The sequence below is a fragment of the Silurus meridionalis genome, chromosome 26 (genome assembly GCF_014805685.1).
Source record: "Silurus meridionalis isolate SWU-2019-XX chromosome 26, ASM1480568v1, whole genome shotgun sequence".
In the NCBI taxonomy this organism is placed as follows: Eukaryota; Metazoa; Chordata; class Actinopteri; order Siluriformes; family Siluridae; genus Silurus; species Silurus meridionalis.
The window spans coordinates 7103303-7175391 of record NC_060909.1 but is presented as its reverse complement, the minus strand read 5'-3'; the positions used below and the strand labels follow the sequence as shown (position 1 = coordinate 7175391).

Sequence of the window (72089 nt, the reverse complement as noted above, 5' to 3'; positions counted from 1 at the left end):
ATTCTATGGTGCAGCAGAAGGTCAGAGCACCTCTGCCGTTGGCTCACTGATTACTCAGCTCCAGCCGAGGAGCCCATCGCCTACATCATCCCACCCCCCACCTGCAGTCGAGTAATGAGTGTGTGAGTGCGGTTATGAAACCGATGCCAAGCTACTCGTCTGCTTGGACAGATGGCTGAGAGGAGTGAAGGATTTCTAGTTTTTGATTCTTTGTCCATGTTGTATCATAGAAATCCAATATGAATATTGTCCATAAGGCTATGTGATCTCATATGCAGTAGGTGTGGGGAAAAATAAAAGAGTAAACTTGTGAATTTATAGTACAGTATTTTTACTTGGTCTGTTGAGGTTTATTCGAGATGACATATGTGGACGCCTGAAAAAATGGCCAACAAGTGAACCATAAAAATTGGGTAAATACTGATTGGGAAAGTATTAGTCAGAGGAAATGTGGCTAATGTGATAAACTTGTGAAAGAAGTGGACATTTTAAGATGAAATTACGGCTCTGTGCTGAACACTACTTCTTACATTCCAAATTTTGGTTGGACATCCACTTTGTTTGTGTCGTGCTAGAACAGGTTTGGGCCTCTTAGGTCGGTGAAACAGTTTGTGGAAAACCTCAATATTGGTGTAACAGACATTTGACATTATAATATACTTTGTTAATTGTGGACATATTTTGAACATTTTCTTTCTTTTTATTTGTGTCTATGTTGGCAGATGAGAAGTACATGACAGCCAAAATCAGCTGTCTTTTTCCAAGCTATTCTGGGTTTATGTTGTTACTGGCAAGAACACACTTGTAGGATGGTCTGCACCTAGATGACATGAAAGAAATGAAGAGCTTGTTTGCTGTATATTTAGTTCATTTTTAACATTTGTCTCTTTAAGTCTAACACCATTTACATAAACCCATGCTACCTTAGCCAATAGATCTGTACAGTTTGCTGTATGAGTGTAATGTGACTGCACTGGACTCTCTGTTAATGTGAAAAGAAATTCCCGCTGAAGAAAAATTTTATTTCAATGTATTTATTTATTGTTTTTTTAAATAAGAGGCATGCCATTTGATTTACTTTTAATAGCATAAATAGAGTTCAATGAAATATTTTTGCAGTTTTATTACATAAAAAGAAAGCTTTTAAAGATAAAACAAGATTAGATGGAACTTTATTAATCCCGAAGGATATTTATCTGCCAGAGACTGCTTTAGAATACAAGAAAAATACATTTGAATGAAATATTAATGATATATGTACAAAATGCATTCAGAAATACAAAAAAAGGGATAGGGAACTAAAAACATTTAAGTACTAAACAATGCCAAACCATTTGAAGAATGTGTTTTTGTCTGCCTACCTGTGTTTTGTCTGTCTGTCTGTGTTTCGGTTTAGACAAAAACTAAAGCTATTAGAAAGTCACCATTTCTAAATGCTTTTTTTTTTTTAATAACTCTTATAAATCGTTTTTGCCAACTGATTTTTAAATGTTTTTAAAGACAATTCAACAAATTTGCCATCAATATCTTTCTAACCACTCAATACCATATAGTGGATTTATAAATAAAACAGTAATGTTGGTGCAGAGGCCAATTCACACCACCTGCATGTCTTTTTTTCAGTGTGTTACATGTGGCAAGCATTTCAGTGCACATCAACATTATAATGGTGCATAAAGTTTCAGCCTGCATGTTGCACTGCTTTTGTCTTAGACATCTTTTGAAATCCTTCAAATAAACAACTTTTACAAACAGTACTGTTAACTGTATTTTACACTCATAAATGACTACAGTTTTTATTGACCTATAAATAATCTGTTTCCACCCCTTGTTTTATTGACGGTGTGCATTTGGGTGATAAAAATCAAGAAGTCATGATGTTGTGTTATGCTTAAGGAACAGGTGAGAGTGGATTGACCAATTACCAAGCTGCTTATAGAAGGATTTACCCTGCAGTGCTATGTTACTGATCATGACAGACAATTATTGCAATATTTCATCAATATTTCATCACAACCTCACAAGTGTTCTTTGTTAGCACTGACATAATGAGAGAACATTTTTCTTTCTCAGCTTCTTTGTGTCAATCTTAGGTATATTTATATTTACTCTCACCTTCACCATCAACTCAACCATAAACCAATATGGACAGAGCAGAGAGTTTGGCCCAGATGTCAGTCAATGACTTTGCATCCTCATTTAAAATAAACATCTGTTTGGACCAGAGAGACCTCTTAGTAAGAGAGCAAGGGAGAGAGAGAGAGAGAGAGAGAGAACAAGGATGAATCAGAAACGAGGAGTACTTCGGGCCAGATATTGTTAATTCAGGTTAACGATAAAGGAGAAGGAGGTGTCTTTGGAGACAAATGCGCCATCTGTTAACACCGTGTGACTCTGTCCCACAACAAATCCAACACAAAGCCAATGCACTGTGTTGTGAAGGCTATTATAAGACTTCTGATATAAGCTATATAGATATGGGCTTATAAAGAGATACCGTATTCCATTCCATAATTACAAACCACCAAAAATGAAAACCCATTAGATCCATTAAAAAAAGTTTTTATTTTAGGAGGGCCATGTGATAATATATTGTATTTGTTGTGGTTATGACAAAGGTAATGATTGGAATGTTATAGGAGCATTTAATTCCAATGCTCCTATACACTGAAAGTCTTTTGGATGATATCTTACATTGTAGCAGTGTCTTTAAGGATTCGATCATAAAAGCATCAGTCTTAAAACAGATGCTAATAAGAGCACATTTCATAAAAATCATCATGGTAATACACGTTGTCATAGAAAACACATCTTTCTTGACATATTCATAGCATTTGTAGGTCAATATTATGATGATGTGCTCATGCAAAATGTTACTGAATGCACCAGCCAAACTTTGATTGTTTGGTATACAGTGTGTCTGATTGTGTTTTACTCTAGGAAGAACACTCAGAACAAAACTAATTGTCTGCCTCTCTGCAGACTTAAACAAATCCTGATCATTTGTAGATCCTGAAGTGATGGTACATTGTGTAAAAAAAAAAACACATGTGGCAGGCACACAGAGCATTACCTATGATACAAAGATGAGTTACATCATTCATGCGTACTCCCATGTGTCCATATTGAGCCTCAGCCTTTCCTGCTATTCTGAAACATTTCATCTGTAGCTGCTACTCTATTTGGTCACTCCATATTGCCATGAGCCTAAAGATAGTTCTCAGAATAAATAGTTCAGTGTTGAACCTGAAGTACACAAATAGAATGAATTTCACAGCTTTCATGATTTTCTGTGTGTGTGTGTGTGTGTGTGTGTGTGTGTGTGTGTGTGTGAGAGAGAGAGAGAGAGAGAGAGAGAGAGAGAGAGAGAGAGAGAGAGAGAGAGAGAGAGAGATAGCTATGGGAAGGCCATGGGGTATCAGACGGCTCTCCATCTGACTCTTGTTCCAAGAGCTCAGGGAAAGTCTCAGTACAGACTCCCACAGAGCTCCAGAAACTGAAATGAAATAATAATATTATCCAACCAGCTAGCCCACTAGATACCCTAATAACTAGTTAACGGTTCCTTAAATAAAACTTGGTATATATATATAAAACCTCACCAGTTTATAAATATTTTTTTGCCTATAACATTTTTGTAATCACTATATGTTATATGGTCAATGGTACCTGGAAACCTGACTAATCTTTCCCATTCTCTATAATCATTAGAATTCTATTCTGGAATTAGTTTCTCTTTGATGTTATAATAGGCTCCACTCTTCTGGGAAATGCGTTCCACAATTGTTTGTAGTGTGTGTTCATTCAGCTTCAAGAGCGTTAGTAAAGATAGACATTGATGTTAGGTGAGGAGGCCTGGACATGTAGTCAACATTCCATATCGTCCCAAAGGTGTTCAGTGAGGTTAAAGTCAGATATAGAGTATAAAATAGCAGGTTTGACAAAAGATATCGTATTATCTAGCAAAGGATTTTTGGAGTTTGGTATTGCAGATCTGATCAAAGGCATTATTAATATGATAAAGCAGATATGATAAAGAATACTGTGAGTATAGTTTAGTTTAACAAATTTGAAACACTATATAGTGGGTACAGAATAGTGAATCTGATTAGGGATATAGAGCAAATAGTATAGCAGATCTGACAAAGTATATAGTGAGTACAGTATAGTAGAGCAGATCTGATAACAATTATTGTAAGTATAGTATAGCAGATCTGATTGAGGATATGGATTGTATAATATAGCAGTTCTGACAGAGGTTATAGTATAGTATAGCAGATCTGATTGAGGTTATAATGAGTACAGAATAATATATTGCACATCTGCTACAGGTTATAGTATATATAAAGCAGATTTAATAGAGAATATTAATTATTATAGTGTAGTATAGCAGATCTTATAGAAGATAGAGTGAGTATAGCAGATTTGATAGAGTATATAGTGAGTATAGTGTAGCAGATTTGATGGAGGATTTAGTGAGTATAGTGTAGCAGATTTGATGGAGGATATAGTGAGTATAGAAAATATAGACTAGATGATGCTCACCGGTGGAGGAATACTGTTTTCCCCGAGAACTAAACACATTTTCCATAATCCAAGAATATAGGGGAGTGGAGGTGGGAGCTCAGTGATTAGAGCTTTGGACTTTGGATCGGAAGTCACAAGTTCAAATCCCACCACCACCAAGCTGCCACTGCTGGGCTTTCGAGCAAGGCACTTAACCCTCACTTGCTCAGTTGTAATCACTCTGGATAAGGGTGTCTGTCAAATGCCATAAATGTAATGAGTGAGTATGGGATAATAAGCCTTATATAAATTGTAATAAATCCAGTATATTACATCTTATAGAAAATATAACATTAGTGAAAACCTGAAAGAAAATACAAGTATACTGTAGTAAATCTGCCAGACTGCGTAATGAGTACATATGAAAGAAAAGATTTAAAGAGTACAGAGTGGTAAATCTAATAGAAGGTATCAGATCAATCTTTCTCTCATCTTACATAAAGAAGTGGCATACCGGTACATAAAATAAAAGTGAAACTCATCTTTTCATTTCATTGTCATAGATTTGAGCTGATTCCATACCATCTCCAGCAGTTTTGGTGATTGTATAATGTTTATTTATAACATGACTTTTTTTTTTTTTCTTCCCAGGCATGTCATGCCCACTTACATGAAATTAGAAGAGTGTCATTGCTCTGTCATTCAAGCCTGCCACTTTTCATTTCTTGCTTAAGGTCATGATGGCTGCAGACTTTTTTTTTTAGTAAGAGACCGAATAAGTTTGAAAGGGCAATAGTTTTGCTTCACACCTACTCAATCATAATGAGCTTTGACCTTTTAGATGAACAAATCTTGTTTCTTATGCATCAATAGAAAACAAGAAGGCATGACTGCGGTCTTTTTTTAGTTGAAAAATTTTTTTATGGAAGTACGAGTGCTTTATTGTTCTTTGGTTCACATCTGAAAAACATGAGCCTTCTCATCCACTGACATTCTCTAAAGTTTTTGTGGTCAAATTCTTTTTTTTTTTTCCTTTCTTTCTAAAAGAATGATAGCAATTTTGGAAGGCAGTTTAAAAATGTGGATTTAACAAACCCCACATTTTTCACTTTGTATCGTAGTCAACACTATTATTCATGTTAATAAACAATGTAGAATTTTACTATACTATATTTCACCTTTGCAATTAAATAATCGGAAAAAAAAAAATATTTTTGCTAAATTGCAGTTCACATCATGTAAACAACATGATTTTTTAAAATCAAGGGCAGGCAAAGTACAGAGAAACTTTAACAAAGTTTGGGTACTGTGGTTAAAACTTAACGTAAAATAGTAAGGAGGCAAATATCTATGACAAGTGTCTAATATTTATTTATTCAAGTAAATAGATTAAAAAAAAGATTTTTAAATGATTAAAAAAGCAAAATCGTGCCTGACCCTTCATGACCAGCTAGCTAACTTGACACACCTAAAACTTGGTTAGAACTTATTAGATCATGTTTAATAAACAATTTGGAATACATGCTAAGGCACATTAGTAACAAAAGCAGACCTTGACTAGTAAGCTAATTTACAAACTTAATTTGGAATATATAACTAGCTAGCTAACTAACTAGCTCTAGCTAATTTACTAACCTTAAAATTAACATGTCAACATCCATGTTTAAAGAAATTTCTAAATATTTTAAGGCTGATATTTGATTTGTTTAATTGAACCTCTTATCTTGTATTAATAAAACTTACTCCAACATTATACTTTTCTATTAAGAGAAAACTAATCTTAGAGCATTTGAAATATGCAGTGAGTAGAATGTAGTCTGGTGATCAAAAAGAACATCATTGTAAAATCATTGTTTTTCTTTCAGAAATTTACTTGAAGTACAATTACTTGAGTTTTTTCCTCCTCCTGTATTAGACGACATGCTGATTGTTATTGACAGGCCTTTAATGCACAAGAGTTTGTCCTTTTTTTCTCTCCTGTAGGCAAGGTGCTGTGTTTAGGCGTTAACTCTGCCACTTGCAAAGCTGCTGTCATTTCAGCTGGCTCAGCTGTTCCTGATGCCTCATACCTCTCTACAGCAAGCTGAAGGTGTAAAAGTACAAAACTGCCTTTTTTTTTTCTTTCAGCTCTCTGACCGAGATTCAAAACTATCTGCTGACTCACTCTGGCATTTTTTTTGTTGTTGTTGTACTTGCTATTGAATTTTGGCTATAAATTGAGTTGACCATTGAATAAGATTTAAATCTGATTCATTTTTGTGGCTGAAGTAATAACGATCAGTCACAATGTAAGCAGATGTTGATTGTCTATAAACGGATGTCTAATGCTGATTGATGACTAATAAATGTAAGTGCAGCCATTCATCATAATGTCACTATTTAAAAAGAAAATAAATACAATAAAGTAAAATTGCATCAGAAAGTTTTTCAACCAAAGCACTCATCCATCATCTATACATAAACAAGCACAAAATAATACAATAAGCACAAAATAAACTGACTTTTCGGAAGTGTAAAGTGAATAGTTCACTGAGCGCTATTTATTAGCAACCTGCACATTTTATGCTGAAGAAAAGAAAATGACAGTAATGCTTTGTGTAAAGGCCCTATCTAATATGAATACATTCATAAAATGTGACAATGATTTTATATCATAACATGAAACACACACTGTTATAATGACATAGTAAAGAGTGGTTTTATTCTCAGTTTAATTTGTTAGACGCTGACTATACAAACTCTCATTCTTATACCTTATTCATTAAAGAGAAAAGTTAAAAAGAAGAAATGTGAGCATGTCTCATTGAGGTAAATGGATTAAAAAAATCTGTTTATTATTACATTAAATTCAATTATTATTAATAAATAAATAAATAAAAACAGAATGCTGTGGTATGACACCTAATGATATGCATTTAAAAAAATCAACTTTGGGATGGTAACATGATGAATGTAATTTTTTGCTAATATCCAGCCACCCTGCCTTTGTCTCTATAAATATCAAAACACATCAGAGCTGATGAAAGTGGAGATATATTTTTGGCCTTTAAAATACATTTCAGTATTTGTCTATTTTATCTTATTCTGTTTTAATCAAATGATGTGATGTTAAATGAATTTCTCCATGCTATTATTTGCCAAAGCAGGAAAACTGCATTGCTCTCCTGCACCAATAATACCAGAGAAGTTTCGAAAGTGTATTGAGCAATCCTGAGAAACTTTAGAGCTGGATAATGTATTTTTCTGTCTGCTAGACAGATTCATTCAATTGCATTGGCCCTGTTAGACCTTATTGACTCTCTTCTTCCTTTTTTCTAGCCTGCTTACTTAAATTGCAGAAAACCGACTTTATAATCACAAATCAATTGCTTTTGGATTCATGAATATTATAAAAGCGAGGTGATAGAGTCAGGACAGATTAGGGGAAGAAATTGCATGAAATAAAGTAGTCCACCACTTGCAGCACGTTGAACTCGTTGACCAAAAATATATATACACAATTTCACTGAAGAATAGCTGAAATATTGTTTAAATGTTTAGAGGCATAAAGACAGGTGACGGCCTGGGAAAACCTTTCACACATGGTCAAATCTGGACATATTTATATACATCTATATGAAAATGTCCAGATTTGACTTTGAAATATGACTATGAAATATGACGTTTGCAATAAGACTAAAATATGATTCTCTTTTGCATGTACTGTACCTCAAGCTGATATACTAGTATATTTAGTCCCCCAAAAGGCAGAAAGGCAGAAAATTACATTTAAAAATTTCATATCCAATTCTACTGAATGACTGCCTGCCTATCTGCACATTTATAACCTTATCTACTTATAAAACATTACTGGCACGTTTTAAAAAATTATACCTTTTAAAATGGGTAATGATTTCACTTTGAATGCCGGCATCATCCACATCAGTCTTTGTCTCATCACTCATTGATAAAAGTCACTCATAGCATTTAAACACAAATGCTCTCATTGTCTCTTCCCTCAAGTAATCTCTGTTAATGCTAACGTCAATGTGAAAATGTAGTGATTGTCACACAACTTTTTTCATTACATTTCTAATCTTGTTGGTAAAGGAGTGGACACCCGACTACCACAATCTTCTAACTGAGATGCACTTACATAGTTGGAAGCACACAATTGTTCAGATTGTATTATTTTTGCATGCTGAAAAATTACATAGGAACTAAGAGCTCAGAACCTGTTCCAGTATCACAACATGCATGTTTGCAAAGTAAGCGCAACAAACACATAGTCTGTCAGTGCTGGAGTGAAAAACCTTCACAAAGTGTATTTCAAAAAGTCCTGACATCGATCCCACGTCTTAACACCTTCAAGTCAGCCTGAAATGCATGCTAGGCCTCAATGATGCTCTTGAGATATGGAATCAAGAACACAATGGCTGGGATGGTCAGGTGCCCACAAAATTTGATCTTTAAGAATCTTCATTTCTAAACATCTCAACAAAGGACCTGCAATGAATGTATATTCGGTGCCACCCAGATGAGGAAGGGTTCCCTTTTGAATCTGGTTCCTTTCAGGGTTTATTTCTCATACCATCTCATGGAGATTTTTGAGGGATAAACAATTATAAGGAACAAACTTTTAGGCAATAAACTTGCACATTATTTTATACAACCTTAACATTTTTATCTGTGCAAAGCTGCTTTGAGACAATGTCTTTAGTAAAAAGCAATATACAAATAAAAATTAATTGAATTGAAATACATGTTATATTTGGTTTATTCTATTTTCGCATCACATTTTTAGTCAGAATCTGAAGACAGATTTAAATGATTATTTTTATATCTATTGCACTATAACACATAGATTAGGAAAGAAAACATGATCAAATCGTGAGAAAATCAAACCTCATACATTTGAGACATGATTAGGCAGACTGTTTCCTCTCCATTCATTCTTTAGCAATGTTGGTGTTTCAGGGAGACGGGGCCAAGACAATTCAAATCGAATACAGATTACATTTACAGAAATAAGTAGATAAAAGATATAAATATATTTTACAGTCAGAAATGTATCCATATAATTTAATCCTTAATAAACAAGCCAGAATGAGTGTTGAAAGGAAAAACTCAGAGACATTATAAGAAAGAAATCTTGAGAAGAACCAGAATCAACTGGAGCCCATCTTCATCTGTAACAGTGACACACTGGATATTTATCCATTATAGTTTCATTATGAAGTCTATTTATTTGAGGGAAAAAACTGTTTGTAGTCTAAACAAAAATGTTCATATTTAGTGCAGTGCAGCAATCTTCATGGTTGCTCTGAAGTAACATCCACAGTTAGCGCTGGTTTGGAATATAATCCCAGTTTACAAGGTAACCCAAATACTAAAGCATTTCCAAATCAGAATACATGTCATGGTCTATTTTAAAAGATGATTGAGAAAAAACTGTTGCCTACTGTACAATTCCACATCGTGTGACATGGGCTTTCCAGGACTGCCTCATGAATGTGGATTACAAGGAGGCTAAACGTTTACCTGTTGTAAACAGCTAAGTGATATTTGCATGCTTCCAGACAAAACCGCATGGGGCAAACTGTTATTTTACTGCAAGATAAAAAACTCACTGACCTCGCAACGTGCTGTTTAGCATAAACGTTTGGTTGCGAAAGGTTTTTACTAGTTTCAACCCAGCATGCTAAATGATCTACACCAAGTGCTCTCTGCTGCAGAACCGCAAAACAAAATTTGGAACAAAAAATGAAATGTTTGGCTGATGTTGTATTTGTAGTGAGAGAAAATTGTGCTATTTGCGCGTCTCGTGATACACAACAGACTCGCGCTCTCTCTGCGTTCCTCCTGGTGGAAATAAATACTTAACAAATCACTGAGGTATAAAAACTAATGTGTTACTGAACAAAGACTGCAGCACAAAAGAGCATTGTTTTTGTGTTATTCGTGTGTGTGTGTGTGTTTGTGTGTTTATTATTATCCAAAAAAGTCTTCTGTAGCCAAGCATCTCCTCAGCAGGCATTCCTGTTCATTAGAAAGGCAGCATGAGGATCTAGGCGTAGCCAAGCCCAGTTCCAGGCTCGGCTCCTCTGCTAGCTCCTCCTGTCATTTAGCCAGCCATGTGTGACACTTTTAAGGTTCTAGAACAATTCATTAGCATGGGGAGCTGTGTGCAGAATGAAATAAATATCCCTTTCTGCCTCATCAGGATGATTCTGACTGAGGAAGGGTTACGTAAGTCTGCTAAATTTATCAGCTCTCGTTTTATGCTAAGCCAGGGCTTGCAGGCGAAGTCTATGCCTCTCCAACTGGAAGATTGCCTTTTGTTTCCTTGCAAACGGATTCATGGTGTCAATGGGGAAGACGAAGAAACACAAATGATATAAAAAGGTTGTGCTATTTTTAGAAGGAGGTTTCTTCTCGGAGAGCGTGTCTCTGGTTCATGCTTGTATAGTCAATGAAAACAGGTTTCAATCACTTTACTGTTGTGCACAGGGATTACCAACCACACACACACACACACACACAATATAAAGAGGGAGAGGAAGGGGGATGTTAGATATTCATGGAAATCAGTAACAAGAAAAAGAGGGAACAGTTGAAATGTAAGGATTTGACAATACTATGTTTGTGTGCAATATGGTAACACCTTCAAACTCCACATTCTGTGTGTGTGTGTGTGTGTGTGTGTGTGTGTGTGTGTGTGTGTGTGTGTTCTTTCGTTCACTCCTAGATGAATGAATCTGTATTACAGCAGTGTGAGGCTAAAAGCAAGCAACTCCTATCCTACAAAAAAGTGATTCTCTCTCTCTGTGTCTCTGTCTCTCTCTCTCTCTTTCTTTTACCCTATCTCTCTCTGTCTTTCTCTTTCGGCTGAAGCTGAATGATGTGACGCATGGCTGTGAGGTGCTCAGCCACACAGAGAGAGAGAGAGAGAGAGAGAGAGAGAGAGAGAATGAGTTAAGCTGACAGATCCTCAGATGAAGATGTCACTGTGTAGCACAGCGGTAGACAGTTTAACTTTCAACAGCTACACACATAATCTATAAAATTCCCCTTATTTAGAACCCAGAAAACACACTATTGTTTGTTTATCTACATTTACAGGAGAGAAAGAAAGAGAGACCTCAATCTACATATAACAGCGGTGTAGGAAGCTTGAAGAAGGAGGGAGGAACCATTTGAATGTGCTTATCATTTTTCATTTGCGATATGCCACATCTCACACCAAATCAAAACATAACAATGGCTGCATATGCAGCCTGGAGCTTGGAGCAAGTTTGTATTCAAACTGTATGTTGCTGCATTCGTGTAGAACTGCAAGAGTGAAAGCATTTTAGTCTTAACACAAGGGAGGAAGAAAAGACTGCTGATTTTACCAGCAAACGTCAATGAAATTAACTGTATTCAGGAACAAGCTTTCTAAAAAAACACCACACTCACACATTAAAACAGGCCAAGATATCTTTGAATAGACACCTGTTCACATTCACACATTTGCCAAAAACTGCATACAACATTGGCCATATATACCACTGTGCAATATGGAAGTCTAAGTGGTCATGCGTTAATATTACGGCTTCCAATCGATTACAATATTTAATTGCGATTAATCACACATTTTTATCTCTTTGAAAAAATAGTATAATCCATGACCTCTTAGGACTTCCGTACTCTACAGTGGTATATATGGCCAATATTGTATGTAGTTTCTGGCAAATGTGTGAATGTAAACAGTAATATATACACACATTAATATATATGGTATTTCTTTAAGAGGTGGGACATGTATGTAGTACAGTGATCTGATTGGATGAAAATTTACTACACACACCAGAGTATAAAAAATCTAATTTTTTTTTAACACGGTAAGTATAAAGTTATCAATTACAGCACCAAACATTCAAATCAAAATGACAAAACTGTAAATATACTGTATATAATTGCCATAATATCCAGTGTCACCCTGATGAGGACAGGTTCCCCCTACAGTCTGATTCCTCTCAAGGTTTTGTTTTAGGGACTTGTTTCTTATCTTTGTAAGCACATTATTTAAATGTGTAATACAATTAAAATTATTAGAACAGTTAACAGTTAAAAACATTTTTGAACATTGATTTTGATCTCACAGGCAGGTTCATTATTATTCAAGCCATGTCACAGATGCATTATAGCAACAGTAACCAAAGCTGAGTCAGTGTATAATATGACAGCAGATGTTGTATTTGAAAATGGATTTGAGGTTGTTTGACATTTTTCAGTGTGTGTTCACTTTTGATAAACATGAGTTTGTTTAACGCTACACACAGGTAAATAGCCTAGAGCTTGGTCTAGAATTGGTTTAAAAGGCCTGGGAAACAAACACAGAGTAGACATTAAATCTTCTACATATGTTATGATTGCATAAATTACTATTAAAATGCTTTACAATACCAAGCAACTTGTTACAAGTCCACTTTCACTTCGCACATGCAATCAAGAAAAGCATAATCCAGTATAGTTTATTTAATTATTAAAATGTGGAGAGGCAAAAACGATTTAAATAACATACACAATATTTTATTAATTTAGCTTTGCATAGTGTCGTACAAAGAATTCGGTTATATTAGCCCGATTATTTAATTAAGCTAGTTTGTAACCTCACATTAGGGATCAATATGTCCTGCTCTGTTCTTTGTATATCTATTATTATAAAATATTGGTATAATAATTGCCTATTACAAACACAAAGAAGCAGCCATCAGTACTTCACCTAGAATTTATATACTATAAATGTGATTCATTCAACATGGGAATAGTGTACAGTGGACAAAAAAAAGGTCAATTTGTTAATCTGATTCACACACACACACAGCTCCCAGTGAGACTGATGAGGCCACCAAGAGGTCAAATATGTCATAGCTGAAAATATCAGACTGCCTCCCGCTGCTTAGTGTCAGTTCTGGACTGCATGACTGGCAGAGGCCTTTGAAAGTGTAGGTATGTGTGTGTGAGAGAGAGAAAGAGAGAGAGAGAGAGAGGGTGAATGCTTTTATATCTCAATATCTTGGTTGTGGACCAAAGGGATTCCCCAAGGATATCTGACATTTTTAACATTGTTGAGGTTGATCCATACAATGAAATCTGTTTTTCTTCAATTAAATAAGGGAAAATTTAGTACAGGCATAGCATTATTTAGCACCAATTCAAAGCTTTCACAAGGATAGTGACGAGTGTGTGTGTGTGTGTGTGTGTGAGAGAGAGAGAGAGAGAGAGAGAGAGAGAGAAAGAAAGAGAGAGAGAGAGGCGGTACATTGAACAAACCAAAGGACAAACCAATGAATAGAAAGATTTTCAGAGGATGATTGACATAACCTGACTCTGTAATATATTACTCCAGCAAAGCATAAGAGGAGATGTTTGACCGTCTAATTTCCTTGTAGGTATGTTTTTGTGTGTTTCGACCTAATTGTGACAAATGCATTTACATCTAAATTAGTTTTGAATACATTCTCTCACAAAAATGAGTACACCCCTCACATTAAGTCAAGTCAAGAAGCTTTTATTGTCATTTAAACCATAGATAGCTAATGCTGTACATAGTAAAATTAGACAATGTTTCTCCAAAACCCTGGTGCTACATAAAACAATATACACAACAAAATACAAAAAACAGTGCAACACAAGACAGTGTGGGACAGATGCACAAAACACATAATAGCACCGACCAGTTGACCTACTGTATATTGTTTTACAGTACAATGTGCAAAAGAGAGAACTGTATACAAGGGTGTATTTGTAAACATAAACATAATGTTGTGCAAAAAACAGCAATAGCAGCAGTCAAGAGGCATTAAAACAGCATGTAAAAAGTATAATTGAATATAAACATAATACGGGTCGTTGAATGGATTGAGATGAGCAACAAGTGTGTGTTGGGTTCAGGTTGTATAGTTCAGTAACATACAGTTGAGGGTGGGTGTGGGTGTGGGTGTGTGTGTGTGTGTGTGTGTTTTTGTACAGTTAAATTCTGTGTTGAGAAACCTGATGGCTTAAGGAAAAAAACTGTTGCATAGTCTGGATGTGAGGCCCAATGCATCGGAATCTCTTTCCTGATGGTAGGAGAGTGAAGAGTGTGTGTGAGGGGTGTGTGGGGTTGTCCACAATGCTGTTGGCTTTGCGGATGCAGGGTGTGGTGTAAATGTCTGTGACAAAGGGGAAAGAGACTCTGATGATCTTCTCGGCCGTCCTCACTCTCCTTTGTAGGGTCTTGTGATCCGAGATGGTGCAGTTCCCAAACCAGGCAGCGGTGAAGCTGCTCAGAATGCTGATGGTCCCTCTGTGGAGCTGGTGTTGAGTGACCAGGTGAAATTCTGAAGTTCAAGAACTAAATGGTTGCTGAAATGTGACTGGTGTACTTTTGAGAGATACTGTATTTTATGTAAACTGATAAATTACCCTCCCCACCCTCAGATGTTGTTATATTTATTTTTTTAGCTTTAAAACAGATTATTATTATTTGGTTAGTGGTATGAATTATTTGGTCAGTGCAGTGAAGCTAGTAGGAAAATATCTGTAGTTTTAAGAGCAAGGAGTATTAAGAGAAAGTTTTAAGAGAATATCTTGGTCCGGATAGCAGTCTGGCTCTTTAACTCTTCTAAAGGATTTAAAGAGGTTTAAAGTGTCTCAGTTTGTGACTCCATAATATTTGTTCATATCTGCGTAATGTCATGCATATGTGACTGGTGACTCTGAACTCACAAATCCTAATGAATCACAATAAATGCCAATGACATGCCTGCAGTCTTTTACAGAAAGAAATTTGCATACCTGCTTAACACCGTTCATGCAAATCTTTGGGTTCGAGAGAAATCACTCTTCCGAATCAATAACCATGCAGTGTTTATATTCGATACTGACAAGGCGTGCTCCTGCTCTCTGTGCTCTTTGTTTCAACAGAATAAACCTCCCTGATATTTTAAGTAGAGGCAAGGGATTCCCCCAAAGAGATTCAGCATCTGACCCCTCCTCTCTTCTCCTTCTCTCTTCCCCTCCTCTACTCCACACTTCTTTTTTTTCACCAGACAATTCACACTGGCAGTTTCCATGACAACAAATAGAAATTTAACTGCACACCTCATGTGAGTGTTTCACTGCCAGTAATTTGTAACCAGAATCTCCTTCATTGTGGACACTCCCAAAAACCTCTATCTATCTATCTATCTATCTATCTATCTATCTATCTATCTATCTATCTATCTATCTATCTATCTATCTATCTATCTATCTATCTATCTATCTAGATCTATTATTTAATTTTAGATTAATATAAATTATCTATCTATCTATCTATCTATCTATCTATCTATCTATCTATCTATCTATCTATCTATCTATCTATCTATCTATCTATCTAGATCTATTATTTAATTTTAGATTAATATAAATTATCTATCATCTATCTATCTATCTATCTATCTATCTATCTATCTATCTATCTATCTATCTATCTATCTATCTATCTATCTATCTATCTATCATGTTACTTTAATTCTTTATTTTTTTCCTCCTTCCTTCCTTTATTACTTTTTCTTTTTGTATTGTACATGTAATATACAGCATGTATTAATTATTTTTATTTATACAAGTTGTACATTGTCTCTTTTTCCTACTGTTTAATATTATTTTTCATCTTAAATATCTTCTTTTCTCTCTTCCTTTAAGGTATGTGTAATACTCTAAGGCCTGGTGGCAATTGGCACTTCATATGCAGGTAGCCTACAATGTCATGTTCATCCCCTCATCCTAGTCCCAGTTCTCTTCCTCTTCTCATACAATGTTTCACTTCCACTGAAATGTAAAGTATGCTTTTCTATTTATAAAACATAAACAAGACCAAAAATTATGCTCACTTTAATTCTGTTTATTTTATAATGTTTTTTTTTTTTTAGAAGAAAGAATTAAGAGGATTATGCAAAATATATAAACATCATATATATATATATATATATATATATAAAGATAAAATATAAAATATAAAATGTATAAACATAATAATGTGTATGAACATTTTGTCAGTAACCTTCTACATTTCTTCAGACCCCAAAAGTAGTCACTGTTAAAACAATATAAAATTTTGAACGCTTGTACCGGAGTTACTGAATAATTCATAGTCAGGAAACTGAGTAATGTAAACATGTTCCTCAGTATTACTTTATTTTACAATTTAAAACATTTCTGTATTTTCTGAAAGTACTAATCTATAATATGATTTAAAATGGCATTTCTGGGTGCACTGCATTCACAATGTGCAAACTAAAACACATTTCCAAAAATGCATGCCGTTATGACATCTGTGTACATTAGTATTCCCTTATAAATAAAATCCAAACAGCATGTGGTGTGCCAAACTCCTGGAGCTCCTAAAACATATAAAAAAGGTCATACAAAATAACCATCTAAGCAAAGCAAGTATACACTTTTAAGTGAAAGCAACCTCATACCTCATGTGTGTGCTGTTCTGCCCTCATGACCTTTGATTCTTGGCTTTAAATTAGCTAACATGTTCATTTATACTACATGCTACACTGTATAGCAGAAGTGATACTGATTGATGGATGACCTACATTGATGAAAACTTGGCCAGACACGTTAAATATCTTTAATGTTAACACGGATTTGACATTTTCACTTTGCCATTTCGGCGCACGTTGCATGCTTGATGATCGGTAACTGGGCAGAGTGAAAAATATCAGGAATCTCTGATATATTTAGTATGTGCGTGATTTTAAAATGGTAGACTGTGTACTAATTAGTGCTGTTAATTGATTAGCGCACTTTCTGTGATTAATCACACAATTAATTGCTTCTTTAATTACATTGAGATTTCAATGAATAACCATAAACCGTAACAGTGTTGAACTCCAATGTTTTATTTATGTATTCCCAAGCAGAGTTCTGAGAATTGAAATTAAAAAATGAATACATACATAAGTTTCAGCTTACTAACTTAAGTTAATGCAAGTATTTTCACTTGTAAAAGATAATCTACTGTATAACCACACTCGCAGATCAGTGACAGAAAATTTTAATTCCACTATATCCAAAGAGGATTGTGTACCTCAAACGTTGTGGTATCAGTTTAAGGAAAAAGTATATGTGGCTGGAAAATTCAGGTGCTCCAAATTTTGGGCCATAAGTATAGGCTGATAATGCTAGTGTGCAATAAACAGCATAAAAAAATAAAACACATTTATTTTCTTTGCAGGTTCTAGCTAGTAGTCAATCTTAACTCGGAGAGAACCTTTAGACCACAATAGAATATTTAGCTCAGATAGATTTGTTTAGGTTCCCTGGTGGTCTAGTGGTTAGGTTGCATCGCTCTCACCGCTGCGGCCCGGGTTCAATCCCCGGTCAAGGAACCAACCCCAGCCACTCTCAGTGCCGGTCCCAAGCCCGGATAAATGGGGAGGGTTGCGTTAGGAAGGGCATCCAGCGTAAAAACATGTGCCAGATCAAACATGCGGAGGATCCGCTGTGGCGACCCCTAACGGGAGAAGCTGAAAGAAAGTTTTTTAAGAATATAACGTTCCTACAGTAAACAACATAACAAATTTCCATGAACTGTATCTGTATTGACTGTGTGCTAAGTCCCTTTCTCTAGTCCTTCTTCACCCACAACTTTACAACAATCCTGTATATGGTTCCAACATCATTAAGTTTGCAGATGACACCAAGGAGGGCCCTGAAAAAGAACCATCTTTCTTTCCCGGTGAACTTCTACCATTGCACCATTGAGAGCATCCTGACCAGCTATATTACTGTGTCAGACAACAGTGCTGCATAGGGTGATAAAAACTATTGAACGCATTGTGAGAACTTTACTTCCAAAGACTGTTCACGTTTACAGGAAACTGTGTTTCAGGAAAGCATAGAACATCACTAAGGACTTTTCTCACTTTGCCCAAAGACTGTTTGCCCTGCTGCCCTCAGGGAGGTGCTACAGGAGCCTCTGGAACAAGACAAGCAGGTTCAGGAACAGCTTTTGTCCTAAATCTTTTTTTCCATGCTGAACTTTGCACCCCAGTAGCACTACCTACCCTCCACCCCTCACTACCACGCCCCCTGACCCAGACACACACACACACGCACGCACGCACGCACGCACGCACACACACACTGAACTGAATACTATACACTGCATCACTTTACTCTATGTTGCACTGCTCATAAACACTTTATACACACTGTAATACTCAACATTGCGCTTTTATAATGGTTGCATATGTTGAACACACTGTATATAATAGCCTTTTTGCACACTCCATGTCATTTTGCACACACATATACACTTTTTATAAACACTATACAATATCTTCCACATTGTATATAATTACCTCTTCATGTACTGTTTATTTATATTCATACTGTTCATTTCATATTGTTCATTTATCTTTCATTATTTACATCTATCATAGCTTTACCTGTACATATGGAAATATTTAACACTGCTACCAATGTACTTCTTGTTAGATGCTAACTGCATTCCGTTGCCTAGTACCGTGACTTGTGCAATGGCAAAAGAGTTGAATCGAATCGAATCAAACTCATTGAGTGTGTTAAGTTTATGAATGAGAGGCTAAAAACATTGTACTTATGTGAAACTCAAATATACCAACACATCGGTTGCAAAGTATGACAAGTCCATTGAACCTTCTGGGAAAAATCTATTTAAAGTATATGGGAAAAAAATAAAAAAAAGAAGCACAAGAGAAACCAAAAAATAATAGGCTGCTAATATTGGCAAATGGCTGCTGTGTTTACCATTTATATGCTCATGTATTGTATTAGCTATGACTTAATGTCTAGAATCTGACCCCTTATACTGATGTGCTACCAAAGTCCAACCTATATATGAGTTATTGACTGCACACATAAACACAGTTTTATGGTGCTGATTTAAAATGTACACCGACTGCTGTATATATTGCCCTTGCCTTCTGGAAGCAGACACGTACTGTAGATCTCTCTCTGTCCCAACACAGCCAACCCTGTCTCAGCTCATCATCAAAGGCTTGATGAATAGCTGATCAGTTTAATTGGATGTCTTACTGCTTATCCACATCAAATTGGCTGCAGAGGCTTCATTTCAGTGGAGCAGGGAATTGCTATCTAAAGCCAATCAAGGACACAGGACAGAATAGAAAACAGTATGCAAGAGACCCCTTTTGCGAAATGTGAAAAGTGGAACCAAAAGTGATTTTTTTTTACCACTAAATGTAATGTACGTTGACATCCATGGACCTGAATCACTATAAAAATCCAGCGTCCTGGTTCAGCAGAAATATGGCTGTCTATTTCTAAGTAGCGAGTAGAACACAAGTTGAAGTTGTTAATTGTTGGTAGAGCCGAGCGGATGTTAGTGTGTGTGTGTGTATGTGCGCATGTTGTATACGGTGTTAAGTTTCTGGGGACATTAGCACACAGCGTGTTATGTTTCCAATAGTAGACCTGAGGATGAGGCGAACTGCCCAGGCACGTGTTTCCTGGCAGTGTGAAAGCTACAGAATGCCCACCATGTGTTTGGCTATTGTTCGGGCTCTAATGTTACACTTCTGTGTGAGGAGGCCTATTTCTGGAAAAGAGCTGCCAGCTTGATTGACTGCCTACCCTTCTGGTATAGAACATATACAGTGGTACATGTTCTTCACCTTAAGTATAATAAATGAAGTGGAAATATATATGCATTTTTATTAATAAATTTAATAATTGAATTATTGAATGACTGTGTGTCTACCATGAGTTTACCACAATAATATTTGTATATCTGTTTTGTTTTCCAAATAGATTTACCTGTTTTCATAATCAAAAACAGTAGCCTACATAGAAAATGGTCCCTTCTATATCCACAGAAATACTGGACAATACTGCAAAAACCAGACCAGATAGGGTTCTAAAGGTTCTTCAACCTCAGCTTCATCACTCTAGTATATAATTGATCTCAACTAGCGGTGTGCAGATGGGAAACTTTTTGGGATTGTGGGTTCTGTTTTCCAAAATATAACCAAATAAATTGTCTTATTTAAACCTTAGCTACTAAGGATGCAATACATACACTACATCATGCTTTGCTGCACATTTATATTCATGAAAGTGCTCTTTCTTTGTCCCGGAAGCCTTTTATCTGACCGCTTGCTTGTGCCTCCATAAAAGAAAAACCTCCCGCTTTTATGTCTGCTTTGTTGGTAGGCAGGATCTTCTTCTTATAGTCTCTATCGGATGGCTTGTGAAGTTTTCTGGCAAGCGTTCACAAAAAAAAAAAAAAAACGCCCTAAAACTAATATCGTGTCTCCTATTTGAATCTGTATTTATATCAATTTACAGGATGTTGTCTGTTCATTAAGAATAATGCCTTACTATTCATTTGTGTACATAATTTATGAACTCAATCTATTCTCTACTTACATTATAACCTTTTATTAATTCATTTGTAAATGCGATCATTATTGTTCACTTGGTTTTACAGAGTGCATTCATATCATCTGGGACAATTTAGAATGATGGGACACCTTCCAGTTTAGATGTTGCCATTTACTAGATAAAGGTTGTAATAGAATAAAGCTGTATTGATGTTCGACGTAAGCAAGTTTTAACCATCTATAAAGCTGTAACCTTTAATGGAAATAAACTAGGTGGTGCAATTTAGTAGATATTAATTTATTATGAACTGAAATTTAGTCTAATGTGTATGTAGTTTCTGCTTCATATTAAAATGTTATGTTTTGTTGAGGAGTCAAAAGTTCAGACTTGGAATTCCCACTTCAATTTTTTCACTTCAATTCACCTCTTCCAGTTGGAATCTAGAAAATTATACATTTCCCTGAATTGTATGAATATCTGTGTTCACTTTCAAGTGACAAGGCTGCTCATATCCTAACTTGACACTGCACAGAAACTGGCCGAATATTATTGGGTCCTTCGGCAAGTTCACCCAATTTTCCCGACAGTTCTGATGGGTGCTGGTATATAAATAGGAGCAACTGACGCTGATTTACACCCTGCAGACTTCTCCCAGCGTCCACAAGCACTGACCTTCAAGGTGGAAGGCAAACACAAAGACAAATCTGTATCTTTTCATGGCAAATTCAGCGGTTTATGGCAAATAAAGATGTCTAGAGGGACAAGGAAGATCTATAATTAAAAGAGAAAGGTCAGCAGTGCGTCGTGACCTGTTGAGTCCTGTTCTTTTGCCACTGGTGGTTGGTGGATTTGTGACTAATCTTGAGAAAGTTTAGAAGCTGCAAATGTGGCTTAATTAACCATGAGTAGATTGATGAGTAGAGGCATCTGTTTATGTATTGGTTATTGTGTTTTTGTGTGTTGGTGTCTTTAAAAAGCCTGCAGGAGAAAAGAAGAGTGAGCAGGTACACTGCTGAGAGTTTGGCCACTGCATTTGGAGCATATCCAGTAATTGTTGCATGCAGCTTCCATCTGAAATATTTAAACTCCATGTTGAGAGTAGATCAGGTGTCAACTGTTAGCCTCTGGTGGAGAAAATGCCCCATCATGGAGGTGCCCTTCGTCCTCATGATTAGGACACAGCAGTGTACTACCACATAAGGACATGGATAAACGTGCTCTCATATGCTATTATAAATGAGCATTTTTACACACATTGCTTTATCATTCGTTTTTCTCCTTTTGTGCTGTAAATATATTTTTGGGTCGATTTGTTTTTGTTTTATTTGTTTTTGTTTAAATTTGTATTATCTATTGAACATTGTCTTACAAACCACAAAAATCCATTCAAACCATGAGAACTGTTTAAATGTTTAGATTTTGAATAGTTCAATGTCTAATCTGCATAATCTGAGAGCCAAATCAAAACTCCACCCACACTCTTATAAACTGCTGCAGCAAATGTAAAACATGTCACCAGCTTCAACAGTTTAAAAAAGTAGTAAAAAACTTTATAAAAATAAAAAGAATTACATAACTGGACCCAATAATCACCTAATGTTTCAACATTAGATTATTAGATGATTCATTATTTACACAGTCGCATTACTGCCACACAGCACCCAGGGCTCCTGATTTGTTCTTGAGCTCTGTGTGACATCTCACAGTGTTCCAGTGTTCTCAGGAAAGGCTCCAGATCCACCAGCATGCTGACCAGGATAGAGTATTTACTACAGATGAAAGAACATATGCATAGTTTATAGAACAGAAGTGAGAAAGCAGAGTATTTTCTCATTATGTGAACTCCAGTTAATTAAGAAAGACACAGTTGCACTTTCTTTGTTTTTTTTATTTAATATATTTATTGTTTTTATTTAAACATTGCACATAATTCCATTTCCATCACATCTGATATTGCTGCCTACAAAAATGATAAGAATGTAGAAAAACCCAGAAGGACGACTGATGGTTTACCAAAGTCAAACTGTGGAAACTGAAAATCGGAGGGTCCCGAATTTTACCAAAGCAGCACCTAAAGAAGGGCAACACAAACACGTAGGTATTTTTTAAATATATTATTTGGGATGCACGTTTTTTTTCCAAAAAAAAAACAAAGCATCATGCATAAAGAAAAGGCAATTCTTGCCTTTAAATCCCACATGAACAAAAAGAACATGTGGATATTATTGGATTATGATATTATACACTTCCTGTTTGGTGTTTGGTGCACCAGGTGCATCTCAGAATTCAGACTCGCTGTTTGTGACGAAGCCCAAGAGATGACACAACACACAGAAACGTCAGCCCACAGGACGTCAACAAAAAGTCCATGTGGGTATTAACTAGCAAAGCCAATTTGCAGCAGGCTGTTTCTGGTGCGACCATCTTGCTACGCTCATGAAGAGAATTTCCGAGCTGACTCACATTTGTGCCTGTGAAGGTGTGATGACAGAGGGGCTTTGAGGCATATGATATGATAGAGCACGTAAAACGATCAGCTGACTGAAAGAGATCTTTTCCAGCATGCAGCGTTTGGTCTGGTTTGTTACCATGGAGAGTAAAGCGGGAGCAGTCAGGCAATAGCGTCCTTTGTGAATTATTCTGTCCCTTTGGAATGACTGGTGGAAAATGCCTCACTCCCTGGTGCACCGTGTACAGTGTGGTCCAATTGTCTGAGTCCACTAAGAAAAACTGCTTTCCATCTGCTTAATAAATATAATCAACCTATTTACAATAACCGAGTCAATGAACCAGTGCAATAATTAACATATTCATATACAATAGAAGAGATCATTTTGGGTTCTAAAATCTGATTGGTTACTTTAAAGCTGTTGTTCGGTCCAATAAAATTATTTGTCTGCTATGTTGCTTAGCATACATCCTTTCACACTTTCTCAGAATTATATATATATATATATATATATATATATATATATATATATATATATATATATATATATATATATATATATATATATATATTCATATAATTTTAGACACAATTTTATGAATAGTAGTGGCTTTGATGCCTCAATATACAGTATTTGCATTTGCTATCACTCTAAATAATAATTTTTTTTAAAACCTTTTAGTAAGTTTTTGATCTACAAATGAAAAAAATGAAAAAAAATCAATAAAGACTTGTACGGGCTTGTAAAGCTATAGTATTGTATTTAACTTCTCATGTAATTACAAAAAATTTTTAAATGGCATATTCATATTATTAATTTATAATAAAAAAATGTAAATACATTTTTTTTTTTTTAGTATTTAATGGTTCACTGCATCTTATTTTTATATAAGCCATTGCTCAATGACAAAACTGAAAAAAACGCAGACAATGCATATTTAGCATTTTTTTTTTTTCATTACTACATTCACGATAATGCAAATTGGGTTTTTTGCACACAACAGCCTATTTATCTTTAATTTACTTAATGGACCAAAATTAGATATTTGGACCACACTATAGATTTTACAGTATTGCAACTGTCATTGGAAGTGTATTAGAAATATGTTGCAAATAATTTGCTACAGAATTTATTTTTTGCGGTTGATTAATCCAGTTGTTGCTTTTAAATTCTTTGGCTTGTCCTTTTGGGATAAATTATTATGGTTTAATGCAGAATTTTACAAAAACTATAATGATATAAAACTATCATATTTAATCCAAAGGACTAAGTTCTGTCAGGAGATTTCTGGTGCTAGATTTGTGTGTTGTATCATCTATATAAGCTTTTAGAAATCTTTTCACCTCAGTTGAGTTTTATTGGACAATAATATTTTGCAGAAGCAACAGATTCATACATCATTTGAAGAAGTAAAGCTATATGTGAACATCAAATTAAACTGATCTGTGTAATTTGTTGTAACAAGAAATTCTCTTTATTCTTTAAGCCACTTTATACTGTATAAACTACTCAACCAATCTGCAATGTCCAAGCAACCCCGATTACACAGATCCTTCATGGTTTGCTAGTAATTCTTGGCTGTTGACTGAATGTACAATGAGAGTCATGTGCATTGCATCGTGGGTTGGTAAGGAGCTTGTCACTATCGTCGCAGCAGGGAGCCCAGAGCAACGTGCCATGATGACATCATTATCTTGCTAACGTGTATTTACAAGGTTAGGTCACATGCGGGTCTACAACATGTGATGCAACACGTAGCCCTGTGGTTGGCTCTCCAGCTTTAACAAGATCTCCATCACACCTGGCAGTATAAACCTTTCATGCTTCAACACTTGACTCCTGTCCTGATGCTCCCATTCTCTCCACTCCTGAGGAAACGTATTTATACAGTTAGGTCACGTGCAGCTCTACAACATGTGATGTGACACAAAACCCTGCGGTTTGCTCTCCAGCGCTGATCCGCTCGCGCTTTTTTTGGATCAGGTGGATGGAAAGTTCTGGTGGACAACTTGGCGAAGAGCCCAGTCCGCTATCAAAAAGAGACAAACACAAAAGACAGAGAGAGAAAGAGAGAGAGATAGGCAGGTTTTGTAGAATGAGAGAACTAGCATTCATCTGACTAGACGCTTTAAGGATCACAGAGTGTAAAGATAAGAATATCAAGAAAATATGGGTTCTTAGGGCTGGAGGTGCCTAACAGTCAAAAAAGTAGACACGACTTTTTAAAATAGACATCTGCTTATGTAAATATTCTGCGTTTCAATACCTATCTATTCTTACTAGATCTGTATTTCTGAAATAACAAAAAAGAATCCCAAACATAGAACGGATCTGAATTCGACTTTGGTTATATAAGAGGCAAGGCTAGATTAAAAAAAAAAAATAGATAATACACCGCCATAAGTGCTTTGCATACAGATGAATTGAATGCATTTTCTACAACAAAGCAGCTGCTTCATCCTTTTTGGATAAATCTATAAATTCGGTTCACACGTCTCTATACATCTACAACAGGTTTATATATTCTGAGAAGACTCCATCAGGTAGCTAAGAAATGGAGAGGGTGCCAGGAAAAATGTGTGAGGGAGGACTAGATTGAAATCAGGAGAGAATTGGGAACTTGAGATTGTGTGCATAAGTTCATGTCTGCATGCATGGCTGATCGTGTCAGATACGCAAGAAGAGAGAAAAGAGAGAGAAAGAGACACAGGGAGTGATCAAGAGAACTGTGGGCTTTGAAAACATTAGCAAACAGCTTTTGACTGCTTCCACCTTGAGAAACTGCTTTGCTAGCCAGTGTGGGTCTGTAGGTATGTGTGTGATTTTGTTGTGCTCTCATTGTGTGATACTGTAATTTGCTGCCATCTACATGAGGGCAAACACACTTGAGTATAAGGTTGTACAAGCGCTGGTTAAAATGTATACTAAACTATCAGAAGGGTTTTGCGTTTGCTTCCTCGGCCGTGTACTGTATAGTCAGCTTGCATCTTACTGTACTTTTAAGGAATGAGGTGGACGGCTCAGTAGATAACGACAATAAAGGAGAGGCAGTGCAAAGCACAGACCAACAGTGATGGCTGATCCAATCGCTTAAACTGAATATAGCTCTGCATTTAAAGTCAGTGCCTAAATGTCTGTTGGAGCAGTCCGAAAGTTCAAGCTCAGTGTTTTCAAGACAGTAACTCCACTGCAAGGAATGTCATTATTTTTGTGCAATTTGTGCAAAAGTCAACATTTTGTCAAATCAAATGTATAAATGTGGTTTTGTAATTCTTATTTTGCACTTAATGTAATTTTTAGTTTTATTGTTTTAACAATAGTTCAGGTTTACTGGATTCTTGTTATTCAAGTATATTATAAACTATATTCAAGTTAAGGAATACTCCAGTGATTTCCTGCATTTGTGTGGTTACCACAGACAGGAATTATGACATGTAATGAGAAAACAATAGACAACAAATTTAATATTTTTATAAATAAAATCATCTAATTGTTACCACCCAATAAGTTCAAAAAAGAATATATGAAAGCCGTCCCAGCTCTGTTATTATACAGTTTCATCCAGCTGGGGAATTTTAAATAGTTTCTTTAATAGAGAGCTCAAGGATGACCAACTTGAGATCACAATCTGTTTCCACAAGAAAGGGAACATACATCTTATCCCCTCTCCCCGTGTCTTAAATCTGAACTTGGCTTCCTAACAAAGTGTAGATTCTGTGCCAACAGCTGTTCATATCTTGTGCTCACAGAGCTCAAACACCTCATGCTAGCTGATGCTGCATAAAAGAAATGTTTTAAATGCTAAAGCATTACAAATAAGCTTTATTTATGCTTTTCCAGATGTTTTGTAATTCCACCTTGACAACTGACTTTAACACCAAGAAAATGATTATTGTTGATTTACATATTTTTTTAAAAATTGAATATTGATGGATTTTTCCTTCCTTCCTTTTCCTTTTAGGTATACAAGTTTCTTGCTTTTTTTCTTAACTATCTACATGGTGTCTGTGGTAATCTGATGTTGTAGATGGGACTTTATGTAGAAGATTATACTGAAAAGCACTGGAGTATTCTTTTAAATAGACATAAACAAATGTCGTGCATCCTTAGAAAATATTTAGTTGGCCCTGGAAAAATGTACAGAACTGACCCCATTTATCAGTTTTTAAGCAGAATTGTTAATCAATGATTTTTGTTGATTTGAAAAAACTTGAATTGAAGAAAAAAAAATTTTAATTGTTTTTGTAACTCTGAGTTTCTTTGTATTTACATGCGTAGGCCATGCTAATCAGTTATAAATGACCAAGCTTGTTCAGGGCACAGCTGATCTGCACTTCGAACCAGACTAAATCAAAGATCACAGAGAGTTGTTGTTAGTATTAGAGAGTTTTAGCAGTATGTCAGCTACCATAGATACACTACCGGACTATAAAGCGCACCCTTATATAAGCCGCACCCACTGAATTTGACAAATATTTTTATTTTTAACATAAATAAGCCGCACCTGTCTATAAGCCTACACTAATGTACTTTACACATGCTTTAACGAAAGACACGTTACACACGGTGTAACGGGTGAAATATTTTGCGCTTCTATTAGGAGCATAGCGGTATTTTGGGAAAAGACCGACACTGCATACCTCCGGTATTACTGCATGTGTGGAGACGGAGGATTATGTCCTTATTATTTTCTGATGCTCATTTCTAAGTTTCTTTGACTAATAACGATGTTGCAAAGAAAAATAAAAAAGCAAGAGTTTTGGAAACCTGTCTGTGCTTATACGATTTCTGTTCTGGAGTTACCGAGCTCTCCCTTAACCCAGACTCAACGAGGTACAACGGCTTGTATCTAAACAGTAGCCGACCAAGAAAGTCATTGTTCACTGTCTGCCTCCTTCCTTTCACAACTACAGTGGTACCTTGACCTACAAGTGCAATAATGTACGAGTTTTCCGAGGTACGAGCGGTCACTCGGTCGTTTTTTTTGCTTTGTTACGCGAGCAAAAATTGAGGTATAAGCTCGAGACGCCGATGCTAGATGGCGAAGCGAAGCCAGAAAGCGAAGACTGTGACGAAAATTAAGATAAGCAAAGAAGAAAAAGTAAAAATGTTAAAGTTTAGGGATACGTAGTGTACAGGAGTGATAGTAAAAAAACGATTTTTTTCCTCCGCCTCCGCTTATCGCCTCTACCCACCCCCACCCCTCCACACACACACACACACACACACACACACACACACACACCCCATCGGCGTTTTCGTTAGCTCAAGTCGTCTCATCTCTAAGGAAAATACACTGAATAAAACCTTACTATATATTTACATACTCTTTCTATTATGTTTTTATACAAGATTTGTTATTTACAAATGTATTTTCCAATTTAATAACATGAAACATAAAAACGGGGTGTCATTTTGAGGGTTGTAACGGATTAATGCCATTTTAAGTATTTTCAATATGGAAAACTGATTTGATGTGCGAGCAAATTGAGATACGAGCTCGTCCATGGAACAAATTAAACTCGTAGGTCAAGGTACCACTGTATTTCTCTGGGGAGTTTATCACACAGGTGAAGTGCGTTTTTTCGTTCCCGTTTAGAAATTTCATTGGTCTAATGTTATGGGGTTCAGTTTTTTGGCTTGAAGTTTGTGAAACCGGGAAAAACCCGGAAAAATCCATAAATTAGCAGCTTCGTTGTTTAAGCCGCGGGGTTCAAAACGTGGGGAAAAAAGTAGCGGCTTATAGTCCGAAAAATACGGTATTTCTTTTGTCTTTAACTGTATATTATAAATGTATTATTTTTTTTAAAAGCTTGATTATCAAAAATTTTTGCAGAACCTTCAATTCATTTGTAAGTCTAATAAGAATCTTACTTGAAAGTATAATCCATATATACTGTACAGTTGCAGTCCAATTATACAATCTGAAGCAGATAAATTGTTTATTCTTATTTAGGGTCTCCTTATACCTTATAGGTAAATTTACAGAAGCACAGATCTTATAAGACTTGAATGTTTTCCTAACTGAATTTTCATAAAGCAATTTACAAATAAATTAATTCATATCCAGCTTGATAAATTAAGCCCAGTGTCAGTATAGTGCATTCTGATTTGAACTGTTGCCAGGATTCAAGTTTAAAACCTCTGTAATTTGTACTGTTTAAACCTCAGACTCTGTAGCGTGTCCTCATGACAGCGAAAGTAATATTTGTTGTTTATGCACATATGCAGCATTGCAGTTACCGGCAGGCCGAGCCTGCCATCTGAGCGTCCGGCATAATGCCAAGAATGAACTCATACACAGGAAGCCAAACATCACACCTGGCAGTAAAAGCTTTCATGTTGTAACCGGTACGTACATACTGCATTCATTCCTGAAGAGATCTTGTAGCTCCTTGCTTGTTTGTTTGCTTTACATTAATTGTGTGCTAGAAATATTTATACATACAGATGTACTCTAAACACTTGCATGTTCGTGATTGGATCTTACAGCACTTTGTTAAATACAAAATACACATCTGCTAAGAATTTATAGCTGTTGGGATGCTAGCTCTTGCTCTGCCTGCAGTAGCATGACTACTGAATCCAATGACAAGGGGAGTGGTGGTGTTTTTTTTGTTCTTTTTGTTTGTTCTGTTTTTCTTGCTGCATGAATACATGGCTAATGAAAGGTCTTGGGAAAAACTCCAAGCTAACACCAGGCCATTTCAGAGTGCGGTTTTGGTTGAAACAGAAGAAGCTTAAAAACTACACATTTAAGACAAAGAGCAGAGCCTGATATGCTTTGCTTTGTGATTCTATTACCAATCCCACCTAATGGAAACCAGTGTCCACATTACAACCAAACAAATATTTCTCTATTATATTAAAATATCCACATCTGTTTTGTACAAGACATGTTCACAAGTGAAAAAAAATGTCAAAAAAAAAAACATCAAAAATTGTTTTTGAGAAGACTCCTACTGTGTATCCCTCTGCGCAGAGATGTAGTGAGTTGTGTCTTTAAGGCATTCATCAGGGACAGGTTTTAAACAGTGACTGACGCCTGGCATGAAGATGGACTTCCTGTTTTACAGGTGATGGAAGAGCAAGCAGCGTCCTCGCTATCCTCTACTGTCCAGCAGTGGTCTCTCTGGGTCATTATTTATTTTTTTTGGTTCCTCCGATCTCTGTTCTCTCTGAAAGCTCAGTCATTGTGAATCCTTTGTGTGGGGAGTTCAATTCAATGGCGCCTTGGATTCTTGTGCACAAGACACACTGCAATGGAGCACAGACAAAAGATGATGATTAGAAAAGTACGGACAAGGACATAAAGAAGGAAATCTCATGAAATATAGCAATTTCGAGTTACAGATATATCTATGCAATTGATAAAAAAAAATATCATATACAGACTACAATTGCTGACATTGTTTAGTATAGGAGACCTACATTCAGTAAGCCTTTCATGGCTAATAATAAAAAAAGATTTTTTAAAAAATGACCATGCCTTAATCTCCACCTTCTTATCAGTTAACTTTCTCCCAAGTCAAATGTCTCTTTCCTTCCCTATGTATGGCTGTGGCTTTCCTATCATTTCCCATCATCATACCCAAGACTTCCAGCCCAAGTTCTCCATATTTTTAAGCATTTTACAATTACACTTCATGTTATTTTTTCTAAGAGATTGTCTGCATTTTAAGCATTTATAAATCCTATTCCAGCCAGTGTCATCTATTATAAAGGCTGCCTTGTCAATTTTGAATTTCAAGTTAATTTAGATCCATCAGTCAAATGTACAGACAATAGCAGCACAGAAAGTAACCTGAGCCCAGGATTGAACTGAGAACATTTGAGATGTGAAACAAACAATGCTACCACCACGTTCCACCATGACACCCGATATAATCAGCTTTAGGCAATGCATTTTACTTAAATCTAAGAGGAAGTAGGTGTAACCCTACTATTATAATCACATATCATTAGTATCCATAATCATCACACAATCAAACATTTTGTAAAAAAGACAGACCTGTGTTCTAACACAACTCTACATCTTTAAATATATCGTCTGATTTATATCATGTTACATACACCTGACAGTTAACACCTGTTGGAAAACAAATATATATAAATATTAATGTAGGTTTATCACTGTTAAGCCTTAAAGGGATTATGCAGTTGTCAGCTGTACTCTTACAGAACCTTGTGCTGTTACTTATCTGCTTTCACATTCCAGTGTTTTACATTAAAAAAATTGCAAATTATTTTGAATTCACTATTTTAATGTGATATGCTGTGTTTAATCTGTGTTTTCTGCATGCTATATATGTGATGGATAATTTATTGCAGTTATATCACATCACTCTTTTAATTTTTTATTCTGATTCTTTTGTACAAGTAGATACCGTATACTTTTACCAGACACTTTCACAATCATGTTTCAGCAGAGTAATGCATTAAATCAGTGTTAGGGTCTCTGTTAATGGTTACATCAAATGTCAAAATGTGGAAAAACTTATTTCATTGACTTTGCACATGGCATGATGGTTAAGTATGTAAAAAACTGTGATCTGGGATTTTCACACACAGCAGTGCATAAAGTTTACAGAGTGGCGCAAAAAAAAAACAAAAGACATCCAGAACAAGGAGGGAGGAGAATAGTATGACTACTTTGAGCAGACAAAAAGTTACAGATACTCAAATAATCGCTCTTTACAACTGTGTTGAGCAAAAAAGCATTTCAGAACGCACAAAACCTCAAATCTTGAGGACAAATTGGACTCAGAAGCGACAGATGACGTCAGGTTCCAATCATGTCAACCAAGAACAGGAAGCAAAGGCTACAGTTGGATTCATTTCAGTTCAGTTCATTTAAGTAACCGGATATTTGAATGTCTCAAGCAACACATTATGAAAGTAAAGGTTGTAAGCCCAGACGTAATCATTTGTGCTTGCTCACATATAAAGAATTTCAGCGTGAATTATTTGTGACACATAAATATAGACATCTGCTGTCTTCTGGTTCCCCTGCGCAAAAGAAATAAACTGTCTATAAATCTCCTGAATGTTGACTGTGAAGATGAAACAACATGTTGATTGATGTGATAGTTAAATACAGTATACTGATTTCAGTGATAAGTAGGATATTGCTATTCTTATCGCTATTAACTTAAGATATAAATAGAATAAAATGTGCCACAAATTTGACTTTCTAGACTGTTTCATATGAAAAATTCGCCATGATTAATTAGTTTTTCAGCTTTCTTTCTCCTAGAGGTGGAAATTGAATCGGCTCCCAATTCCCTATATAGTGCTCAAGGCGTAAACATAGAATGAGGTGGTATACAGTATATTAATATGTGCAAGTGGCATAGGAACTGAAACGTCTGCACATCTGGAAATTTTAAGCTCAGTTTGATGTACTAATGTGTGGTACAGAAATGGTCCAAATAGTATGCAAACTCATATCATGATGCAAACAAATGCAATTATCAGCTCTGCATGTGTACACCGCATGTGGCTTATTATGCATTATATATAAAAAAATATGCATTATAATGCATTATAGATTATAAATTATGAAAGAGAGTTTTACCTTGACCTTGTTTATAATGTCTCCTGCTTTGACACTTACTGTATTATAAAATATGCAACACCATTTTTCGAACTACATAGATTGCGGTGTGTGTGTGTGTGTGTGTGTGTGTGTGTGTGTGTGTGTGTGTGTGTGTTTAGAGGATGTTGGAAGGTTAGTACAATTCCACACAGCAGTATGCAGATGCTAATCCTTTATTAAGACATGCGCGCGCACACACACGAACATGCACATCAGCATCACCTTCTGCATTTAAATGCTTCCCTTATTAAAGGTGTTAAATGCAGGACAGGATATGTTTTGCTTAAGCCTCTTGCACTAGGATGTTTGAGGCATGCAAAATTAAAGTAACGATTTCTTTCAAAGTAATTAGAAAGGAGCTCTCGGCCAATTGAAAGCTCATCTTTAGTAGAGCGCAGCGCCGTATCCATTATTATAACCAGCACATCAAGCTGTACTACCACTCCCAGCAACCACGACACAGTAATGACAAAGAGAGCAGGAAGAAAGATTTATTTTTAATGTTTGGCTGAACAGATCTGATTGGACTGTTGGGCTATGAAATGTGTTTCTTAAAGTAGGATTTGTCACATTTTTGTGACTCATCCAATTTATATTCCACAGAGGAAATGCCTATGCACATTATATTAAAAGCCACCATTCCTATACCTCTGGGAGCTTACTAAAACTATAAGGAAAATAGTCATGTCCCACTGGGATCAAAAGTGTATGTGTGTATATATATATATATATATATATATATATATATATATATATATATATATATATATATATATATATATATTTACACTGTATATATCTTCCATCTGCAACTGACCTCATCAACAATACAAAGGACAAATTACCCACAATCATGTCTGATCTGCCTCCACAAATACTATTATTAATGTAAACCTCATATTGTCATCTCGCAACACAGTCAACAAGAACCACCATATTGCAACCCGACACCTTTGGACTTAATTGAGATTGACATTATCATTTGTACTGCCTCCCTTTTACAATATTATTTGCATTGTCTTACTTTAGATTCACTGCACAAATTGTATACTTAATATCTTTATCTTTATTTCATTTTCCTAGTTGTTATAATTGTTTTATATTTCTATAACACCAGGACAGCATCACAAATTCCTTGTACATGCAAACCATGATGCTTATACAAAAAAGATGACTCTGGTGACTATGATGACTATGATTCTGATTATACCAGAAGCTTCTATGCAGACTATATTTGCGGACACTTGGTCATAAGTGTGGTGTGTGCTTTTCGAGCATCACATTTCACATTAGTCCCAAATTTGTGCTTATCATTTTTTTCATTCCTCTGTGAGAATGCTAAACTAGATTTTGGAGTGTGCTTATGGACATTTGTGTTCATCAGCAACAAGGGTGTTAGTAAAGTCAAGCAATGATGTAGGTGAGGTGAGGAGGCTTTGGTGCAGACAGTGTTCCAATTTATCCCAAATGTGTTCAGTAAGGTTGTTATTAGAGCTCTATAGCAGGACACTTAAGATCTTCCTCTCCAAACCATGTAAACCATGTCTTAATGGAGCTCACACAGGGGCATTGCCATGCTGGAACAAGTTTGCGTTTCCAAGTTCAAGTAAACACAAAATTTTATTATACTGCATCCAAAGACGTCCTATATAATTGTGCGCCTCCATCTTTGTGGTAACATTTTGGAGAAGAACCATATATGGCAGCAAACGTACTTTTATCCATATAGTGTATGAAAATTATGTACTCTATGATGGTGCAGTCACATACATGCCAGAGAAATAAGCATATAATATAGTATAGGGCAGATGTCTTTGCATTTTTGCCTTCATACTGCATGCACCTACTATTATCCAATCATCTAACAGCACAGTGCATACAATTGTGCACATACAGATCAAAAGCTTTAGATAATGTTCACATCAAATATAAAAAAATGTGATTCTAGTGCCCTTTATTGTGCCATAATTGATGATGCCAGACAGATATTTTTTTTCTTTTTTATCTTTCAGTGTTGCTATCCTGGATTTTTTTTACATTTTTTTACTTACAATAGTGCATAGTAGATAGAATTTTACTCACAATTCTAACCGATAAAAGAGGTCAGAGGTAAAAAACAGACTGGTTTGACATGAGACCAAGGCTGTGGTAGTACAAATAACAAAACATGGTAAGCAGAAAAGTATGTCAAAAGTTTTACTGAGAAAAGATCAGGCGATGGGGATTTTAGAAATACAGTGGAACCCGCTTATCTCAACCTCGGTTATCTCGACAACCCTATTAAGTCGACGTTTTGAAGTGGAACCGCCAAATTCTCGCTTTGTCTTAGCATTTTTTATCGGTTATGTCGATTCTTTTATGTCGCCGAACTCTGATATCTCAAACACAAAGGGGAAAAATTTGCCATTTAACGTCGGTTATCTCGGTGCAGCCGCAGAAGAACTCGCGGAAGTGGCGGAAAAATCAAGGCTTACAGCTGCTACAGGTGTTGTATTGTATACTGGTGAATCTCTGCTGTTAGTTAGTGCACATATGCCTTTTGTTGTTAAATGTTATGCGATGAACGGAAGGCGAAAGCCGCGCTTGGCAGCGCGGAACGTGGGATGAGCAGCAAAAGCATAGAATGAACACCGGCAGGATCGGGGGGGAATCCGCGGTGCGCTTTGGGAAGAAAAGAGCAGCCGTTGAGAGAGTGCCGGTGGGAAGACACTTACCGGGATACACATGAGCGATAACAACGACCGCCGTGAACCAACATATACCAACAATAACGGACAGTGAGAGTGTGGAAGTTTAAATAGGAGCTGGTGATGATGCTAAACGAGCACCATATGTGCGTGATTGAAGCGGAGCTTCAGAGAAAGCGGCCGAGAAAAGCACCTGACACGCTGAAGGGGGCCGAAGGGGGCGTGGCAGGTGGATTCCTGACAGATAAACATGTACTGTATGTATTTTTATAGCATGCCTTCATCAAACAAATCGCGGCAACGCTGTTGTGTAAAAAAAACCTTCAAAAACACGTGCATGCACATTCTCATTTATTAACGCACATCATGTACATAAAGAAATTTCAAGCATGTTAATATATTGCCGCCATTTTGATTTTCGTTTATCTCGATCATCGGTTATCTCGATGTTTTTTGGAGACCCCCTAGGACATCGACATAACCGGGTTCCACATAAAAACTGGGTTCCACTGTAATTTAATCTCTTCTAGCACTGCTTAACTGGCTCCACCATCTCTCAGGATAAAAGACAGGTATACATCAAGACTCTTTTCAGTTCTGGCACCGAGGTGATGGAATAAACATCCACTCGAGGTACAAACAGCCGAGTCACTGGTTATCTTCAAACAAACAGTGAAGACCCACCTCTTCCAGAAACACTTAAACTAGACCTTATTTTTCTGAAATTTCTAAAAGTTTTTAACCAGGTATTCCATAGTCAAATTCACTTGATCAGATATACAAATAATGGCATGCATGTTTAAAAAAGTACAATGAAAAAAGTTTCCAGCAAATTTCCTCCAGCTTTAAAGATCTGATATGCTTAGAATGTGAACTTATAAAAGAAGCCAGCATATGGTACAATTAAGTTACAATATAATGAGTCGACTTCATTCGCAGCTTTACTGCAAACAGCCTCATAACTTTCTACTTTACTGCAATACATGTGCTGAAGAAAAAAACAACCTTTCTTTCTGTCTCTCTCTCTCTCTCTCTCTCTCTCTCTCTCTCTCTCTCTGTGTTTTACTTACTCCCAAATTTTCTTTTATTTTTTTTTGTACTATTCTTGCCAGTTCTCTCGCTGCTTTTCCACTCTCTTTCTAGCGCTAAATTATATTTTCATATTTTCCTGGCGCAGAGGAAGTCAAAACATGACTCAATAAGGAATTCAGCAGTAATTGCAGCCAATTTTTGTTTTTCCAAGCTGTCTCATTCTGAGGCTAATTTTAGATCGCCAGCGCACGATTCTTGTGTTAACAGCAAGCTAAAGACATCAGAGTGGATTTCAGCAGACAATGACAATGTTGAAATAGAAATACGTCTTACAGCTTGCAAAAAATAAGTGAAAGGACATCTTAAGGACATCAATTAACTAAAGATTAGACAAGCGATAGAAACAGCTAACTTAGTAAGTGAAAGCTTCCAAATCCCCAAATATATTCTCAGCTTTTAATATTAGGATGTATGTTATCATTTTTAAGATTGGTGACTGTTGATTTATTTTAATTATATGTGAGTATGATTGGTCAGAAGATGCTGATTCATTCTCTATAACTGCAGCTGGGAAAGTAGTGGCAGCTCTAATTCAAGTCACATATTTGATCATTTCAATATTGAGAGTTCATTCACATGCATAAATGTTGTATGCGTGTAAAGGGTTTCTATAAGGAGATGTTTATTTAGCATCCATGCATTGTAACAGTCAGAGGTAAAAATATTTTTTTAAACTTTTCACCACAACAAAATTTTTAGGACAGCAGACTTTGCTAGATATAATTTTGTCTTAGCTGCAAGAGTGAGAGAGCGAGAGAGAGAGAGAGAGAGAGAGAGAGAGAAGAAACCGGTGAAGAAAAGTTGATTACAATGCATTAGGAAAGTACTCAGACCCCTTCACTCTTTTCACTTTCGTTATGTTGCAGCCTGATACTACATTCATTCTGATTTTTACAATCTCATTCAGTTTTTTTTTTCTTATTAATCTACAGTCAGTACCCCATACTGGCAAAGTAAAAACAGCATTCTAAAAATGACTGTAAATTTTTTTAAATAAAAAAACTCGAATATCACATGTACAAAAATATTCAGACCCTTCGCAGCAACACTTGAAAATTGGCTCAGGTGCTTTCCAGTTGCATGAAAGATGTTTCAACACAATGACTGGAGTCTACCTGTGAAAAAGTATATTGATTGGACATGATTTGAAAAGGCACACACCACTCTACAAAAAAACCTCACAGCTTACAATGTATATCAGAGCAAAAACAAAGCCATGAGGTCAAAAGAACTGCCTGCAGGGCTCAGAGACAGGATTGTTGCATGGCACAGATCTGGGTTCAGTAACAAAAAATTATGAATAGGTCTGAACAAATGTAGTTTCAGGCTGCAACATAACAAAACTAAAATATTGAAGGGAGTCTGAAGACTTTCCCAATGCACTGTATAAAAGAAATTACAACTTGTCAGTTTCTTTCTCGCTTTCATTTGTGTGTAAGCTAAAGTATTAGGCAGTTGTGAAAAAATACTGTAAAGTAAGAATGCTTTCAAAAATTAAAACATTGAATATTTATTTTAAACAATGAACATATTTGAAAGTAAATGAACAGAAGAAAAATCCAAATCAAGTCAATCTTTCACTTCTTACTTTTCACACTTTGTACATGTGCATGAACAGTGAATATTAAAATGTGTTTGCCACTCGACCTCTGAGAAGCATGTATGTAGAATCTGTCATTTCTTAGGATGGTAATTCTAATAAATGTATCCTCTTCAGCACAGTTATCTGTTTGTGTTCCTTTCCTGGGATGGTTCTAATGGCAGCCTGTTTTATTATAGCATTTGATGGTTTTAAAGACTTTCATTGGACATAGATTTAAAGTTCTTAAAATGTTTTGGGATTGTCAGACCTTCATTCTCTAAGTGTTTCTTGCCATAATAGGAATTTGTACAGTAATTGTGGTAGCACTAATAAAACTATTGTACTCACCCTTCCCTCTGCACAAAACAACTGATGGTCTAAAGCAAATTAGGAAGGCAAGAAAGGTCACAAATGAACTCTTGACTACACAAACCTGTAAACTGAAAATCATTTCAATTGAAGGAGAGGGTGTGAACAAACTTTTGCCTGGGATACAATAAGACTTTATAATACATTTATTACAACAATTTCCATTTAAATATATAATCACTAATCAAAAATGTTGTGATTAAACCCAATGAAGTGCAGTTGCTATTACCTAAAAGAAGTTGATCACCTTTCTCTAACAGCATGTCTTAAAAGATTTTATTCCATTTAATGTTGTATACGTACAATTTACATAATTCCTAAATAAGAAATAAACTTTGTTAACAAAGTAGGGTAAAGAGTTTTGCCTCCTAAAATCTGAATTTGAAATCGAATGACCTGAAATAATAGGTTGCCAAAATCTTTTAATTTTACTGATTTACAAATGCATTTCATTTTCAATTTTTCATTTTCAGACTTACACCAGATGTTTTATTTATAACCTTTAGACTTACACACAATATGTAAAGATAAACTAACAACTATTCATAGAAATCCACCTTTCTATACCTAATCCCAGTGTCATTACTTACAGTATCTCAAAAAAGTGAGTACACCCCTCACCTTTCAGCAACTATTTTAGTGTATCTTCTCAAGGGACGATACTATAGAAATGAAACTTGGGTATATTTTAGAGTAGTCAATATGCAGTTTGTTTAGCAGTACAGATTTACTGTCCTCTGAAAATAACTCAACATACAGCCATAATTGTCTAAATAACTGTAGTTGTCTCTTTGAATGTCCATACTGACATTTTCTGGAATGACATAATGATTGATACTTATACTGAATGATTGCTAATTCATGGATTGGATAATCTTTCTCATTCAACTTTCTCAAGATGACCTGTTTGTGAGACACAAGACATTGTCCTCAGCCTTCAAAACAAGAACATCCACATAATTTCATTCACTGCTTTATTGGATTTATGTGCAGACTTTCTTATTATCTTGAGTAGCTTTGACTGACATTTTATCCGTAAAGCTATGAACGATAGGCACCTTTCACACATGTTGACAGAATTTTTATTTTTTTACATTAAACAGTATATTCACATTAGAAATGTTTTTGATGAAGAATTTGGTTTTAGCGAACAAAACAAAAAATCTAAGCCAATTTTGGTTTTGTGATATGAACGAATTATAACGAATATGAAATTACTTTCCTCGTTTGCATTTTGTTATCATTATTTTTTTTTTTTTACTTTTATAAATGATATTATCATGTGTTTGTTTTATTTTTATAGGAAAAATATAGGATAAAAATAATCCTAATAGACATTAAAACCTGGCCTTAAAAATGACTCACACTTGGAAAATGACAATTCAGAAAACTTATTTTATCCACCATCAACTATTTTTAGGCCTGAAATTTGACCACAAAGTATACCAAAATAGACAGCGTAATTCCAAAATGTCTGCTGTGAAGATTCATGTCATTTATCAATGCTGATCTGCTCTGAATACTAAGTGATGATGCGTTCTTCTGGGACACGCTTGAATGCACATGAGGCTGCTGTCATCTTTCTGTCTCTGTATCTCTTTTTAGTCCTCTGTCTCACTCTCGCTCTCTTTCTCGTAAGCACTCCATCTCCACCTTCATCTGCAGGCCGTATGGCTTGAGGCAGGGATTGAATATGAGGTGGAGAGGTGCATCACAATCCCCAAGCTTGTTCTTGATTCAGACAGGCAGTAAGGAGGACGCTGCTACAGAGGCTTCTGTGTGTGTGTGTGTGTGTGTGTGTGTGTGTGTGTGTGTGTGTGTGTGTGTGTGTGTGTTCCTGAGTCATCTGACTCCCAAACAGTCCGTCAGTGTGGATTAGCTACATCCTGCATACCCGGGTGAGGGCAACAGCAGATCATTAAAGTAAAGACTCCCTCCTCTGTCTCAGCAGAGAGACACAAACATATATCCAAGCAAAGAGAGCAGCATTTCCACCTACTGCCTCATTCTCAGAACAGGGTTAATCAACAGGCCAAAAAGTCAGTTGAACCTCATCTTTACTCCAGGCTCGTAGTAAGTATAAAAAAAGATGACAGGCCAAGTTATTATAGTAAAATATTTGGCAACAAGCACAAAGCACAGAGTTACATCCTGAAGCTTTTTATTACTCTTAAAACACGGCAAATTGTCAATAATTGCAGTATTTAATCTATTAATGAACAACCCTTTAATGCAGATTTTTCTCCCACTAGGTATTAATAAGTAAAAAAAAAAATTGTTTATCTATTTTACAAATAATTCTCAAAGCATGAACTCCTCTATTTGGAAGACTTTTTTTTTTTTTACACCAGCCCTAGAGACTCCATTTGTAAATGATAAATAAATGCATACTTATAGAAATATATCGCAATCTTTTTATTATTAAGCTTAGTTCATTACAAGCTTGAACACTTGTAAATAACATCTGTACATTTATTCAACAACATTTTTACTCTGCATATATTGTATTATTTAACTGTCTGGTCTACAATTCTGTTACATTATGTCTGTAATTCTGAACTTCTCCTGCACTGGAAGTCAAGTCAAATTCCTTGTGTGTGTAAGCATACTTGGTAATAAAGCTATTTCTGATTCTGATTCTGATAGATTACGAAGCACCGGCCGTAACATGTCCCTGTAAATGTGATCTTACTATAGAAGCAATCATGTATCTGATGGAGTGCATCTGAAATGACTGTCACAGTTACTGTTATAGAAAATGAAATGTAGTAGAAACCTTCTATTGGTAGAGAAAGAGACAGTGGAACTTGAGCTGGAAAACAATTAATGATATTGTATATCAAAAAAGACACTCGGCATCTGTAACACAAATAATATTCTATAAATAATATTTTAATTACATCTAGCAACAGATTTATTAGTGTGCATGGAAAACCATAATAAATAACACTAACGTTCTGTACACACTTAGGATAACAATGTCAATATTTGAAATTCCGACATATTTATATTTAAAGCGCAAGCATAATTTACACGTTTGTGCAACACTGCTGAGTGCTTTTTTTGAAAATGTCCCAATGTTTGACAGCCCTGTTTATTTTATGGGTATAGTACAGTTGCACACATGCTAAACTTTTCCACAGGCTTGTGGAGGCATAACATAGGACTATTTTGGGTATTTCTTTTGCTGGTTGCAGTGAATGCCTTTCAATTAAGGGAATTATCCACTGCTGATGGGTTTAAGGGCTTTTTTTAGTAGACCAATTACAGAATGACTTTAAACACCAGTAGTAGTGCATACATTACCATAAAAAATGATCCTGCATGTTAAGTAAAATATCCTTTAACCTAAAAAAATCAATAGTCTAATATTATTTCCTTGTTTATTTGAGTAATACAGAGAATTGCTGTTATTTCTTTACGAGTTTGGAAAATATGTAGAAAATAAATTTTAAAAAGGGCTCTAACCCTCGTTCGTGACACATCACACATTTTTTCTATTCTATTTCTTTAATTTAGTATAAAATCTATTATTTATTAGGCATCCATTATTAAACATTCTTTTAACAGTGTAAGATTTCACATAATAAAATAATTTCTTAGTAGTTATTACTAAGTACAAGTAATTTACAGTTTTATCACTTTGGCATGTAAGTATTTTACAATATGTTAATATTAGATGTATAATTTTAAATTTGGGGAGACACATACAATAGATATGCATGCATTTATGGTTTATGTCTAGCTACTAAAAATACATATGTAGTTACATTTCATTGAGATAGCTGTTATGCAACATTCTGCATAGTTGAGTTTAAAAGTTTCAATGGTAAAAAATAGAAAAATTTACAATATTATTTTAAATCAAAAATTACATTAAGTTAATATGAAATGTGGGTTTAGTTGTAACATTAACATTATTTATTCTTTTTTTTTCTTTATATTATAACTTTTTTAAGAATTTGTTTTACCTAAATATAAATCTAATGTTGGTAAAAATTTCAACTATTTGTCTTCATTCTTTTATGCAAAACATATGCAAATTATGCTAATCATAATGCAATCAAAAGCAAGTTTTAGCACTTGATGTGTTATTTTTTAGTAGCACTTCCATTACCAATATTAACATCTGGAATGAATTCAAATTCTGCAAAATAAATAAATAAAAAAAAATGCAACAGATAGAATATGCAGTGCCACAAGTTTGATACAACAACACAGCCTAGAAGTTAGGTTTTATTTATGTCTGTACTTTTGAGAGTCACTAACAGCTGGAACCAAATTCCTTGTGTGTGTCAACACACTTGGCCAATAAACCTGATTCTGATTCTGATTCTGTTTCTGATTCTGATAGACACAGCAAAGTGTGTCACTGTGTCATCCCGCTCCCCAATTATATATACATCCATAAGGTGTCATTTATGTATGAACTACTTCAATAGCGCTTTGCTATAAAATCACAATCATAATAATAAGAAGAAGAAGAGGAAGAAGAAGAAGAAGAAGAAGAGAAGAGGAAAAATACAAAACAATGCAAAGTAGACAGATATTAAAGTAGACACATATTAACGTAGACAGATATTAAAGTAGACAGATATTAACCTTTTTAACATATATGGTCGATTTAAAATTCAACGAATATCCTTTTTTGAACACTTGAGCTCAACCAAAAAGTTAGACATAATCTTAAACATACTATAATATAATCTGTGATCATAACTTACACTGTATCTAAACTGTAATGTGAGTTTGCTGACACTATATCAGGTAGGTATAGTGTATGATATCATGCAAGAACCTCAAAGAACCAAAAGTTACCTCGGCATCTATTTTTATTAATGGAAACAGCATTAGTTCTTTATGCTCAACATTACAGCTACAATATTCCCTGTGAGTTAAAGAAACATCTGGGGCTGGCATTCAGTGGTGTAGCAGATGGAAATTAATTGGGGTGTATTAACATTTTTGGTAACATTCAGAAAAAAAATCAAGACAAGAAATCAGATACAGCTAAAGTATTAGGGAAAATAGTCAAAAAATAACATCATCATTATAGCATTTTATCAGATGCCCTCCTATCCTGTTTGTTATGTCAATCTGATTCTGGTTTGGACACATTAATACATGCTTGATTGACCAAAGTTTCTCTTTAGGCTATACAATTAAATGTGCATCTGGTTTTTACAAGCTGACTCAACTCCATATTTAGCCAGTGCTAAAGGCAAAAAGGCGTCTCGAAACCGGTTCATGTGACAGAAAGGTGACTTAAAGGTCAGCATTTAAAAATGACAGTAAAAAATCCCATTAGTGGCAATGATCTTTTATGACTTTAAATCCAGGGCAAATGAACTGGAAGTGCGGGAGAGAGACTGGGAAATTTCAGAATGTGCTGTGGCCTTGAATTTGCACTTGTTTTTAGTTATGTATAATTATATATCAGCTCATTTGCTTTCACTATTGAATCCAGGCATAATTGCAATGATCATTTGCTATCTTGACCAACCACATGAATATACAAACATATTTTAATCCAATATAGCAGTTAAAGTAATTGCATTTCTTTCTTATAAATAAAAGACAATACAATCACATCAAATGACATCTGCGACGACATTCTGGCTTTGCACAATTTTTTATGTAATTCCAAATGCTCTGGCAAATAGATTTCTTTTTTACAATTGACTAACTGACTGGCATTTGTCATTCTTGTTGTTCTTTTCGGAGCTGCATTTACAATAGGTACGCTGCCAGACAATCAAAATATGTAATATAAAAATAACCAAGAATGCATTTTGACACCATAACATGGTATTTTAGATAACAGTAGCTGTGAAACACATTGAATAGTCGGTTTTGTGGGCTTCATTCTATTTTGATTCAAACTCCTATCCTGAAAGATCACTTTGCTGTCACTTGCCTAGACTTGCACTTAACATTTACTACTTGAAATTCCTCCTTATCAAAGCTTTTATGATGCATGACATTACGCCATGATGCACCACTAACAGAGAGTGTTTAATATGGCGCAAAATAAGGATATCATTGTACATGTGAAGAATTACTGTGAGGTTTTCACTTTGAGCTTCAGTCATGAAATCAATCAAATGTACTCTCTTGGAACTGCTTTCTTGGAAATAATAGAAAATAAATTTATGTTACCACACAAAGATTTATTAAGGGGCAATCACTGATTATGTGAACTTCATGTACTCAAGCACTTTGTAGATTTGTGTACAGAGTCAATATTCTCCAATGAATACAAATCAAAGTAGATTTAAATGCCAATATGTCTGACTTTGAGTTTCTGCCAAACCTGTCTGAGATTTAGCCAAATGCCAATATGTGAACTGTAAGCTGTAAGTGTGTCAGTTGTACTATTCACTTTCCTTTACCACAGTGGAGATTTATGGCAAATGTTTGGTCTCATCAATCACATGAAGGCATCTGCTTCACGACTGATCTCGGCAGTCATCTCCATGCCCATACCCATCTCTCTTCCTGTGCCGGTTTTATTCCGCTGATGACCTTCATCCTAATCATAGTGGAGCTGCACTAATGTGCCAGACGGTCCGCAGCTAATGCCAATTACAAAGTCCATGCAATAGAAGAATGAAGCCGCAATGCATTAAAACAGATGCATACTTCCAAAACGTCTTAAGGTTTAGTGTGAATGGCGACTACTAAACCACTGCAGACGCGATGAAGAACACAAATTGTTGCAAAGTCTCATTACAATAACAGATAAAAACATTCAGTAAGCAGTCAACAGGTTCTAAGGAATAACAGCCCAGAAATAACATCCCAGCAATGTTCCAAAAACATGCACTGTAATAACAGTGGCTTTACAATGGACCTCATTTATCAAGCTGGCTACAAACAGGTTTATTCATAAATCGTTTGCAGTAGCAGATGCACGAAAAATCTGGTATTCATGAAAATCCATTTCCCTCTGAATATCATTCATATCCTACAGGAACTTGGGATCAGCAGAGAGATGAGAAAAGTAGGCAGAAGTACAAGGGGATGCGGCAGCAGGTAAAGAGGGATGTGGCGAAAGCAAGGAGCTGTGTGAGAAGTTGGACACTAAGGAAGGAGTAAAGGATTTGTACCGATTGGCCAGGCAGAGGGACCGAGCTGGGAAGGATGTGTTGCAAGTTAGAGCAATAAAGGATGGAGATGGAAATGTGTTAAGTAGTGAGGAGAGTGTGTTGAGAAGATGGAGGGAGTATTTTAAGAGAGAGAGAGAGAGAGAGAGAGAGAGAGAAGGTTGGATAGTGTGGAGATGGTGAAGCAGGAAGTGGATAGGATTACTAAGGAGGAAGTGAGAGCAGCAATCAAGAGGATGAAGAGTAGAAAGTTAGCCCAGATGACATACCAGTGGAAGCGAGAAGATGTTTAGGAGAGATGGCAGTTAAGTTTTTAACTAGAATGTTTAACAAGATTATGTAAGGTAAGGGGATGTAGCCATTGGTCTGCTGGTACCATTTTTTAAAGGGAGAATAAGGGAGATGTGCAGACTTGCAGTAACTACAGGGGTATACATTTAATCAGTCATACCATTAAGTTATGGGAAAGAGTAGTGGAAGCCAGCCTGAGTGAAGAGGTGACCATCTGTGAGTAACTTTATGGTTTCATGTGGAAGTGTTCCACAGATGCATTATTTGCTTCGAGAACGCTGATGGAGAAGTATAGAGAAGTTCAGAAAGAGTTGCATTGTGTGTTGTGGATCTTAAAGACAGAGGCAGATCTGAAGGTGGCAGAGCTGAAGATGTTAAGGTTTTCGTTGGGAGTGACGAGGATGGACAGGATTAGAAATTAGTTTATTAGAGGGACAGTGCATGTAAGACGTTTCAAAGACATGTGCGGGAGGCGCGATTGAGATGGTTTGGACATGTGCAGAGGAGGGACATGGGTTATATCGGTAGAAGAATGCTGAGGATGGAGCCGCCAGAAAGGAGGAAACGACGAAGAGCAAGGAGGAGGATTATGGATGTGGTAAGGGAAGACATGCAGGTAGTTGGCAGATGTAGAAACCAGGGTAGTATGGAGACGGATGATCCGCTGTGGCGACCCCTAACGAGAGCAGCTGAAAAAAGATCATCATCCCACAGGAGCTTTTTTGTTTTGTTTAAACTTGAATATTAGGAGATTCAGTCATGTAAACCTCCAAACTGTCACTTTTACTTCAATTAATTACCTTTCGATTTAACAGGGTTAAATTGAAAGTGTTTATTTATACAAAGAAATATTACATCATTTAAAAAAAGCAAAAGAAATGCCAGCCTATACAAAGAAGAAGCCATAGTGTGTCTGCAGTAGCAAATGCACGGTAATGCAGTTGCTGAGCTGCATTACTGGGCATTTATTGCACTTTTTCACCACTTAGTCGTCATTTGATCATTTTGTGTTTACTGTGAGCTTTGCTTTTTGAGTTTTGTAGACAACTAATTGTAAGTCATTTATAATGTGAATGTGCTTGGTAATTTATGGGTGAATTGACTTTAGCAACCAACATAAGAGTATAAAACAAATCAGTGTAAAAGTTGTTAATGATAATGTCTAATGAGCATACATTTATATAAGGTAGAAACCCGTGTGTGCAATACAGTTTGACAGCACCTTCCATTAGGCAAATAAATTACTAATGGTGCCATTTAAAACAAATTAAATTTGTTTATTTGCCACCAGCTTTACCCCACCTGAGGCCTCAGTGCAAGCTGCCAACATCTCTGAGAGGTGAACGAGGGCAAAGTTAGTCATTGCACTACCTGAAAAAGCTTGGTCTGGCTCTACCCACAGCCTTACAGCTGCTGAATTGAATCAGGTGTGTTAAATGAGTCTCTGAATAAAGACTCTACATTATTAAAATTAGACATTTCAGCTTTAGATTATTACCACAAGCACATCATAAGATGTATGAACTATGAAGACTATCAGGAGCAGAAACTTACAATAATATTTAAACAACAAAATTAATAAAGTGTTGAATAATCATTTTAGAGGTAACCTTTTTGTTTGTTTTTTATTTTTTTGCAAGTATGCAATCCTTGTTTAAGACCAGTGAAGTCAAACCTTGAAAGAACAGAAACATTTGATATTTAGTCAAACTGGCCTCTAAATGGGGTCAACAGGCCTATCAATGCTCCAACCTATCAATATAGTGGAGGTCAAAAAGAGTACTAATAAAGTGATAGCCAGACAGGAGACATCACATGACATGGCCAAAATATCGCTAATACCTATGATGAAGTCAAACAGAAAATTTCATTCACCAAAAAAATCTGATGTTTGATCTTGAACTGAATTGCCTCTGCTTGTCATGCACTAAAAACAATATTTTTCCATAAGATAGTTCTGAAATTTCAATGCTGTTTTATATTCCTCTATACGGAGAGTAATTAATATTTCACGTCAAGATTCTACGCACCAGGCTAATATAATATGCTTAGAATATTCGGGCCTAGAGACTCAACTGTATGAGACAAATGAATATAGAGAACAGAACAGTGGCTACAGAACTCATATAAAGTTCCTGCTGAAAATAGAATGAAAATACATGACAAAGATTTGGTTTTTATCAATTACTACAAATCACACACAGCATAAGAATGCACAGCCTTGAGAACTTCACACAATGTTCCGATGTGAAGAATAAAAAACGTCTATAGACATATCGTACTAGTGTGTTTAGTCTGAGCCTTGGAAACTAGTTTGGCAACTTGCCTACGTGTGCTATAAGGGCTAAACCTTTTATTTCACCCTCAAAAAAAAAAAAATCTCATTTTGTTTTGCAAGAAAGGGACACTGACCACCAGTGATATTATAAAAACGACTCAATTTGAATTTTACATTTCAAAGCCTGTGAATCTAAAGCACGACCCAAAATATGCAGCACTGACAATTTAGCTTTACCCACTAGGGAAGAAGCGTAGGAGTGCTCAGCTGCACCGATGCAAGACCTGTGATAATTGCTTGCAAACCTTATTTATTATTAATGAAAACAAGTGGAGAAGAAGCGTGACTGTGGAGCAAGTCGTTTAAAGACTGTCATGATACCATTCGAAAATTATAGTGGAAAAAAGTCCATAGTGCACGTTGTGCAAAATCATCACACACCCTAGTCCTCTGAGCATCACATCAACATCAACTAAGGGCTGCTCTGCCCCTGAGGGTAAATCCATTGCTTAGCATTGCAGAAACGTGACACACAGCTGAGGTTTACACTTGGGTCACTGCATTATCATTGAGAAGGATGACAGGGTCTCTTAATCAGGACATCATTGGGGTAATGCAGCAGATTTTGAACATTTTGACATCCTCCTTTATCTGTGACTGGAATCACAGCTCAGCTGCAGACTAGGACACACTGAGAACAACATCTGCAAGACACAACTAACATATGCGCACACACACACACACTTAGACACTTAACATCCTTTGCCTTTGATATTTGCTCACAAAGTTAATTTAAAAGCCATTGATTTTTTTTCTTTCACTGCCAAAGCAGCCTATGATTCAGCTGTATCAAACTCAAGCTTTTGAGGCTAAAATTCCATGCTCAACCACACACACACACGCACACACACACACACACACAAGCACTCATACATGGACACACACAAGCTCTAATACATAAACCAAAAACCTGACACTGTCTTTGGCATAATCTGTAGTGAGTATAGTTTGTCTTGTCACATGCATTGAAGCATGTCTCGATGCATTTCATGTTGCGTTTCTGCAACGGATGAATGAATCCTCCCAGGGCCGCTCATATGAGCTGTCAAGCTAATAAACGAATATGACAAATAAAATTGTTTCTAAGCCGAGGGACTGCATTCATTATGTATAATCTATTTGATGTTATGCAGATTTAAAAAAGACAATATTTTCAAATCTTAATGCCTGGATTTCATTCACTCTTGCATTAGTAATATTGCAAATGAGTATTGGCTCATACTAACATCAGGTTTGGTTTGTGCTGATCTTTTTATTGACCTGCTGCAAGTCTTTCTTTGCTGCTGTTTTTCATATAACACAACCAGCACAGTCAGACATCACACCTCCAAACAAACAGAGGTACCCTTCCTCAACAAATGAACCACTTCCTGTTTACAGACTCTTGAACTTCTTGAACAAACACTTCTATAATCTTCTTAGTAATGCTTCTACAATTTAAGTCATGTAATACACTTTTGGAGTTCATTTTATACACTTGCAATGGCAATAAACTATAGTTAGTGTTTGTAAGAGTTCCTGAAGAAGATTCAAGTCCTCAGATATGTTAGGGATATTTGCAAAGCCCCAGGCTTTAAACTGCAGTTCATCAAATGTACACAACTGCAAAGGTAGGAACAAATATTTTATATAGTTCACTACATAATTTTGTAAACATCAGCATTTGTGTACTTTATATCTATGATTGCTTTTACTGATTTTTGGATTTTGCCATGTTTGCTATTATTGTGTTTGTGCATTTGAGTTTCTAATTAAACCACATGCATCTTGAGTTTTCTCAAGTCATTCGTTCTCATTTTTCTGTCTGAGAACATGCTAAAATCCTTGTTTGTAGAATATAAATATCTAATATATTTAACATATCTATATATCTATGTATAATTTGTAGTAAATGCCTTGCAGCGCTTGCTATGGATTAAGAACTCCTCCAACCTTGCTCAAAGTCCTCCCCGCTGACCGCCATTTTTCCAGCTCTGATTGAAGGTAATGCAAGCACTGAGCTGTGGACTGCCAGGTGGCAGATGAAAGACGCACAGCAAAGAAAAGAAAAGAAAACCACTAAAGGGTAACAGTGACCTCACTGGAACAAACAGAAGCAAAGGCATTTAACTACAAAGAGCTGGAAGGATCCCGAAAAAACCACCACTGCATGAATTACTGTGTTTATGTATATAAGATATTGAAATTCAAATGCATGCAAGTTGAAATACACAGTGAGATCACTCTCCAGTCGAGCAGTGTGGAGCTGCAAAGCACTTAAGCGCTCAGCACGTAGCAAAGCTTCAGGGACTGGCACGGATATGATGAGCTGCCTCCGTGTGTCTGCCATGAATATGGAAGCACTAGAAACTGCAATGTGCAGGTACTTAACTGAAAGACAGACAGGAAAAAAGAAATTTACAGAAAAAGGCTGCTCCCTCTCTCTCTCACTCGCTCTCTCTCTCTCTCTCTCTCTCTCTCTCTCTCTTTCTTTCTCTTTCCCTCCCTCTCGCTCCCTCTCTCTATTTTGAGGGGAACCGCGTGCAACACTGACACATATTTTCCAAGCAGAGAGCAAAAATGTGTGAGCAAATGTGTGAGTGAAAATTGTTCTAATTATGCAACACTTTCTCTACAATTTCTCTCTCTCTTCCACACCAGTTTGTCTAACTCCCTCATTCTCTCTCTCTCTCTCTCTCTCTCTCTCTCTCTCTCTCTCTCTCTTTCTCTTTTTCTCTCTCTCTCTCTCACACACACAGAATCCTTCAGACCATACTTTGAGAAAAGCTAAAAACAAGTGTACCTTATCAGATATTTCAGCTCAGGTTACCATGGCAACAGTAGCATTTATCGCAAATATTTGTGTACTCTCTCAGCTGATGCACACCACAGGCCAGACAGAGAGAAAGGGGGGAAGCGACTTCAACTTTATCATTGCCCCTGGGAAGAGAATAGAGGGGAGATTGATCAGCTCCTCCATTCCTGAAAGCCAGGCTGAGTATGAAAGAGAGAGATGATGGGGTTTAAATAATTTCATAGGCTTCTTACAATTTGCAATCCAATGGAAACATAAAACAGGCTGTATTGTGGAAATGTGCTTTTTTTCAAGGACAGTCAGACAGAACAGATTCCTTTTTTCTCTATGAAAAGGCTTCCGACAGTAACTGTTCTGAACAGCCATAATTCATGCAGAAATTCTATTTATGATTTGCCCCTTAATATGCATATATTAAATAAAAAAAAAAAAACATGCTATAGGCGGTGTGCAGTTTGAACGCAGAAATAGGAATAACATTTTGACTATATTAAATGGTCATGTACTTTGTTTTTGCATCTGTTACAAACATGTCAAATGTCTTTTATGTATGGGATCTAAATATACTCATAACTTATATACGTTCCTGTAATTGCCTCCCACACATTATGCATCCTCTGAGCAATTACTGGATTCCCTGAGTTATAATTTTACCCCACATTTTGACACAACTCTTCTAATTTTAATTGCGCTCTTGAAGGCATTCTCTACCCTTAAATATACTGAATGTGTTCATATTTGTATATCTGTGATGGTGATAAACTGGGACTAATTTTGGAGCTGTTAGGGTCTTTGTTCTGCTCTGATGTCACTAAGGATGAAACTAGCACAGCTACCACAACAAAAAATGCAATATACGGGACAACAGTCTGTTTCTCATGATTGGTCTAGAAGAAGAGCTTCTTTTCTCAATTTATTTTTTATTAAGAAGAAATCCAAAATGTGGGATCCAGTTTTACAATGTAATGCAGATACAGAATACAACTGAGATACACTCACCTGACTCTAGCTATCTAAAAATAGAAGCTTTGGGAGTTTCGAGCAGAGTGTACAGATGAGGAGGTGAGAGCTCTAATCAGACTAAATGACTAAAGAGCTGCTTCTCGGCTGTCTTTGTATACATATGTAATCCCACTGCAGCTTTATAAGGAGGCAACAGAATTTTGGGTAAAGTAGAAAAAAGTTACAGATGTCAAGATATATATAAAATGTATATATATATATATATATATATATATATATATATATATATATATATATATATATATATATATATATATATATATATATATATATATATATATATATATATATATATATATATATATATATATATATATGTATATTAAGGCTGTTTATAATGAATGTCTAATACAATTTGTATAATTAATGCATATTAATTTTAACGGCACTAATTTTATTAACGCGCGATTAATGCAGCGCACATTTATGTTTGACCATTTTTATACAAAAATGTAATAAATAAATATAAAAGAGGTGAAATTAAAACCTCCAACCCTTTTTTACTCAGGAAAATAAATCAATACTTTTCTTTCAACACTTAACATTGGTTTTACTGTTGAGGCAAGTCTCAAATCAAGCACCAAAATCCGCTATGATGCACACATCCGGCAACTGAAACCGTCCGTGTGGAAACATAGAAAAAGTTCCGTCATAAATACTTTAAAACATTTTCAAGAGTATTTTTTATGAGCTGCCCTGTCATTTGAAAATGTAAACAGGCTTGTGTGTTTAGGCAACTGGCTCAGTGCAAAGAAAGAGAAGTAATAGGGGCCTGGTATCTCTGTTCTTTTTTTATGTGACTAATGGACATGAACAAGTTCTTTGAAACACATCTATGACTTTTGAAACATGTCTAGTTTTTATGCTCTATGTTCAGTATGGTTTCACTAATAATAAAATACATATCCATATTAATCCATGGCCATGTTGATTAGAGTATTAAAAACTTGAGAAGTATTAATTAAAGGTACATTTAGAACATAAAAAAATCATAAAAAAGTTGTGATTAATTACAAGTAACCTACAAACAAAAAATGCAATTAATTTTGATTAAATGTTTGAATCGAATGACAACCCTAATATATATATATAAACATAGAAAATATTTAAAATTTTATTTTTTTTATTTTCTTATAAAATAAATCTTGGATGTCACTGAAAATCACATCATTGTTATTTATACCCAAATGATTAGATTTTAAATTATGAGGAATATTTTGTAAATTATTTTGTGTGGATTACATACAAAAACAATGCAAAGTATTTTACAAAGTATTTTGCTTTTAGTTTTTTTAATGTAATTTACAGCTTATTTAACATTTTGCATTGTTGCACAAGCATCCTTCTGATCTTATTTGAAGTCTATATTTTTGTGTTTTTAATTTCCTTTTCTATTCATACAGCACTTACAGTAACTCTGTAATTCGTTTCCAATTATAATTTACACAGCTATGAAACTAATAGTACATGAAGCATAATGCAGCGTCTCAGCGTTATAATATTACTCAACATTGCACATCACAAATTCAACTCATATAAGTGCTCATAGGAGCGAAACCACTCTAACAAGATAACAAGTGTCAAATATGATGACCAGGCCTTTGCCTCGCTGGCTGATGGTGGGGAAGTTCCTGCTAACTGCAGCAGCATTGGTGTCCCAAAAGGCAGAAAGTGTAGCCTATTTCCATTCTCCTAAATATGCAGTATCTCATCCTGCTCTCTGGGGTCAACACAAAGAGCCAATTAAAGCAGCAGAAAATCCGTCAAGGCAAACATTACGGACAGAAGAATCATCATCATAATAAAGCAATCTTACAAAAGGGATGAATGAAGACATTTAACTGATGCTCCCAATGCCAGAATGTACAGTTTAAAAATGATGAGAGTTTGCAAAGTACATGTGACCTTACTCATCTGAATAATATTAATGAGCTGGTGTCTGGTTGACATTGAAGTGAAGTATATAACATTTCCTATTAAGAAAATTAATGGCATGGAGGTAAATTTGCAGAAACATTAAGGCGTTTGAGCTCAGGTTATTTATTTATTTTTTTTTGCCGTTTGCTTGAGTTTGTGCACTGGAAGGTCACAGACTCCCACTTGCAATTCACTGGCTCCCTTTTAAACACCAAACAGGAGAAAGAATTGCATTTGGGCATATCCAGTCCCACTTGTAATTCATTTTTTCTGATGAAAGTGTGCTTGTTGTGCACTTTCCGGTTTCAGTAGTTGTCTGGGAGTATGTGGGCTCACGTAAAGAGAAATCATCTTAACTGTCATTAGATATAAAAGTCTCACCCTTATCAAAGGAACTATTAAGACTCACAGAAGACTAGTGATATATCGGCCGTGTCTAATGATTAAGATATGGCAAAGCTGTTATTTACAGGGCGATGTAATGGCAAGAGAAACAAAACTTTAAAATAAATGAATTATTAATGCTTTGTAATGGCCAGAAAAATGGGCAAGGAAATCAGTATACTATCTATCAATAAAGGCCAGGATCTATGGTTTTGTATAGTGACATTTTAATTACAAAACTACAAAGCCAATTAGCAAACGATTGCAATTGCTAAAAAGACCTATAAGATTTATTTAGCAATTATATATTGATAAAAATAAGATCGCTAGCTTGGTAGCAACCTAGCTTTAAATTGCCACATATAGACATGCCGATTTTCAACTGTCCTATTCTTACAGATTTGCATTAAATGCAACCAAATAACCACAAATCTGTTCCTTTTTTTTTTTTTTTTTAAAAAGCTAGATATGTAAACTCTGTGGCTTAAATAACAAATGTTTTATTTGTAGGACACACAGTGTCACAGCATTTACGTCATGTTCTCTGTGATTCATTTAACATTAGCTAATCCTGTCAAAACACTATAACAAGTTCAAGTATTTTCATTACCTATAATTATAAAGGTAGCTTGCTAGCTTAGTATAAAAGTTCTGTGGCCAAAAGTTCATACAGAACACTAACCCCTAATTCAGAAGCCATGGTGAAGTCGGTTTCATGGAAAGATTTTTCACTGTATTAGCAAATTTGCCCCAGGTACCAATCTATATAATCAGAATCAGCCATTCAAAAGGAGACACAAGTATGTTAAAATTTAGGAGTACTTTAAAACAATTCGTCTTTATGCATTTTATTTGCAGTCAACCATCAAATTATAGCAAGAGACTATGAATCCAGGCTTTTCCATTTGGCTCCTGTAACAACACATGGTTATACACAGTACTGGTTCAGTGGAAGGTCTTTTCCATGTGTGGTTGGTCTTGGGTTGTAAACATTAGCCTGAAACTTTTTTTTTCTTTTGCCTTATTTAAGACCGACCCCTAAACTGGTCTATGACAGAACTCTGGCATTTGTTAAGTTTCTGATTTAATCCACACCTAACTCTTTTGCCAACTCAGCATTTCAGGGTCGGAATCAATCGCTTTCACTTAAACATTTTGAGAATAGTTTAACATCCATTCTAAATGTAATTAATTTTAATAAACAGGCTGGAGGCTGGATATGGTTTTCTGCAGCATGCCACAGAGGGCTTGCCAGTGAACTGAGAATGCCATGAGCGAGCGGCATCACAAATAACTGCTGGCTTCGTCAGGTGTTGATTTTGCTGCACATTGAAGTGTAATGCATCATTATAAACATAGCGACAGGTCAGTTGCTGAAGGTTTCACTATATAGCATTCACTATATAGTAACATTAAAAAATAATTTCCTGTCATGCACTGCCTTTTTTTGTGTGTTAGACAACACACACCCCCAGGAAGACATACATAGCTCCAGAAGTTTTTTTTTTTTCATTTGGATGTCACTCCACAAAGGTTGGTTGGGTGAAAGTGCAAAAGCAAAGTGTCCTGGCCTTCTTCATGTTTTATGTGCATCAGAAAGGCAGACGTGATGCGTTTGCCTTCCAGCATAAAGCCAGGAACCAAAAGGGGGTTCCTGTGTGTGAGTTCAGGTCTCTCATCAGTGGGGTCAGGACCATCTGGCCCTGCAACACTGCCCCTGGCTCTGGTCATTAAGCGTCAGATACACACAGTGTGAAGCAAAAAGACAGCTTTGTCCCTGTTCTCTAACCCAAGGGGTTTGTTAAGGCTTGTTCGTAGTGGAGGTGGTGAAATATAATTATTACCAGAGGTTCACTGGGATTTTAGTCAAATCCATGATGTCATTAATGCGCTGTATGTTTAGATGTCTGGAAAGTTAATTACATTTTCCAAAAATGACAAATAGAGAAACCTGCACATGATGTATCTAGTAAATATCGTTTTGATTGGACATGGAATGTTAATAAGTATTTTCTTCAGTTTAAGCACACTCTAGGAAGCAAGATAGTATCCATTTATTGTCTGTTTAAAACAATTGCATGTAGACAATGTTTAAAAACATTTGTCAGATAATAAATGCTTCTAGTTGTTTTAGGTTACTAAGTTCATCTCTACAAAGTCAGAGAGACAGCCTAGTCATGGTCATGTGACCTAATGGTTAAAGAAGACTTGCCAAAACATGAATTTACTTGTTCAAAATAACAGTTTTTGTTAAAAAATTAGGTTTGTAAAGTGTGCATTGAATTAGCAAGTGTAACAACAACAATACATAGACTTTAAAGCACTTCTATTTCTGTTATTTTGTACAAAGGTAACTTTTCCCATGATCATAATTACTAGAAACATCCTCCGGCAACATTGCTTAACAGACAGATGTCTAGAAATCGAATCCCATTTGAATAGTATTTTAGAAGACTTTGTGTGTGTGTGTGTGTGTGTGTGTGTGTGTGTGTGTGTGTGTGTGTGTGTGTGTGGTTTTAATGTATGACTGACAGCAAATCTTCACCAAGGACATTATCCTGAAGGACATAAACGGAACACCAACAGATGTGGTTTGTTGATGGTGAGACTCAGAAAAGGGAGAATTAATACAACCAAGATATTAAAGCTTAACCATGCAGTCTTTGCTCCTGTATATTGGATACTGCTCTGCAATATGTAGTGTAACAGATCAGTGATGTCTTACATAACATACTGTGTGTTCTTCATAAAAATATCTAACCTGTGTATGATGTGACACACTGCCAGTGCCATCTCTTACATTATTCCCAGCCTTATCCAGTGTAAATCACTGCAATGGCACATTAGCCATCACTCTTAACTTATATCACAAACCTTATGTATAGACAGAAATCGTAAGAGAAGCTGTCTGACTTTTTTTATGAAGAAAATATGAGTGTGTAAAACCCACTGTAGAATGAGCCTTAAAGACATCTAAATCAATCACTGGAACAGGTTTCTTCCAGAAAATGATTTCCTTCCTAGCTCTGCTCGTAAATGTATGGCTGCCCAAGTGAAACCATGGGTTTTTGTCCAAAACAAACACCCAGACCCTGTACAAATCCTCAACTCCAGCAGTATTTTAACTTTAATACATTTTTGATGGCAACAGCAAAACCAGGATATTTCAAAACAAAGTCTTTAGAAATTATATCGAATGCACAGCTATAGCAATAACACATAAAAACCACACTATATATACCCTTATTCAGTTATACGTATGTACATATTACTACACCTTCTGTATAACCTCATACCCTTATTTATTACACTGCCACTTGTAAATAAGCTATCTATGCACTTCTGGTTGGATGCTAACTGCATTTCATTGGCTCTGTACATGTACCTTGCACAATGACAATAAAGTTGAATCTAATCTAATCTAAAGCACGTTTAATACAGCAGTTTTTGAGTCAATAAGTGTAATTTCTGTTACTGTAGCTAATCAACATCTAATAAAACACAATAAGAGACAATATATCCAAATGGGTGGAGCTTCTTTAAAATCCAATGTAAAAATAAAAGTTTTTCTATTAACTATCAGGATTTATTCATCCCTTTAGAGTATTAAATATGTATTATTGCAGTTCACTTCAGTTAAACTATGTAATCAAAAACAATGTAGTTATAATAGTGAAAAATTTAAAGAAAAAAAAAGTGATCCAAGTTAACCAAGTTATCCCATCAAGGTTTATATTGTTTTTGTGGGGGTTTTACCCCAATATTGAAAGATGCACCACAAACAAAAATCCTTATAAATATTCCAATTCACAAATAACTCTAATATTTAAGAATTTATACTAAAATATTTTGTAGCTATATGAAAACCCTATTGTAAAAGTAACAAGGAAAAGCCCATGTGCCAGTTTCTGCGATTACAATGGGCTTTTAAGGGTGGATTTCTCACATACTCCTCTGGATAAAATCGTTTTTTGTACCAGACTGAAGCTCCTTTAACAACAGACCTGTGATTAAAGAAAGTGATGATAAAAAAAGGGAGTCACATAAATTTAAATGTTCTTGCACTTGCGGTAAAATGGATGTTTTTTCCGCTATTATCTATTGTCACTACAGTATTTATAGCTGTCCTATGAGTTGTGGCAGCCCATTATGTTCTTCCATTGGTGGCTTTAAGATGAGCTTCATAGCAGTGATGACTCTTTAAGATTTGATAGGAAAACAAATACTGACAGCTTTTTGTTATTAGCTGTCCTTTGTCAAAACGACATTAAATCCACTTAGCATGTCATTTTAATAACGTTAAGTTAAGCTCATAAGCAAAGACCACTTTGGTTTTATCTTTAACAGCCAAACAAGGTGAAACATACAGCGTAAACTCGCCTTCATATGTAAACTAAACCACTGAAAGTGAGTTTCTCTGAGTTTTTGTGAGTAAACAAACTGGTAAAAAAAAAAAAACTTTGTTTCCTATTAAAATCATAAAGGGATATCAATGCAGTGTAGATCATCTAAAAGACAACAATGGAAGGGCAACATGGGCTAACACGATTCATAAGACAAATCATATAAAGCCTACACCAAATGATGTGCAAAACGGCAGTGAAAGTACAAATATTGTGTCTCAGAGTCAGTTTCACCATCAGTGTCCACATAAATGAGTAGCAGAAATGCATGCCTCACAGTGAGTTAATGTCAATCTATTTAAAAAAAAAACCCTGATTAAGTACAGACTGCCAATATCCGTATTCACAGGAATAGAAATTTCTTGGGGCACTGAGAATTATAGGAGCCTCCAAATGTGAAAACTTAAAACCGCTGATGGGCATTTGAGTGATTTTATTTGAGTTTACTTACAAGAATATTGATAGTGGCAAATGAAACCAGATGATTGTTATAAGCCAAATTTTGGCTTCAAATTGGCACTAGAAGTTTCCTAAAACTTTGTGCTGAGTCAATCAGGAGTTTATAACAGCACTATGTCTTAACCCAGCAATGACCATGAACTTAGTAAGACTGCGGTGTATAAGACCCTAAACCCAACCCTATTCATTCTGTTCCCACTGAGTCAAAACTCTTGGATCCAAGTTAGTCTTAAATGGTGAGGTATTGTTATAAAATTTCCTATTGACATTGTGGTCAATTGGAGCCATAAAACATTTATCTGAGCCAACTCTGTAAGAAAGCAAGGACTTGAAAATGCTTGACTGCTTTGTGGATATTCTCTTTATATTTTCTAACACACACTGTTCAATCATAAAGCGAAATTGAGAAGCCCACCAAAAGTCATGGGAAATGGTGAAAGATCAAGTTTAGACCAGCATCAGGCAGGACTATTGCTTTTAAGGGCTTACTGTTGGACAACTTTTCTGAAAAATCTGACACTCCGAATTTGTTCTGTAAATAATCACAAAATCACACTATCCACTGTCACCCAAAGGAGAATGTGCTTCCTCACTTGGTTTCTTATTCTGCTTCTTTTTTTTCCACAGTGTTGCCTTTGGCTTGCTCATTAGAGGTCTGCTCTGCAACAGTGTTTGTTTTTAGCGCTATACAAATAAAGTAGAATTCAATTATTGGGAAAGTCCAAGAGGAACATGAGATGAAGAACAAAAAAAGAGCATTACTCTTCCTGACCTGAAGACAGAAGGAAAAGCCAGACTAGTGTGGGTGCCCAACTAAGAGTTTTATTATTATTACGATGATGTTTCAGTTTTTGCTTATGTGTAAGTAAATTTTTCCTGGGTCTATTGGGAAATGTTTTCATATTTTCTGTTATTAAACATTCTCTGAAAATATTCTCATTTAAGGGTGCCAAATAAGTATTTAAAAAAATAACAAAGTGAAGCAAGAAACATATAAAGTTAGAAACACCAACTTAGGAAAAGAAGTCATTAAAAGTGTATTAAAAATATACTACAAAATGAACTACATACATGCCAGTCTGTTGGATGCAATAAGAAGTTATATTTAAGTTTATATGTAATTGGGGTTAATTGATCAAAATACCTAAAGTGATCAATACTACTATATAATATATATATATATATATATATATATATATATATATATATATATATATATATATATATATTTATTTATTTATTTATTTTTGAAGTATTGATCACTTTATGTATTTTGATGTGTGTGGGTATAACTGTCAAACTTTTAATCATATTTTGTCTCTTGTTCTGTTTACACAAGCTCATGCCTATTAGCAAATAGTGGACCTCTCTGCTCCTTGTGGTCCTCTAAAATGTTTCCTGCCTAAAAGGGCTTGGCAGCTAGACCAGGACTAGATTAATGTATAAGGTGTTCAGGAAGTCAAGAGAAGCAGGCAGAGGCAATGTAGATACGTCTAACTTTTCTCTGCAGACAATAATTCATTGTCTTATTTAAAGAGACACTATAAGATAGTATTGCTAATGCTTGCTCTTCTTACTTCTTACTTCTTACTTTTGGGGTAAGACACTGAGTACAGTACATGACTGACCTCCCTGAGTTCGCCCCCCTATCTGTCTGGCAAGTCTGCAGTCCTCTGCTTTGCCAATCTATAAAAGTCCTGCCATTTGTTGTAAACGTCATATCCTGTTCCACTGTTGTAGCTGCATGCACTTCATCATTCTGCAATGTCACCTTTTTTTTGTCCTTTTTTCACTGGTGGATAAGCTGATTTTATACAGTAAAACAACTTCTTTTTTGCTACTTTAAACGAATTATATTTTAAATTATTTACATTCACATACACTGTCTGTTATGTTCAAAAAGTACAAGTCTTTGTTACGGTTTGTAGTTTTGTCATTTATGTAAATTACACAATGCCTGCTGATAAAGTAGTCAAAATGTTACTATTTACATGATTTGCATTTTGCACTGAACAAAAAGTACTGATTTATATGTTCATAACATAATTAACCTTAGCTAGAAGAACCCCCATAATTTTGCTTCCAATTTGTGCTTACACCATCTGCAGAAAAAAAAGCCATAAATATACATTGCCAAACAAATTGGTTTTATTTTGATAGTAATGTTGTCTAGGTTTCTTCTCAGGGAGAAGGGTAATACAATCTGTTTGCATTTGGATATCAGCCGTCAAAATGTCTGTGGTGCTCAATATCATCACAATTTTCACAAAAATGCTGTTTTTTTTTTTTATTTAACATTTTAGACATGTGACTTTTCCTATTTCTGTATTAGTTTACATTTTCATTGTTTTGGGTCTTTGGATCCTCCAGTGGTGTGGCAGCAACTAAATAAAATTCAAAATGTGTAGCAAGCAGTAATTGCACTTAAAGTGCACATTGTACGAGATTTAAAACCCAGCTTTGGATTAGAGCAGACTTTTACATTAAATCTTTAACAATCAAACAGTCACTCGTGTAATGTTGTGTAAACTCTTATGTTTGATTATTTGCCTCTTATCAGTTGAGTTAAATGTCTAGGCATGGAAAGCGATCATTTAGCTAGGCATTAAACATGGCGGCTGTGTTGGTGGTATAATATTTCCCCAGTAGACAGCATGCATATCAACTAATTAATGCTCTGAAAAGAGCGATGATGATTGCTTTCTGTCGGACGAGTGCCAAATTATGTCTGGCTCCAACCCCTTCTCCATGCAAATCCTAACGCAGCTACATACACAAGTCAACGCTATTAGAAACCTCATCAAAAAAGGTATGTTTTCATATTAAGTCTATTATTGTTGATTTTATTCTTCAATGCTGTGCCATGGTTGTGTTATTAACAGCATGCCGCTAATTAGCTGTGTAGTGTTGAACTTGTGTTGTAAACAGTTTCAATAACAATATTGATGGTGATGTCAGGTCAGAGTTCTGCAGGAGCTGTAGGAAGGGTAAAGACCAACTAAAGCATTCAAAGATTTTTCATTTGCATTCTTTTTAAGAAATGTCTTTCTTTTTAAGGAAAAGCAAAGTCTAGAAAACATTAACTCCACATAATTCAGCTGCATGTGCCAGCATGTCTCTGCAAATTGATGGTGTTTCTAAATTAGCTTTGAAAAAGTCCTCACCAAGGCAACTTCTTCATTTTGTTGGATAAAATAGTGTTTTTGTGTTACAAAGAACACAAATACACATGGGTTTCTGAGAACAACAGATGCCCATTATCATTTTATGATAAAAAAGCGGGTGTAGATGAATTCATGGCATTTTTAAACACCGCTTTGGGGAAACTGAGCCTGAGAAAGTGTAGTCATGCAACACATCTTACTTGTGTTAGCACTAGCAGTGGCAGAACACCAGCCAAAAGCCCCATTAGCTGTTTAATCTTTCATATAGCTTCCGAACTTTCCGTTCAGGAAATAAAACACCCCGTTTGGTAAATAATGATGGCAATTTTGCCAGTAACTGACAGTTGTTATGTTTGCTTGGTAGATTATTAGGATAATAATTAAGAATGTCAGTATCAATTCTGTGTGATTACAATATAATATATAATCAAAATGACAATCTGAGGGGTCCAAGCACCCTTTGCATTTAGGACTCATTATTGTTCATAATAAGTTACACAGAACAATGAAGTGTTAAACACTCTGCATGCACTGAAGACTGAAGACCAATGCTGACACTGTGAAATGTGTGCTATGATGGAACTGGCTGATAAGAGTGACTACTGCAGAAGAAGAAGAAGAAAGAACAGAAAAAAAAAAAACATTAGGGTTCATAGCAATAATGAACAATGTTAATGTATTCTGTTAATGCAGAAGTAGCATGAGTTTAATACTACAAGGTCCCACTAAAGGACTTTAGATTTTATTGACATGATAAGTACTAATTTAGTGCCTTTGTATCTTAAATTTTAATTGGGAGTTTCGATTAATTGTGGTGTGAAGAAGGAAATAAGATATTGGATCTTTTCTAATTAGGAACCTGTCCTTTCAGATAAAGACACAAAGGGGAAATTGAGAATCAAAACCTTTTAAGAGGGGATAAGCAGCTTAGGACCCTTTTTAAATTCGAAATACTTTTTTAAGGTTTGATAGAATCTTTAGCATCAAAGTCATTTCTTTACTTCATCATATTTCTTCTCAGTCTGGCAAACCAGATGGATCCCACTATGGCTGAATTTACCAGCAAGAAATGCAAAAATTCCACCAACACATCCAAAAAATATCTGAATTGATTACAATGTGTAAGGAGCCCATTTTAATAAATACAATGGTATTAACATCACTCAAATGATGTTCAAAGTCTTGCTAGCTTAGTGTGATTTCCTTATGCGTTCAGTTTCACAATTAGTTTCATTTAGCTTGTGATCACCGGCTGTCAAAACGTCTGCAACAGTCCTGTGCTGTCCCATTAAAGCATAGATGATTACACAATAAAAAAGTTTTAAAAATGTTTAATTGCACTTGTAACATTTTTAATAAAATTGCCAACAAGACTGATGTAAAAGATCAGTGGTATAGCTAGTATGATTGCCACCTTACTGCTCCTGGGTAACTCATTCAATCAGAGTCTGGTTAGTGTTTGTGTTAAGTTTCATATATTTTTCTTCATAAGTGTGTGGGTTTCCTCTGGATTCTCCTGTTTTCTCCTTCCATGCAAATAAACGCCAGGAAGTAGACTTACTACATTAAATTGTTAGTACTTAACAAATTGGAGTGGTTATTTGTTCTCATTTGAACAAAAAATAATTATTGTTTTATATATAGTGACTCGTTTGTTTTTTTAACTCCAGAGAGCTTATGTGTGAGTCATGCTATTCTTCTTATAGATGCACCCAAAGCCTGAAGGACTGGCCTTAATCACTTCACATTAAAGAATCTAACATGTAAGGTTCAAACCACCAGGAACCTTGCTGTTTTGTTATTCTGGCTCCATTTTTGCCAATCCTCCTCATGCTTAAGCAGTCCTTTTTTATTCTCATACTGGTAAGTAGTCTGAGTTTATACAATATGTGTGATCAATATTAAACCCTGATGAATCAATGTCTAATGCAGACAGTGGACCCTGGTCCAGTACACCCAAAGCAAGATAAAGAGAGGTTTTACACACAATGGCATCAGAAACTTGGCAAGAGTAATGCGAACACTTAACCTGCTATGCCATTACACTGTCATTTTACCCCTCATAAACACAAATTGATGTAAACAACATTTGTCTTTATGACAGCACCAGAACAACATCTCAGGAAATAAGGGCCACTTGGCTTGAACGCTGTTTTTTTAGAAGGCACTTGTGATGCTGCATTACATATGGTGAATGCCAAGCAGAGCATCTATATATCTTGTTTACATGGTTTTTAAATGTGTAGTGAAGCCAAGTTACTGACAGCGTTGGGCGCAAGCCATGACATGCAGTAAATTACAATACGATATCAATGCAGCTAAAAAACAGAGACTGTGCTTCAAATCTGACTCAAATTCGATTCCAAGCTCAATCCTGAGCCAAGTGAACACTAAACGACATCCAAAAATCTCATAATCACTGTATTACCAATACTACATGACTTTGCCACTTGTTAACGGTTGTATAATAGCAGTCAAACATTTAGAAATCTGCTTAAAACTACTTCAACCCCAAACTCCACTTACTTATGAAAATACTGTAAGTTGTATGTTTCATAACACATCACATTACATTCAGTAGGTTTCTTCCTGGTTTCTCCATGTCATTCTGCTTTCCAAAACATTCTATTAAGTGAATTAGTTAGTGATAATGTGATGTCTAGCATCCCTTTTAGGCTTTATTCCTGCCTTACTTCCAGCATTATTAGGATAGGCTCTGAATTCACAATGACTGGGATAAACCAGTTACCAAAGGTGCTAATAAATATTCAGACTGTAACATGTAGTGCAAAGTAAAACACTTCACATTCACATTGTTTTACCTTGTGCACTCAGTAATGATAAAATACTCCAAAACATACAAAGCATAACCTTTTTTATACCTGTTAACTGTAACCTGTTTACAGTATTTTAGATTATATAGTAAGATGTTTAATTAATTCTTTCTACATGACAATTAGTGTTGTATGAATTAAGATAATGTTGGAATACAATAAAAGGATCCTTGAGTATAATTCATGGCTGTGTTTATTTTTAGAAATCCTGTTCACATGTGCTAGATCTCCAGTAATGTGTTCTTGGTCAGCTGCTTTTGTGGTTAAGCATGGGTTATAAAGGATACAGTTGCTTTTCACGAAGGAATAGCCTCTTCATTAACAGGAGCAGCACACGGGCTCTATGGTCTGATTACATTAAATGATTCCTATCATCGGTGGCTCAAGTACAAGTGGAAATGGATTGCTTTTGTAATCTGACCCAAACACTAAGTCTACTTCTCTGGTTTAATGCCAGCATTCGATGTGATTAACCCGTCTGTGTATTTTTCTTCCATGTGAAGGGTTAATGGGCTACTTAATTGTAATATTAGTTATGTCATCTAGGAGCAATTAATCAACTTTGACAACAATGGATCTGTGTGGCAACTGATAGACTGCACAGTTTAAGCAAGAAACTTGAGACTTGAGTTAATGAGGCAGGAAGGGCGACTCTCTGTTACCAAGGCAACCAAGTAAGGACATGTTCTACAGAGGGGAAAAAAACATCATGTTGAGCATAGGTTTGTATCCATGATCCTTAAGTATTCTCTGTCCCACATTTTTGGTGTTTCCACCCATCTAACAGACACATAGAAGGGATATTAATTAGCTAATGCTTGGAACAAGTTGTGTTGGAAACAGAGAAATCTATTTATACTCCAGGACCAGGACTGGGAATCTGTATTCTAGAGGTTTGCTAAATGCTTCATTGCAATATGTGTAAAAAATTACATTTCAAAATTGATTTTTTTCCCCTGTGTATCTGATGATTTTTTAAATAATTCACTACTGAGCACGGCTGGGGGGGAGGCATTTTCGCTTTTAAAATATTAGGCTTTTAATTATCTTAACAACAAATCATTGGTTTGAAAATGAGCAATATTAAACAAATGGGTAAAGTAAATTAGCATATTAACGCTTTTCCATTCATTTCTTTGAATGTTTACAGCTTGTGGGTAAACTTGACATCTGGTTACAGAAAGTTGACAGGGTTTTTCCATTCAATGTTGATGGTTTCAGGAGGAGTTTAAAGTTCACTGCAGCAAACGTAAACAAGCAAATAGTGGCACATGAGGTTTAAGTAGGGCATTTGTTCAATTAACCAATTAATTGTTAAGAACATTAAAACGTTCACATTGTGAAACTTCTGGGCACAGTATTTGTTTTGTATTTATATTTAATATACTTATTTTTATTGATGTATCTTACTTTGTTTTCTATATCGTGCCATGAACATATCCTAGTCTTAGTGTCACTGAACACTGCTCCATAGCGCCTGTTCCAGCACGAGCGCGCAGCGTCACCCAGCTACAGGAACCAAAAGCGCACTGACGCATGCGCGTACACCCCGACGCGTGAACGTGCAATGTGCTGAATTTTCTGATTTTGATTCCTTTCACAATTCGAGACAATATCAATGCATTGTGTAAACTTTACATCTATTCAGGACCCACATTTAGACTGCTTACCTTGCACAGTGAGGCGCTCCGGTGAGGCCATGTGGTCCCTGCGAGCTCCTGGAAGACCAGTTTTCCATCCAGAGGTGGTGGGGTTTTTTTTGTGCATAAAGTCCACCAAAAGCACAAGTGCGGAGCGCCAGTTCATGTTTCCACGAAAGCTTTTGATTTGTTCCCCCCGTCGGCGTCCTTGTAAAGGGATGCATTGTCATTTTGGTTAAAGGGACGCAAAGTAAACAGTTGCATGACGCATTCCCTTTTGAAAATAATTTAAAAAGACGTATTCCCGTGGCAGCACTATGACCCAAATGACAGGACTGTCCCTTCCCAGCCATGGCGTCAGAGACACTTGTGCATGATATTCATTTTGAGATGCAATACCGGTATTTTGGCCTAGTTATGTCTACGGGGTGACATCTACACTTAGGTGTTTAATCCCAGAATTTGTGGCAAAATGGAAAAATAACTGATTTGTTCGACGCTCATAAAATAATTAAATGGTTCTGACGTTTAATTTTGTGGCATAATGAAGTTAGGGCAGTTTATTGTGGCGTCTAATTTGCTGAGTTTTCATAAAACATGAGACGATGTGTAACTGTGCATGTCCTTCACAACAGCTGTTACTAAATAGTTATTGAATATCTCTCTCTCTCTCTCTCTCTCTCTCTCTCTCTCTCAGACGTGTATCTGGTCATCTCTGCTTTTCTTTGATTTGAGAATAGAACATATTTAATGATAGTGCAAATGATTTCAACTTTATTGCATAACAACCTCACATTAACAGCTCGCTTCTTGCTCTAACATTGACGTCTTCTGACAATATGTAACTTATAAAGTGCCTATGCAAAAAATACTTGTTTGTTCCTTTCTGTATTTTTTTTAACTGGAAAAAAATTCTGCCTACAGTGTAAATGGGCCAAAACTCACACCTTCCTAGGTTGGGTAAAGCTGGTGATTTTTGCGTCGCCTGTTATTCGAGTACAGGATGTGTTTGTCTAAAAAAAAACAGTAGCCACATTGCAAACACTGTTTCAGCCTAGGTCCATAGGAAATAAAAACGTGTGCCTGCGTGCGTGCGTGCGTGCCTGCTGCATTTTGTGCATGTCTGGTAATGCGCGCGGTTGTGTGTGGGGGGAGTGTGCGTCCGAGCGCGCGCAGCTTGCGCACTCGGGCGTGCATGTGTGCTGATAAGTGAATTGTGCAATCATCTTCACGAAACCCTCCATAGAAAGTCATCAGGGTGAGATTTATAATCATACATCTGTCTGTATGCTTCTTGACTGTGTACTGTTTCTCCTGCCAATGTCAGTTCCGTTCCCTCTACTCGGACTTTGCTTGTCTAGACCGCAAAGTGACTCCGTCACACCTTCTTCCATCTCCATGTACTCGGCAGCTTTGTCACCCAGTGACGACCCAGACTGAGATCCTTTAAACTTTTTCAGGAAATCCGGGAAATACGGGCATCCCGTGGGCGGGTACTCGACCACAGGTGTCTGGTCCTCATTATCAGTCTCCCTGTGGTAGAAGTAATTAAAGTTGGAGACGATGACTGGTACCGGGAGCGCAATGGTCAGGACGCCGGCAATGGCGCATAGCGAGCCTACTATCTTTCCACCCACAGTTATGGGCTTCATGTCTCCATAGCCTACGGTCGTCATTGTGACGACGGCCCACCAGAAGGCGTCCGGGATGCTCGTGAACTGTGACTTGGGTTCATCTGCTTCAGCGAAGTACACGGCGCTGGAGAAGAGCACTACCCCAATCACGAGGAAGAATATGAGCAGCGCCAGCTCGCGCATGCTCGCGCGCAAAGTGTGCCCGAGAATTTGGAGTCCTTTGGAGTGTCGGGAAAGCTTGAAGATCCGGAAAACCCTGACCAGTCGTATTATTCTCAGAATGGCAAAGCTCATGGCCTGTTGCCCGTTCCCTTGCTGTTGCGCAAGGTCCGTGCCAAGAGTTATGAAATAAGGCAAAATGGAGACAATGTCTATAAAGTTCATAATGTTTTTGAAGAAGGAGGCTTTGCTCGGACTGGCAAAAAAGCGCACTATGATCTCAAACGAGAACCAGATAATGCATACGGTCTCCACAATGAAAAACGGGTCGTTGAAGGGCGTAAATCCGTTGTCTGTGTGCGTCAAGTTTTTACCTGGGCTAAGGAAATCTTTGTCGTCCCTGAATTCTGGTAAGGTTTCCAAACAGAAAATAACTATTGATATGACGATAACCAACACGGACACCACTGCAATGCCTCTAGCAGGGCTCGAGCTCTCGGGGTACTCAAACAGGAGCCAAATCTGCCGCTTGAATTCGTCCTCCGGCAGCGCTTTTTCCTCCTCCTTGACGAACCCCTCGTCCTCGCGGAACTTCATCATGGCCTCCTCGCCAAGTTCGTAGAACTTGACCTCTTCGGTGAAGATGTCGAAAGGTACATTGGCGGGTCTCTTTAACCGTCCCCCTGACTGATAGAAATACAGAATGGCGTCGAAACTCGGTCGGTTTCTGTCAAAAAAGTACTCGTTGCGCAGTGGGTCGAAGTACCTGATCCGCTTGGAGGGGTCTCCCAAGAGCGTGTCAGGAAACTGCGCGAGGGTCTTGAGCTGAGTTTCAAACTTCAGCCCGGACACGTTGATCACGACTCTCTCGCAGCAGCCATACTCGCTGTAGACGTTCTCGTATCCAGACTGCGGACGCCTGTCCGTGAGAGACGCCGTCTCCTCGTCGTCCATGGTATAGATAAAACTGGACCTCTTGCTTCCCCCGTCGTCGTCTTCCTCGTCGCCCTCGGCCTCCTCGTCCTCTTCTATCATAACGTCCTCCTCGGATCCGAGAAGCGCCAACTCCGAGTGGCGCAGGTCCCCACCGAGAGCCGCGCGGTGCCGCCTCCAGCGCGCGACTCCTCTCTGCTTTTTGCGCTCTCTCAGAAGTTGCTGCTGCGACTCGTACTGCTGTTGCGCCTGCTGCGTGGAGGAGGAGGAGGAGGGGCGCGAAGCAGTCCCTCCGCTTCCATGGTTGGCATTAGTAGAGGAGGCGGTGCGAGTCGGATATGGCTGACCGTAGGGGTGTGCGCACGAGCCGCCGCCACCACCACCACCACCACCTCCACCACCGCCGCCGCCACCTCCGTCTCCTGCTGCACTGGGCTCGGACGCCGCAGCTGCCGCCGCCGCTGCGCGTGAATGCCTTTCTCGCTCGCGCTCTCTCTCCCTGGCGCGAGCTTGTGCATATCCGTACGGCATGTGGGGATTGCACCCGCTGCTGTCTGCTCCGACCATAGCAAACTCCATTTTGGTGCGTGGGTTTGTAACCGTACAGTTCAATACAGTTATTGGACAAGACCTCAAGTGAGTGCAGCAATGTCCATAAATGCACTTGGAACGCCACAACGAGGCTTGAGGAAGATGTAAGTCCACTGAGGCGGCAAAAAAAATAAATAAATAAATAAAAAAATTTGGAAAAAAACCTCACAACATGCAAGGTGTTTACAGTTTCATTTCATGGTCATGCAACATTCACTGATATTCTTCAGCTGAGTCCATAGAGTCCAGGTGCGTAAATTTGAAGGAACCTGTATGCCTATTGTGTTGCATCCGGGTCCAAAAAGAAAGGTCTTTTAAGTCCTCCATAACATTGTTCCAAGAGTAAATGATGTCTTCGCCTTTCACCGCCACCTGAGGTGCCTTTTTATTTTTTATAAAGAAGCCACTTTGAGTTCTGTTAGTGATCCGTGGTTGCAATGTTTGGGATAAAAGAGGAGGGTGTGAGGTGGTGGTGGAGGTGGAGGTGGAGGTGGTGGGGTGCTGTTCTGTCCTCTGCCCCTCCACTGGCTACAGATGAATCACGGAATTATTTTGACGCCAGCGACAGCTGCAAAGGGCACAAAAACAAACATGTTATAGACTGCACTCATCCCCTCCCACCTCTCAGAATAAAAAGAAAAAAATATCCACACTAATATTAACATGACAGCTCAATACTGGAACAGTTTTAGAAATAATATTTACACATATATTATAGATATTATGTATTATAACAGTGCGTGGATATAGCAGTTACAGGCCTGCACTGCAACAGGAGACAATACGTGATTATTACAGAGAGACAATTCCATAGGGGATTAATCCTAAGCACTCGCCACACGCCTTTCCCTCCGTTCACACCACTTACATGAGGAAAAAACCGGAGAATGTTTGCTTGGCTTCCACCTCCAACATAATACGCCGTAGCTATAGGTGAGGATGTAAATCCCAGGTTTGCCCAAAAATCCCCGCCTGCTCTGGACATCCTAAACCCATACGACGCACGCAGCGAGAGAACATGTCATCCTCAAGAGTCGAGGTCGCATCCAACAGGACCTTGCCACTTTGGGGTTGCAACAGGATCTCGCATCACCTGCACATCACATCTTCCAAGGCACAACAAACAATAAAAACGCACCGCAAGAAGCAAAGATGCACCTAACCTTCAGATCACTCGTGCCATTCGGAGCGCACGGATAAATCCGAGCAGCAGCGATATGAAACAAAAGTTGAATAATGTCATCTGAAATAATCTTGGGTGAGTGGACGCGCCGCGCCGCGCGTCTGCCGCCGCTCGCTCTCGCCCGTTTTACCGTAGAGCGCGCGCGCCTATTATCGCCGAGGACCCTTGCGCGGCCACGACCGGAGCTGACAGAGCTCGATCATCCCCCAGTGGCCACTGAGGCTCACTGCGCTCTCACCCTCGTGCTGCAGTGCCAAACTCCTGCTTTTCCTTTTTAACTGTGCATGCTGCTAATCAGTCATTGGCTACAGCTTAACAATATTTTTTTTAGCTTCTTAATGCATAAAAAACGTATGTAGGTCTTTTCTTCATTAATAGAAATTTAAAAAATAACAGATACTCTGAATTCAGTTTCATCCAGAGTATCTATTATCTGAAAAGATGATGCACAGATGCATTTGGAATTATAGTACATATACAATCATACTAGAAAACTCTAAATACAAAAAACAAACAAACAAAAAAAATATTTTCTGTACCATTGGGGTGTTATATTATTT

At 36.5% G+C, this 72089-nt stretch overlaps 1 protein-coding gene and 3 long non-coding RNA genes across 4 annotated transcripts in view; 3 read left to right on the top strand and 1 right to left on the bottom strand.

Moving 5' to 3' along the window:
• The window catches only part of LOC124379639, a 38014-nt gene extending 31098 nt beyond the window's left edge, over positions 1–6916 (top strand). Inside the window, exon 4 of the long non-coding RNA XR_006924471.1 lies at positions 6490–6916. This is a non-coding gene — a long non-coding RNA (uncharacterized LOC124379639). The remainder of the gene's footprint in view (positions 1–6489) is intronic.
• A 7840-nt stretch (positions 6917–14756) lies between these two features.
• LOC124379588 lies at positions 14757–16374 on the top strand. Its single transcript, XR_006924458.1, has 3 exons — positions 14757–14844; positions 15564–15620; positions 16204–16374. It is a non-coding gene; the product is annotated as an uncharacterized LOC124379588 (long non-coding RNA).
• Positions 16375–29066: 12692 nt separating this feature from the next.
• Positions 29067–30831, top strand: LOC124380118. The gene is made up of 2 exons (XR_006924608.1): positions 29067–29699; positions 30425–30831. It is a non-coding gene; the product is annotated as an uncharacterized LOC124380118 (long non-coding RNA).
• kcna4 (potassium voltage-gated channel, shaker-related subfamily, member 4) lies at positions 30479–71683 on the bottom strand. The gene is made up of 3 exons (XM_046840882.1): positions 71215–71683; positions 67060–70914; positions 30479–30605 (listed from the first exon to the last, which is right to left on the bottom strand). The coding sequence occupies exon 2, from the start codon at positions 70332–70334 to the stop codon at positions 68301–68303; it is 2034 nt and encodes a 677-aa protein (XP_046696838.1). The 5' UTR covers positions 70335–70914; positions 71215–71683; the 3' UTR covers positions 30479–30605; positions 67060–68300.
• Positions 71684–72089: the final 406 nt, after the last annotated feature.

What these genes read in the sequence shown, in the direction of transcription:
- kcna4 (XM_046840882.1), bottom strand. Translation starts at nt 70,334, where the DNA reads ATGGAGTTTGCTATGGTCGGAGCAGACAGCAGCGGGTGCAATCCCCAC.